Source organism: Orbicella franksi, chromosome 2 (assembly GCF_964199315.1).
Source record: "Orbicella franksi chromosome 2, jaOrbFran1.1, whole genome shotgun sequence".
Classification (NCBI taxonomy): domain Eukaryota; kingdom Metazoa; phylum Cnidaria; class Anthozoa; order Scleractinia; family Merulinidae; genus Orbicella; species Orbicella franksi.
The window spans coordinates 21,887,365-21,959,453 of record NC_138146.1 but is presented as its reverse complement, the minus strand read 5'-3'; the positions used below and the strand labels follow the sequence as shown (position 1 = coordinate 21,959,453).

Below are 72,089 nucleotides of genomic sequence, written 5' to 3'. Positions count from 1 at the left end.
CACCTAGCACAGCGGGTTTCTATAACGAACGTTTCGAACCTGTGCGGAGGGCCTGCAGAGGAGAGAGGCATGGCGAAGCCATGCCCGACGTAATTTGCGTTGCGAGCCAGAAAACGCAAGAATCCGTGAGAAAAATCCCACACTGGTGTAGTTTATCAGCCATGGCGCGATATTCGCCCTGAAAGTTGTTTGCATCTTGGATTTACCGACTCGTCTGGCATGCCAAAGTTAATTACATAGCTAGATAAGAATTAATGAATCAAAATTTTCTGAACGACGCATTCAAAAGTAACGGAGGTTTCTGTTGTTGTAGACTTGATGCGAAAAATCCGTCTAAGATATATGACGCAAGACGCGTTCCTCTCATATTTACGACAGCTATCATATATCAAACATGCAGATGTTATTTACAAGTTTTCTTAGACTGTGGTATTAAGACTTATAAGAAGATCAAACAACACCGATGTAACTGGAAAAAGATCAGTCTATTCACAATGAGGGGAGCAGGGACTGGATTAACTTCCCACAAGTGTATAACTCTAGAAAAAAGCATTAAAGAAAAGGTTTGAGACAGGACCCTGAAGAACGCTATGACTAGGAGCAGAAATCAATTCACTTAAACCTGAGGTTTCTACCGTAATTCAGATGTAAAATCAAAAGCATTTTATTGCCTTTTGTCAGTATTTATTTTCAGCGATTCACAATGATCATATTCAAGGCCCCGATATTATTAGAAATTCTAGGATATGTTGGCTGGGAGTAAAAACAAACATCTGGGTTGGCTTACCCTGCGTAGTAGTCGTGAGAGGAACAAAAAGCTTAGGAGATATGTGTGACCAAAAGACAGATTAAAAAAAGAAACAAAACAAAACAGGAGGAAGGAGGGGCGCCCCTCCCCTCTTCCCACATTTTGTTCACTTTCATGCACTGAGCCTCTACGTGCCTCCCAAGCTTTTCGCTCATCTCTCGCGCGCTTGGGAGGGAAATTGATGTTATGCATGCCAACTTAACTACGCGGGTTACTCTCACAGTGTCTTTCTTCTCGCTGAAGAATTCCGGGTACAAGCAAATTGTCTTGGCAACCTGACAGAAACGCTGGGAGGGGGAGTGTGGACACTTCTTGTCGCTCCATGTCATGGAAACCTGAGTGATGTACGGTTAAGTTACTTTTTCACTTTAACAAATTGACGTCAGTTTTTTATGCGTCTGTCCTGCTAGTGATCTTGAATTTCGTCATAGCATTGTCAAAGTAGCTGTAGATCCACGAGGCGAAAGCCGAGCGGATCTGCAGACTACTTTGACAATGCTATGACGAAATTCATCGTCAATAACAAAACAGACGCATGAAAAACTGACGTCAATTTGTTAAAGTGAAAAAGTAACTTAACCGTACATCACTCAGGTTTCCAATTTGTTTTTTACGATAACAAATTGTAATTTTAAATTTTTAAGCTTCAGTTTTTAATTCCGCATAGTAAATTGTAGTAATGTAGATAGAGGACCACCCTAATTAACTTAGTGTTAGTTTGTAATATCCTCTGTAAATATTGTTTTTGCTACTATTATTAAATTGTCCGCTCTCGCTCGTTGACTCATCACATAAATGAAAAATCTCTGTGTCTGTCCGTTTATTGACAATGAAAATTAGCCAATGAGTGAGCAGGAATTTCTGCAGTTATCGTAAAATTCTTAATTGACATTCCAATAGGCAACTTCATGCTGCCTAAAGCTTATGGATGGGTATTTAAATTTATATCAAATATTATGGATATCAATATTAAGGCCCTATTTATGGGGTCTCGGTTACCCGAAACAAGGTTACCCTATACGAGTTAACGTTTAAGTGTTTAGTTGAAAAAGTCAAACAATTGCCTATATGAATATGGGGCCTTAGTAACCGCGCTTCTCCATTTCGCGCTCTTTTTGCAGTGGTTACCCATGATCCTTGAAACTGCAATAAGCGTAAAAAACTCTCTTGGCCTTTAATAAACAACTCCACAAATCAAAACGGCGTGGTACAAAGAGTGTGCATACGAGCGGCGTAGATACAAACAGCGTGGTTACAAACAGCGTGGGTTGAAACTAAAACAGTAAAAGAGCAAAAGTTACAAGTTGCGACTAAGCTAAATTCGAATAAAGAAATAACAAAACTGCAAAACGAGGACTGTGACTTACACTTACATTGTTTCGGCCAGAGAAAACTGTTGTGAAACGGACTGCGAATGACGCGAAGAGACTAGCACGAAAGCTAAATAGAACTGCGCTAAGCGCGGACCAAAATGAACTGCCCCAAAACTGTACTGCAAAGCTATGATATGGAAAATACGCTAGAACATGCGGAAAATAAAACTATAGAAGCTTAGAAAGGCGCTAATGAAGATGAAACAGCAAAGAAACGCTAACGAGGGCGCGAAAACTGACAGAAAGGAATAAACACCTAAATTGACGCAAAAAAAAAGGACGAAACAAAAGGACGAAAAGAAGTATAAACTAATTGGCGTACGCAAAGGAAAAACAAATTACGCAAGAACGAATAATAGAAAAAATGTTACACTTGGATCTTACAATCCTCTTATGGTAATAAGCGAGAAGTAGCCTCCTTCGATTCTGTTCTCGGCGCGGTCGTCGTTTGTCTCTAGTCTAACCACATTTTGCTTGGTTAGAAAAGTCGATTGTTTGTGAAAAGAAAATCGAAGGGAAGGATTTAGGTGAAATTGTGCTGAGCCATGATGATCTCCAAGCCCATATAGAGACAATCACGGTCCAGTGGAGAATTATCCAGATTATCTGTGAGTACAGTATTTATTACATTGATATCACAACTAAATGACCCTAAATCAGTGCTCTATCAAAAAACCGAGCACTTTCACTCACTAGACTCTGACGATAATAATGTGTTTGACTGGTTTTGATGCAAACGATTTGGATAACGATTCCTAAATATCTTCGCGCCTAAAGTTGTAATTTGCATACCAAGGTTTTCCTGCTTTCCGAAGTCACGCGATCTTAACTCGTCACACAGACGATAATTAACAACAACCAGTAGTCAGTGTTTCATCTGTGCTCTGCCTGTGCTTTTCTGTTCAAGCAAGAACGTTATTTCTTTAAGAAATTACATGTTTGAGGTAAAATAGTAGTAAGAGGTATTCTTTGCGATGACCTAATTTTAAGGGAAAGTCCCTGAATTTATGTCTGTCTGTTTTGTACCTTTATGCAAATGACGCCTATAGAATACTGTTCCATATTCCGTTTTCTTTGAAGCTTACAATTTTCTTGTAAAATAGCCAAATCCATAAAATAAAATACTCTTTTGGCTATAAGTTAGATTTACGACTTTATTACAGAAAAGTAATTTGTGTATTCTATTGGCCATTCCGGGGGGGGGAGGCACTCCCTTATATGGGCTATATAGGTATGTGCGGCCCCAAAGGATAGGATTTTTCAGCCGTTTTGGTCACAAATAGGTGTCGATTTTGGCCATTTTGGTCTTAAATAGGGTATGGGTTTTGCACTCTAGTCTTGAACAAGGTATGTTTTTAAGGAGAAGCTACTTTTTCATCACTGTCGATAAGACCATCAACAAAAGCCCTTCACAAATTATGTTTACAGCAATTTAACATTGGTCTGAACTAGGGAACTAATTATGAGGCAGGTCTGAAACAGGGTATTGATTTAAGGGTCAGGTCATAAAAAGGGTATCAAATTTTTGGTCAGGCCATAAATAGGGAAAGGAAAATCGTAGATTTTGGTCATAAATAGGGAAAGGGTTTTGGGAAGCGGGCCGCACACCCCCACCCAATTTTTCTGGGAGTACCCCCCGGGGTGGCCATTCCATATTTTGGGAGTCACGCAACATTTCCGTCGAGACATTTTACGAAATGAGGTCCCATCGTGGAGCTGGAAGTTATATTCCTTTCACTCTGTAGCCGTTTTGTTACATTTTTGCGTTAAATATGGAAAGGACCCACTTATTCCCAGTCCGATCGACTGTGAAAATAACAACAGTAAATCTACGTGGTTACGGGCCACTGAACTCAGAACATGAATTATGAAAGAGTGTTGAGGCCACTGAACCGAGTCCGTCTTAATCGATTCGTCATTGGGTGCACTCCCACGCAATGTCTTTCTTTTGTTTTCATTAACACACATGCACATTTCTTGTAAAAAAAAATATAGGAAGCTGTATTTTGACTAGAGTACGAGTTCAGTTCGCTAAGTCCGTCGTGCGTGACGCGAAAGAAAACCGCGAAAAAAATGGCCGCGCGAAATCCTGGGGGCGAGGAGCGCTCGAAAGGATTTCGCGCGGAAATTTTTTTCTCACAATTTTCTTTCGCGTCACGCACGACGGACTAAGCGAAAGAGGGACTACTCGTAGTCTAACGGTCGACAAAATCCAGTTCAATTGCACGACTTCTGTCTTAGAACTCAATTGAGCCTGCAGTAATAGTTAAGATGCCCAGCGGTTCAGTACATACTCAGTTTACATATGGTTTCTTCCTAAATAACTCAGTGACTTTGTGTTGATGCGGCGCAGTGGAATCGGTATTGCTCTGCACTCGGGAGGCATTGGTTTCGAACGAAACACACCGTTAACCTTTCTGTTTCCTTTCTATAAAAGTCAAGTGGAGCTTTTAATCATACAAGAATTCGCCGCGAATTTCGTGAATTATCATCAGTGTTTACTGTTAAGTAAGAACCATGAAGACTTTCCCTTACAACGACATAACATGAGTCCATATTTGTGGCCTGTGTCCCACTGAACTCAATCGATGATCATGAATCAACTCGTCAGATACGAAAGCCCAGGAGGGACTTCCGACTCCTGAGTTCCGACTTCCGACTTCCGGCTTCTGATTTCCGACTTCTGAGTTCCGACTTCCGACTTCCGACTTCCGACTTCTGACTTCTGAGTTCCGACTTCTGAGTTCCGACTTCTGAGTTCCGACTTCCGACTTCCGACTTCCGACTTCCGACTTCAAAATTCAAATGATCAATCTCCGACGTGCGACTAATTTCCCTGGAAATCCGGCCAGATTTTAATACTTGTATAGTTATGTTTCGGTAAGTTGATGTTAAGTTGCACTGTACGTACTTGTTATGTAAATCTAATTTCACTGAGAAACTAGGAACAGATGCTTTGCAAAACCATGTTGGCAACGCAATGGTATCGAGTCCAAGACGTCGCCAAAAAAGATCGCAACGAACTGAAACTAACAAATTTTGTTGTGCCATTAGATATAGACGTTTATAATATTTATACACAGTTTGATCGCATGTAGCCTGCCAACCTTATTTTGTGTATAAGCGAGTGCAACACTTAGCGTTTGGAATCGCTTTTCTCTGGTCGTTTTGTGCCACTTTACGAGCCCTTCATACTATGTTATTGAATAGAACACTACTTCATCTTGTTGATTTTCTGAGAATTTTCTGCGTTCACTATAAACTCAGATTAAGAGACTTCAGTTCTAACTTTTTCACCCCTAGTAGAAACTAAAATTATCTTATGTTTTTTTATCCCTCATGAAGACATTTGGTAGGCCTGATTCCAAACAACTAGAACAGTGTATTTTTCCTCGAATGTTTATTAGGGACGGATCATCTGATTTTTTAGGGGGGAGGGGGGCTGGGCAATTTCCAAAAACAAAAAAATCATGCACAGCAAAAACTGAGAAGATATCGTGCAAGGGGAGCCACGAGGAAAAAGCAAGTGCTTCTACTATCATTATTTTGATTTTTTGATGTTAAAAAAATTCTTGCACAAGCTATTGCCCACCAAAAAAATTATGCTCAACCGAAATGTGAGAAAAAAATTTCATGCCCCAGAAAAGTCCCAAACCTTATCTCCCCTTTCGAAGAAAATAAGGGTATAGGGGTCCGTCGGCTTATGATGTAAATTACAACAACATACCTCGATGTGCGATCTGTTTCTCACTGGGTGGCATTGAAGAACAACTGAATTTTGACAGATATGATTGCAAAGTAAATTAACTTAGTGAAAAGTCTCACCGCGTGACCGAGCTCTTTTAAACAACAGAAATATGAATTCTTAACTGCGTATTACGTTACATTACCCCAGAAATAGTGTTCGGGGTGGAGAGGAACTCCCTTTTGAAACAGACGGGGATGCTCATCATCTCGCTCAGAGGCATAAATTTCGGATATTTGGTGTTCACTTCAGCTGAAATTGTTTGGTTTAAGACAATAATTTGACCCCAAATACGAACTAACTTAACACCAACTTACCGAGGCATGATAATACGGATATTGAAATTTAGGGCCCGTTTCTCGAAGGTCCCGAAAAGTTTTCAGACCCGGAAAGCCATAGCAAAATCTCGAACCGTATGAGTACAGAGCTGTTTTATTCGCATATTCTTAATATGAACAGAGGCTCCCTTCATACAAGAAGTTTCAGGCGCATACACTTCTCCGTTTTCAGATACAGAGGAACTAAAAATGGCTTTACGGGCCCGAAAAGTTACCGCTTTCGAGAAACGGGCCACTGGCCCGATACCTGACGTCTGATTTGGCTTAGAATGTAACACGAACAGTGGTGATAAACATTGTGATAAACGTATTCAAACTCATTCTTAATCAAGCTACGATGCCTAAGAACAAGAGTTTATACGATTCTGATTTGATTAAGTTTGACTCGATTTCCAGGGAAATAAGTTGCACGTCGAAAACCGATCCTTTAAATTTTGAAGTTCAAAGTCGGAAGTCGGAAGTCGGAAGTCGGAAGTCGGAAGTCGGAAGTCGGAAGTCGGAAATCAGAAGTCAGAAGTCGGAAGTCGGAACTCAGAAGTCAGAAGTCGGAAGTCGGAACTCAAGGGTCAGAAGTCGGAACTCAGAAGTCGGAAGTCGGAAGTCGGAAGTCGGAAGTCGGAAGTCCCTCCTCGGCTTTCGTAGGTCAGACCTGTGTACAGAGGCCCACTGTTAAGCTTCCATCGAAATGGTGCAAGCTTTAAGTTGTTTCGACCATCTGGACGATCGACTAATGCCCTACTTAAACTCGGAAAATGATGTCATTCTCGAATGAAAAGGAACTAGGATTCTCAACAGGATAGCCAGGATAAATTAAATAACTCTAAACAGATTGTACATATCTTGAAGTTTCTTTTGAAACGTTTGGTTTATTAGTGCGTAAATTTAACTCATACTGTGCTGCCTTGAATCAGGCTCTCTCGTAATAACACAAAGCTAGGCCCTTGGTTTGCAACATGATTTTAATACACAGCCTGTTTTCCTTTGCGCTAGCAACTCGGTGTATTAGCAAACACGAGAGGTGGAAAATTGAATTCCCTGTTAGCTGTTGTGCATGTAGTTGATCTCTGAATGACATTCTTTGGGTGTATGCACGTTACCTTGAGATGTCAGCTTAAAAAAGGAATGAGTGGTGGTTGAAAACGGAAGAAGGTGAAGTGTGGAATATTTTATATCATAACTGAGTAAAAGGACAGTGTCTCGGCTGATCATCGAAAGTTCCATATTGCATTGCCTAATGTCACCAAATATCAAAAACAAACTGAACAAAAAAAGCTTCTACTGAGCAAAACAGAACAAGTATTCGGGAAAGTATAGGATTACAAGAAAGGAAGTGGATAACAGTTCAACATATGCGACTTTGTAGTAAATGGTGTGTGATATCGTTTTTGGCTTCAGTTGAAAAGTCTTTTTGGTTCTTTTTCTTTCTACTGCCCGGCCAAACCAATCGATATACCAATCGCCGGGGACGCTGTTTCATAAATAATTTTTTGAACCCACATTAAATCTGATGTAAGGACTTAGGCGTAGAATCCGGCTCGTATAAGAAAAGGAATTACTTAGAGCTCAGAGTCACAAAAGAATATTTTGGCCATTTTTATGGTGTAATGTTATTAATCTAGGTGGCCTCCACTGTAAGCCTGGTGGTTTTTGGAAGCTTTCCTCGCGCTGTAATCGTATAAACGTCTTTTGTTATTGTTGTGGCAAATAAAGGAATGATGACGAAATACGTTTCAGTAGTACGTCTATGAATGAATCTCTATTTTCTGAGTTACTCAGCATGGTCAGGTTCAAATATTGCGACAAACATGGTTAGATTAAAAGGTCAGTTTATCATGTTTTTTTTTTGCAGACCCACACAATGCAGTACTCCTCGGAACAATTAAACTTCTTCCGAATATGTTACGTAACGTTTAAACTAGTTCCGGACGGATTACGACAGATCTTCAAACAAGAGTGGAATTCACGATTCAAGGTATCTACGGGAGGAGAATGGCAAGACACCGTACAAAATGGTCATGACTTCTTTAAGTCGGAAGGGGAAAAAAGTCAGACAAAAAACAAACGATCGTTGGCGACCATACAGAATGGAAACACAGCAGAGTGGGATTGCAGTTGTTTGTTTTTTGCGATCCTCTCGTCAGATAGCATTGGTGCAACCCTTAGTCCAGCGATTGAGAATGATGTCGATGATCTTCGTCAAGTGAGAAATGACATTGCACACAATTGCGAGGCCAAGCTTACTGATGCCGAGTTTCAAGGTTACATAGCTAGAATACTGCATTCATTCACTTCTTTGGGCCTTCCTGTCAAAGATATTGAAGACGTAAGGAAACAGACAAGTTTTCCAACACCTGAGTCACAGAGCTTAGAGAGCCTCTTCGATAGCCTCGAACGAGAATGGAAACGGACAAGGGGCGATTTGGAAAAAACGCAAACTAAATTACAGTGTAAAGAGGAGGAGGTTAAAGCTCTCACAGAAGAGATTGAGTCCAAGGTGAAGCCATTCTGCATCCTTCCCTGTGAGCCAGCTCATGAAGTCATCAGGCGTTCAAACGACATCACCAGGCTTAAGAAGAAGATGAAAGACCTGGAAGACGGAAGCCACCAAGTTGTCAGTACCATCTATATTTCTGGAACACCCGGAAGTGGTAAAAGTCAACTTGCTCGTCAAGTAGGACAAGAGTTCTTTTGCACACGATTCCGTGACACCGATGACCTCGTGTTTGTTGCAACACTGAATGCAGAAAGCGTGGAGACACTTGCTGATTCTTACATCACTCTTGGTAAATACCTCGGAATCTCAGAGCACAGCCTGACAAGCCTTGAAGCCGACAAGAGAGAAAACCCGAGAGAAACAATTCAGCATCTAAAGATCTTGATTGCAACGAAGATTCGCAAGTTCTCCAAATGGCTGTTAATTGCTGATAACGTAGTTGAATTGAAAGCGATTCGAAGTTTTCTACCTCAAACTGCCAGTACGGAATGGGGCCACGGTCAAGTGCTAATTACTACCCAAGACAGCAGTACAATTCCATGCAATGCACCTCATACGTATCACGAGTCTCTAAGTAAAGGAATGGAGGTAGAAGATGCAGTAGAGCTGTTGAAAGAAGTGTCGCAAATTTCTGATGAACCCGAACAAGTAGAGAATGTTGCCAAAGTCCTTGAGTATCAGCCACTTGCCTTAGCAGCAGCAGCCTTTTATGTTCAAACGGTTGTAATGAACGGATCTCCAGACTACAGTTGGGCACGTTACAAGGAAGTATTAAGCAAGGGTCAGCGAGAAGCGACTGAGGAACTCCTTGCTAGTGAGAGCTCAGCTTATCCCAAAACAATGACGACAGCAATCCAAATTGCTCTAAAAAGAGCTGTCCAAAGCGATGAAGTTCTCTGTCAGGCGTTTTCTTTCCTTTCACTCTGTTCTTCAGAATTGCTGCCAGTTGAAGCTGTTGTAAACTTTGTCAAAGCACGCATTCAGTCAGGGCTACCACAGGAGCTAATAAAAGCTAAGATTTTGAAATCTTGCCTAGTCCTTTCCTCGCCAGCAGATCAGCAGGGGCCCGAATGTCTGCGTTTGCATAACACCGTCCATGAAGTCCTCAAACAAGGGACAATTAGGAAACTGGAGCCAGCAGATAGAAATCAGAATCTGGTAACGGCTATAAAGATATTGACACCCCTGCTTACATTAGAAGAAAAACAATTCAAAACAATAAGGTACTACGGCTGTCTAATGTTGAATAAAATGACGTCTCACTGCAAAGCACTGGTTGAGAGCGCCATACGTGATTTCACATGTCCAGAAAGCGATTTGATGAAGGAATTGACTTCAATTATTGCTCTTGAAGAAGTTGTTGAATGGCTATGTTCCACTGCACGCAATTGTAATCGACTTGATGATTTAGCATCTGCAAACAGGATTTCTGAATTAGCCTGTAACCTGCTGAAGAACGTGAGCAATGCCTTGGAAGACACCTGATTAACGAAAATGGCATTCGTAACACGCGGAGATGTTTACTTTAGCGTTGGTAAACATCAGCAAGCCAAGGAGCAGTATGAAAAGGTTTTGACGATCTGTTTAACGACTTCTGGTAAATCGCATCCCAGTACAGCAATCATTTATAAACAGTTGGGATCAGTGTACCACCAAACTGGACAATACAATCAAGCCAAGGTTTGCTTTGAAAAGGCTTTGGATATCCACACTTCGATTAACGGTCAAGAGAACAGCACGGTAGCAAGCCTTTATTACGACCTGGGTGGTGTTCATTACACTATTGGAAAATATAAAGAAGCCAAAAGACTCGTCGAGAATGCACTGGCGATTAACAAAAAGATTCACGGTGAAGAGCATGCTTATGTGGCAGATAGTTATAGCAGATTGGGTGCTGTGCACCATAGCATGGGAGAATTCAAGAAAGCTAAAGAACTCCATGACATGGCACTAATGATTCGGAAAAAGGTCTACGGTGAAGTGCACACTGCTATAGCAGAAAGTTATAGCCACTTAGGAGCTGTTTCCAGCAGCATTAGAGAATTTAACACAAGCAAAGACCTTTACGAGAAGGCACTGGTGATTCGGAGAAATGTATACGGTGAAGAGCACGGGGCAGTCGGAGCAAATTATAACAACTTGGGACATGTGTACCTTAACAATGGAGAACTCAAACAAGCCAAGGAACGTTTTGAGAAGGCACTGACGATCATGAAAAAGATATTTGGCGAGGATCATCCTGATGTAGCAGCTGGTTACTTGAATTTGGGAATTGTTTACCGCCGTATGAAACAGTACAATCTAGCCAAAGAACACCTAGAAAAGGCGCTGATGATCCAGAAAAGGACTGAATTAGGTGAAAAGAATGAACTAACATCAGAAATGTATCGCAACTTAGCGACTGTGTACGGTAGTACTGGAGAAGTACATAAAGCCAAAGAATTTTACGAGAAGGCAATGGACATTGCAAAACAAACTTGTGGGCAAAAGCATCGACTTGCAATTCATCACGATTTACAACGGCTGCATCTACCAAAAGACTGAAGAAAACGACTAAGCCAACGAATGCTAAGAAAAGGAACTGAGATTCAGTTATTGAGGGCTCACAGTGAAAAGCATGTCACTGTAACAAGAAGTTGTAACATCTTGGAAAGTGTACACCACTCCGACACCAGTATTGGAGATTGCGTGCCCGAATACGTGTGGGCTGGCCAGTTTATGCTTAGTCTGTTCATGGCTTCCTGGATCTCTACACAGCGTTTTGCTCTCCATTCCAATTCATTTAAGACGTGAGCAAATATAGAGACCAAAATAAAATAAACTTCTTTGAAAAACAATTAAAAGCATGCAATCCCTTAAGCTCATTCCCCAGTATTGCATTGCGCATCCCTACTGCGCATAATTTCACGCGTGATTAGCGAGCGTGCATTAAAAAATGGCGGCTTTTTCTTTACAGCTGGACCTCGCCATAGAGGTAAATCGTCATTTTCTCGCAAACGAGTATGGTGACCTACCATTTTTTTTCTGTTGTTTGAGACTGAGTGATAGATTTCTCTGTGTAAAATAAATATGGACCATTTCTCAGTGTAGAACAAACAACAATCGTCGGAAACGTGAATTTAGCAAGCAATCGTGACTACAATCGTGGTGCTATTATAAGGATTTATAGGGACAAACAAGGTGCTGTTGCTCCTAAACGAACATGGGGACCGCTCATTTTTATTTTAAAATTTTAGTTCCTATAATACAAACAATCAATAGGCAAAGTTTCACAAAAATCTCAGCGCAGGTTCTATTTCAGTGAAATTACCTCAATATTCCCTTACATCTGAATTACAATATTCCAACATATATTTCAGTTTATCTTAATTAATGTCCGTACAGTAGTACCTTTGTAACTTTAAGGATATGAGACGTATGTTAATGTATTAGATGGTGTCCAGCTGAACTGAATTGCATTTTGTCTTTGAGGAAAACACAGGCAGAAAACAAAAAAACTGACAACATGTTAGAACTGCCAGATAAATCAACAGCAAAGCAGCAATTATTGAGCAGTCCTGCAAGAGTACAATGTAGTCCAAGTACAGTTAAGTAAGAAACAAAATGTACACATGTAAAGGTAATGCAAAGCACAGTTGTCATTTCAGTCTTTTTTGGATTGAATTGTACAAATTTGATTAGCCTGCGAACACGCTCCCAGCAAGGACAGAAAAAAATTACAAGAGCAAAGCGAGCAAAAAGCGTGGAAGTGAAGAATTCAGAGAGCAAAGTGATCGGGGGCGGTATAAGGGACCCTGTAGACTTTGTTTTTGGTGTGCCTATCCACCCTTGGTGATTAGCCTGTAATAAATCAGTCGATGAGGTAATTACTGTAGACCTGTTAAGAAGCTTCATGGCACATAGCAAATTACAGAGGTGTCAAACTCTGCAAAGTGACGTGCAGATGAAACCATGCAAGACTTTTGGCTTCTAAAAATTGCTCTAGCACAGTCAAACAGCTCCACTCTACTTAAAATTCCTCCTCCAGGGTTCGTACCTGTTTTCAGAAACAAATTTCCAGGATTTTTCCAGGACTTCTCCAGGACTCAGATTGATTTTTCCGGGACTCTAAAATTCACATTAACCCTTTCACTCCCAAGATCTTAATGTTAATTCTCCTTACTGTCTGCCATACATTTCATATTTTTTACTTGAGTTTAACAGATTTCCAGAACTTTCCAGGACCAGTAGCCCTTTTCCAGGACTTTCCAGTCCTGGAAAATGCCACAATAAAATTCCAGGACTTTCCAGGTTTTCCAGGACCCGTACGAACCCTGCTCCCCATAACACAACAAAGTGCCCTTCAGTAACATGTGTGACCTAAAGAAAGATCCAACAACTGGCAAATGCACAAATGTCACAAACCACAGGAGTTGTGTAGGGCGGTCAATTTCAACCGCATTTTATAAAGATCTGTCAAATATTATCTCAAAGATGTCAACAATCAGCGATTTAACCAACCAGATTCTGTTACCATGGATTGGCAGCATCAATAGAATGTCTAAAGGCTCCCTCGCTTCATTCACGCTCACTGGGAGCCTGTTCGCTAGCTAAAATTTGATTGATTAAAATTGTCAATCATACAAAAAATTGAATCAAATCGGTAATAATCAAGAAAAATCAATAAGGGAAGGTATGTTTTTTATTGGGGTTGGGGGTAGGGAAAGGGGCTTCAGAGGGGACGGGTCATCAGTGAAATATTTACAAATTGGGGAGGGCCCTAAACCCTCTTGTTTGCAGCCGGGGGAGGATCACACTTTTTTCGGCAAGGAAAAAGGTACCCCATGTTGCTTCTGTTAAAGTCAACTCTAGTTTGTTAGCAAAGATGCACACTCTTTGGAAAACTAAAACTTGAATGTACAAAGTTATCTGCCAAGATCAATCCAAATTATTTACAGCTGTCGAAAATCTCTCAACTAACACAATCATTGCTATCGACCCGCGCCCGCTTTCGTCCATATTTTGACGGCAGTAGTGTTTCCACATACATGTAGGGTTGTGGTATAAAATCAGTCTCCTGTGACAATACACTTAAGCTACTTGAGCTTGAACTGACAACTTGGTCTGCCACATCACTTTGCAAGTCAGTTTTGACCTCAGAAAGTGATCAGGTCACTTCTCGCACACATTTCTCAACAGGGGCTGGCGAGGTTGTCTTGTTGATACTCCATAGAATTGTACAGCAAGATGCGTTTTGATCATTGTTTAGTGCTAAAATTTTCCTTCCTGAATCTCCCAGGAGCTGCTGGATTATCAGAACTCACAAAAGCCAACCTGGGACTTATTGCTTTCAAAGCCAAGCGAACTTCCCTCTGCCGCTTTCTTTCTTTCACAAAAAAGCAGTGAAAGCATTCCTTCTAGAGACAAGTTCTCCAAAATGACTGATAGAATTTTGGCAGAATACCATCAAAGAATTCAATCCCTTTGGGTTAAGGAAGCACCCTACAGGTCTTCATCTTTCCACTTCTATGGACTTGCACTGCCCCTTGTTCCCACATCTGATGTGCCATAGCCACAAGTTGCTCCATCTGACCTCAAGATATCATCGCATTCACCACAAGCACATTTCCCTCTTTCCATATCCCTGAAATATCCTTGCCCATCTTCAAGTCTTCACCATACAACTACATGCTGCCTCCATCTGCTTTTTGCACAGATGGAGCGACCAGAACACTGTTATATGAGTTAAACACTTCCGGTTAGTTCAATTCACTTCTGGTTATTTCTGTCTTGAAGGAACTGTTGAATATGTGGGGGGAGGGAGGGGAGGGTCAGATGTTTTTGTGTGAAGGGTCATGCATTTATCAATTCCTGGAAATGGGAGGGCCACAAAATCTTTCGCCAAAACTTTCTAAAATATCCTGGCCCATCCTCCTCCCAGTAGAAAATGTACCTTCCCTAAACAAAACATTATGAGTGTGTCACGGATTCTACCCCTTGATTATCCAATTCGAAGGTTACATCTTCAGAACTACGAAATTTGTCAATATCCAATTTAAAAAGGAATTCTCAGATCATAAACCATTTAGTTATTTCACCAACTATGTGATAAGATATGTAATCACACTAGAACTGGTTACAAAATGGTCCGAATGGAGAAGCATGATTCAACAATTTGTTTAATCCAACACTGAAATCAATGGAAAAAAGTCTTGCTACCAACTAATCACAACTAAGACAAAATTCGAGAGGGAAAAAAATGAGCATTTCAACTTTTTGTATAATTAAGGGCGAAACAAATGCATTTGGTTCTGAAATTCACAAGGAAATCAACCATCCAAGATATTGTCTTTTTTAAAATGACCTCACCTTGGTAATTTTGATGGAGACTGTTGTACATCAGCCATAGTGTTTTCATGGAGGAAATCTGTCAACAAACCCAATGTCCTGCAGCAAGAATTTATAATTATTGCATGAGAAAGTGTAACATTGCACGACAAATTAATGCATCTTTAGAGTGAATAACTTCGTTCTTTACATTAAATGACTGGCTTTATGAAAAGGTGGTCAAAGAAAACTGCGTTCTTTTGCACTCAGTGAGCTACAACTTGGATTTAACGTCTCCTACAGGCCCAAGAATCACTTTAAGCAACCCAAAAAAGAGAGAAGAGAGCAGAAACAAACATTTGTACATTAATGTACATTTGTACATTTATTTCTTTTCTTTTCTTCTTATTACGTTTCATTTCAATTTGAAGGAGCAGACCTAAATCATGCGGTAAGGAATATGAAATCCAGATTACTGATTTACAGGAATCCAGAATCCTACTTGATATCAACAATGACAGGTAATATAATTCACTTAATTGTCCAATAAATAAATACAATATAAAAATAAGGTCTAACAAATCATTCACTCTGTTTTCAGCGGTTGGTTTCCTGGATGTTTTCAGTTCATTTTCCAGGCTGTTGTGTTGCATTGCGCTGTGTGGCATGGCATATGGCGTGGTGTGGTGTCTTTGCTTTGCTTTGCTGGGGATCCTTGTTTCAAGTTAGGTGAAATTTGCAGAAGCCATTTTTAAAACGGCCTCTTTATTATTACAGCCATAGTTTTTTTTGTTGATGAAAAACATTTTTTATTTTTAGATTCCAGTTTTCGGTTTCCTCATTTCTGGATTCCGCATTCTGGTTTTCTGGTTTTCTGGTTTTCTGGTTTTCCGGTTTTCCGATTTCATGTTTCCAGCCATGACCAAATCCACGAAATTTTGCTACTCCTGCGTTTTTTGCAATCGTTTAGACGTAGCTTAACCATCTATACGGGCTGTACAAGGATCTCCTATGATTTCGATCCAGCTGACAAAAATAATAACACGAGGCGACGCCACAATCACCATGAATGCGCGTTTCCGAGTCATTTCAGGCGAGATGGAGTCAAACGCATCTGTTTACATCCTAAACTCAAAGGGATTTCATAATTTACGTGGTGCATATTTAAAAACTGAATTGCATTATCTCTCAAACGTTTCTTGCTCACCTTGACTCCAACCACTTCAAAAGACACCAGAGCCATTCCACCATTGCTGGCTGTGAACAGCCTAATCCGGGAATTCTTCACTTCAAGTGCAGCGCAATGCCTTGTGGTTATTGCCCCCACCCCCATCCCCCGAAAGATGCAAACACTACCCACTGAGCATCACTCACAATCTGTTGATAATGGCAAATTGTCAGTTTACCACTCATTTTTCCACCACTCTGATTCCCCCAGAAAAATTTGGTGGGGGTGTGTGGCCCACTTCCCAAAACCCTTACCCTATTTATGCCACAACGGTCTTGAACAGGGTATCGAATTTTTGGCCAGGTCAATAATAGGGTAGCAAAAATCACAGATTTTGGTCATAAATAGGGCAAGGGTCTTGGGAAGTGGGCTGCACACCCCCACCCAACATTTCTGGGAGTACCTCCCCCGAGGGGGGTTGGTACAGTTGCCCTAAACATATTTATGAAGGGCTTTTGTTCACGGTCTTATTGATAATGATGAAAAAGTAGCTTCTTCTAAGAAACATACCCAATTCAAGCCTAGAGTTCTAAAACCATACCCTATTTAAGACCAAAATGGCCAAAATTGATACCCTATTCATGACCAAAATGGCTGAAAAACCCAACCCTTTGGGTCCACACATACCCATATAGCCAATATAAGGGAGTAGCCCCCTCCCCCCCCTCCTCCGTGGTCTGATTCATAGTTTGTTTATGGAAATGATATCTGCTAACAAAGTTAACACTGTTCTTCTTTTTGAAACAAATTTCCAGAGGAACTCTTTGTTTCAGCAGCCAATAACTCTCTGGTTGGCACATTATTAACTATTGACAGGAGCATGCTATTGATAATTATAACATGATAGGTGACATCACTACTAACTTTGCTAGTTGATTCTTTTGGAGTACAAGATCTACTAGAAAAAAAATTGCATCCAGATTGGTATATTTGTAATAAAAAAATTGCACAATATTTACGCCTTTGCTGTTTTGTCAGCAAAGAGGGAAGAGCAAAGAGTAGGAGGCTAATACTAGGGTGTACATGATACCAAAACTCAAATTAATTAAGGTGGTTTTATAGCAGTTTTTGTATTCACATAAAATTTATGGTTACTCAATTTTTTTTACACCCTTCTCAACCACTTGCTGGCGATGATATTACTTTTGTTATCATTGAGGAACTCTCTCTTTGACCAGAGGAGAGCATGGAAGCATGGCAACTCCAAGGAAGAATGAGCATGGACAAACATGAAAGGTATAGAAAGTTATGCCAAAACGTTTATCTTAGCTTCGCAAGACAGCATAATTTTTGGATCCAATAGCTGCTTGTACAAATTCCTGCTGGTCGAGCCCTTCCCAAGAGAGAGACCCTTTTTAATGAGACTTTAAAGGAAATCACACAAAGAGAGTGACAAGCATTTTACCAGGTTTCAGTTATTTTAAATCTATGGCATTAACCTGCCACATAAGACCCTTCCTGTGCATTCCCTGCTTATAACGTGACTGTGATTGTCAATCTCTAACAGAATAATTATTGGCGACAGGCACATGCATTGATGATCATTAAATTGTGTAAATGCTTAAATTCAACTTTCCACTATATATAACTAGTGCTATCCTCATGTAACATTCAGTTCAATCAAAGATAATTACAAACTTTGTTAGTTGCCTTTTTATGATCACTAATTTCTGGTTTTTATCATTATTGAGTACGTACATAAATCAATAGGTTTGCCTTCCGTTCATATAAATTGTAGCAAATCAACAGGGGGTCCCGATGATTCAAAGAGCTACTGTTAAAAAATTCACTCTTTAAATACTAGTTCTCACACTTGCCTATTAAGCTAATTTTAGTTTTGATACTTCTTAATTGCCTCCTGTGCAGTAGTTGGAGCATGAGAGCTTACATGCCAGTTACCTGTGCAGATCATCTTTCAGCTGGTCAAAAGAGTGTCTGCACAGGAGACTAAGTCATTTAAAACCCATAATAAAAATTATTGAATGAAAAGCCCAGTAGTCATTTGACCCCCAGCTGCAAAAGGCTTGAAATTTATAGAAAATCTCTTTTGACAAAGACAATTCTGCTGCATCCCTATACCTTATGTACCAGTTCTATTATCTTATGAACAACACAGTAGCTGTGGGTTATTTCCCAATACAGTCAAACCTCCCTTAAGTGACCATCTAAAATGTCAAGCCTAGGTGGTCGCTTACAGGAGGAGATCATTTACTGGAGCTTACACCATATTGGGTCAACATTTTGCCTCATTAGCATATGGTTACTGCAGAGACTTCATGTTTTAAATGTTTCATTCACTCGAAAAGTCAATTTCGAGAAAAAAATCTGGTACTTCCTATTAAGAAATTTCCATCTCTTTTACTACCCAGGAAGGGGAAAATACTACAACACCTTACTATCCAATTTCTGCTCTATAATCTGTCCAGTGGTCACTTTTAGCTCTAAAAGTGGACGCAGTCACTTACGAGAGGGGGTTGCTTGAAAGAGGTTCCAAATATAGTGATTTGACTTGGAAACTCATCAGCAAACCAAATAATTCATTATAAAGGTTCTTTCTTCCACAGATATAACAGTAGGGATACTGGAACCATGAACACTTGCCATTTTTTTGACCATAGAATAAAGGCTCATCACATAATGTATAATGTTAGCATTTTAAGAGTGTAAAAACACTAAATACTCTTGTTAAAAGGAAGAGCCTGCATTCTATAGTCAATAAAAAAAGGAACAAAAGAATATCAAGTGTTTGCAGTTTGAGTGTCCTTACTGTAACAAAAGGTTCCAAGTCTCTAAAAAACATTTCAAAGGCAATTATCATCCCTGGAATTAATTATACACAAGAATTATCTCAAGAGAGAAAAGTTGAGCTGACAGACGTGGGGTTGCTAATGCAACCAATTTTTTTCAGTTGCGACTAACTTTTCAAGCTTTTAAACAAAAGACTTTTGCTGGTGACTAAATCTGCAAACTTAGGGACCAGCTGGCCCCAAGGTTTTTCCCTGAATGTTGAGCCCTGCGGACAGTTGCATAAATGGAGCCCAAAATTTGAATAACAAATTATGCTCTATATGTTCCAAGCCTCATGTTAATGTTTCCAGACAAAGGATTGTTCACATAAATGTGAGGCCTGGAATGTATAAGTATCGCTACTCAAATACTGGTGTCATTTATGCAAAGTATCTTTGAATTAGAATACCAGAACTTGATATTTTCTGCCCTGGGTTGGTTTTGCCAAGAATGTTCAGTCTGCTCCCTCCAACAAACCCTTGACACATTTGTTTGTGTGATTGGCCAGATGCTTTTGTAGACTAAATCCTTTTCCACATAGCCAACATTGGAATGGCCTTTCACTTGTATGTATCTTCATGTGTTCTTTTGTGTACCAAGCTTTCTTAAACTTTTTTCCACACACAGTGCATGGGAATGTGTCATTGTTGTGTACTTCTTCATGAGCTTTCAGAAGACGTTCTTGTCTGAAAGTCGTTTCACAATGAGTACATTTAAATGGGTCTTCCTTATGTACCCTTTGGTGAACTTTGAGATCGGATGTTGCTGCAAATGAACGATCACATAGAGTACATTTAAATGGTTTTTCTTTAGTGTGCTTTCTCCGCATGTGTATTTTCAAAACGTTTGATGCCTTAAATTTCTGGTCACATAATGTACACTTGAACGGTTTTAAATTGCTGTGAATCATTCGTGCATGTGATTTCTGCTCCCACAATGATTTAAAGTGTTTTTCACAAAGTTCACATTTGTAAGGCTTCTCTCCAGTGTGTATTCTGGAATGTATCTGAAAATAACATGATGATTTGAAAGACTTGTCACATTGTGAGCACTTGAATGGCTTGTTTCCACTGTGCTTGAATCATTCATGGGACTTCAACTGCTGTCCTTGGGCAAATGACTTATCACATTGTGAGCACTTGTAAGGTTTGTCACCAGTGTGGGTTCTGCTATGAACCTTTCGTTCAAAAAAAGTTTTGAATGTCTTGGTACAGTGGGGGCATTTAAATGGTTTGTCACCACTGTGGCCTCTTTCATGGGACCTACGATTAACTCAGCAGTTCAGAAAGACTTTGGACAATATGTGCACTTAAAGGGCTTCTCCCCACTATGGATCCTCACATGAGTTTTAAGTTCAGAAGAAATGATGAAGGATATATCACAGTGACAGCATTTATACGGTCTTTCTACTTCACTGTGCAGCCTCATTTTGTGATGTTTCAGCTCCTGGGAGCGCTTAAAACTCTTCTCACACTGATCACATTTGTGAGGTCGATCACTGCTATGGATTTTCTTGTGAGTCACCAGGTTACTTGACTGTGCAAAACATTTCCCACACTCACCGCATTTATAAGGCTTCTCTCCTGTGTGGATTCTTTCATGAACTTTTAAGTATTCTGGATCTTTATAGAACTTTTCACAATAAGTACACTTGAACAGCCTTTCTGCTGAAGTATTAGTGTGACTATCAAGACCTGATTTATTACTTTGTCCAGTATTTGAAGGATGTGAGGAATGTTCCGTATCCTGGCCATCATTCTGAGCTGTGTTTCTGTTCATGGATCTTGCTGAAGCATTTGATGAATTCCCATTTCCAGTAGCATTACAGACCTTTGCCTTTGAAGACAATCCATTCGTCAAACTTTTCTCCTTCATTTCAACTTTAGACATGTTGTTGAAGATGATTTTTGTATGCTCTTTATCTCTAGATTTATATGTACTGGTATGTAAACATTTGTGGTCTTATGCTCCACTCATGAAGGAGCGAAGAGGATGAGTGATGAGTGGTCTGTAAATATAAGATAAGCAACTTAAAAACTGGTGAGATAAAAAAAATGCTGTTTTGTATCCAATCAAATGAAGTATTATGACTGGGGAGGGAAGACATATATGCATACATGTGGGGTGTACATGTTAACTTATGTATCTTTTCCTTTGCACAACAATGCTACATATAAAAGATAACCAATGAAAATGAATGACAAAAAGATTAAGTAATAGTAATTGGACCGCGTGGAGTACAATTCAGGGAGTAATCGGGCAATTAATTTCAAAATCGGGCATGCACAAAGCACGAGGCAGATTTGAAATTATGGAATTAAAAATGTCTTTTGAGAAATTCCTTTGAGCGAAAACGGAATTTCAGAATTAAAAATGTCTTCTGAGAACTTCTTTTGAGTGAAAACATCTGTATTGCTTTTCATATGTTTTGAGAACTGTAGGAAACATGGTGAAGGAAGCCGTTAAAGTGCGCATAATTGACATGCAAATCATGAGGGCATCCAATTACAGGTATTCAATTACATAAAGTTCAAATTGGATACCTGTAATATTGGACACCCACATGATCACACGCTGATATCGTGACAAATAGGTGCACGGAGAACCAATCACGATCAATAATTTTGTTATAGATATGATTACTCCCTGAATTGTATGACATGAGGTCCAATTACTAATTAATTGTACCAATAACAAAATTTTGGATCAAAAGTCTTTTTAGAACTTCTTTTGAGCAAAAAAGTGAGTCGCGCTTTCCACAACTGTAGGAAATATTAAGAAAGCCATTACAGAGCACATAATTGACGTATGAATGGTGAAGGCATCCAGTTACAGGAATCCATAAATTATTAAAACTTGTTGAAACTGGATACCTGTAATTGGACACCCTGGTGATTGCGTGCCGATTACGTGACAAACAGGCGTGCAGAGAACAAATCAAGATCGAGAATATCGTTATAGGTACGATTAGTGTAGTAATCGAATTCACCATTAAATAGGAGTTCGACTGCGTTCGATTGTCGAACTTGAGTGAATCGCAAAACACAAAACGATTGGAGTTCGATTGAGTTCAATTGATTTCAGTTTGGTGTTCATTTAATTGTTCCATACATTTCAATTTAACTTTGGCTAAGCTGAGAAGTTTTACCATAAAAGGATCTTCATTACAAGGGGGTCCATTATAATGGGATTGCACAGCGCAAGATATCAGACAAATGAACAAGTTCAACTTCATACCGAGCTTACGAAAGTATCTCGTACTGTGTTCGTTTCAAAAGATTTTTAGCACTACACTTCGTTTTACGAACGAGTGAAAGAGTAAGCTTCACATATGCACAGTAAATGTAATCGCGGAACCAAGGGAAAGAAAACTAAACAACTTAATTACCTGGTCGATGGTCAGATCTGATTACATTGAACTCCAAGTTTATGACGAAGGCCGCGAAGAGGCTGAGTACCAGACAGCTGAACCTCGATCACAGGCTCTCTTTCCTGTGCCTCCCTTATCGTTGCATATTCAAAGCATTTAAGGCTATCCGAATAACCCCTAAAAATTCTTGTAGACCTTATCATTTGATCATTGAGACCTGACCACCACCACCAACCCTCTCTAATCGTATTTTAAGGAGGCCTTCAACTGCCCATCATTTTGCCGCATTCCAGACCAGCCAGGTTCCCACTTTGCAGACTTCCACAGCGTTAAGCTCAGCCCAGCCCATAGACACTAGCCATTTCTTAATCAAAAGTTCACTTCTCTCCTCCCCCAAGAAAACCTGTGATCAGGCGTTCTTTTCATTTTTCTTTCTTTCTAATGCAGATTGCCGCAAGTCAATGGTGTGAAGAAGTGCTATGGAACAACATTGGCGAACATTCACTAGCCCTAGGTACAGGTTCCGGATCAAGAAGGGTCTGACCGCGGCTAGAAGGGTCGAGAAGGAATTGAACTGGCCGAGAGTGAGCATGAGGTGGGAGCAAGGTTAAATGTTCATTTTACTTCCTTGGACAACAAAATCAGGTAAGTCACCAAGACTAAATGTAAGCAACACTCATCAGTTGCACAAATTGTCCCGTGTTGTTTGATTCACACCTAGCATTTCACTGATGCTCTACGAGTGTGTCAAACACTTAATACCGCTTGCCCAATTGTGCCCATTTTTGGCATAATCCGAGCTACCAGCTTCATTGGTTAAAAAAGCACTGCTCCAGCATATTTAATGAAGTGCATTCGCAGTTTTTGAAGTTCTAAAGATAAAAATCTCATTACTGCTTCTTTAGTGCCTTTGCTATACGGTCATAACACGAAATTAGAATAATGATGAGTCCTATTTGTTTGTTTTTTTTTTACCAATAAAAACTAACCAATAAGACTTTTTAAAATACATCCCAAAAACGAGCTAAACTTTGTAATTACTTACTTCTTATCTTTTCGCTGGTATATACACAGAAACGCTGTGATTTTGTGAACATGATTTTGGAATCTAAGAGCATAATTTATGAACTGTTAACAATTGTTAGGGGAGGCGCGGTGGCCTCATGGTTAGTGCGCTCGTCTCCGGATCGAGCGGTCCGGGTTCGAGCCCTGGCCGGGGACATTGTGTTGTGTTGTTGAGCAAGACACTTTACTCTCACAGTGCCTCTCTCCACCCAGGTGTATAAATGGGTACCGGCGAACTTAATGCTGGGGGTAACCCTGCGATGGACTAGCATCCCATCCAGGGGGGAGTAGAAATACTCCTAGTCGCTTCATGCTACAGAAACCGGGATAAGCTCCGGCCTGATGGGCCACTTGGCTCGCATGCAGACTTTACCTACCTTTACCTAACAATTATTGGACGATGTTGAGCCAAATATCGTGATTTGTCAGTGGCGATATCAATTATTTGCCGAAGTCGAAGGCCGAGACAAATAATTGATCTGAGAGACACTGACAAATCACGATATTTTGAGATATAATAATTGTATCATCGTTCGATCATCAAGTTTGTTTTCATATTTAAATCACTCTCTGACAGCTCAGCAAAGCGATTTCCCCACAAGAGCGTGGTTACACTGATTACACATGAACAGAATGTTATTTGCAACAAAACGCATTTACACCGTATTACTATTATAGGCAGTTATTTGCAGGTCACGTGGTGGGTTCTCGGCCAATGAAAACGAGGAAAATACTGCATCGAATGATAATTGGCACTATTCAACAAAAATAGGAGCAGTGCTAGCATCTTCTGCCACTTTTAGAGCGCAACGGATACAGGCCTTCACGCACTCTCATAACGATTTATATCCCAATAGCACCTACACATGAGATTGTTGTGACCTAACAGGCAGAAAATCAAACACTAGTGACTAGTGATATAGCCTCCAAGATTGAGCTTTTATTCGAAACAAAATACAAAACATAAGAACAAACACAGCGACACTCGCATTCACACGTTTGCCAACTTGATTTTCATAACAAGCATCAACTGATATTTTTGCTTTTCATTTTCCTTTTTTCTTCCTTCCTTGTACAGTTTATAAATATCGATTTCCTCTATACTCATGAAAGAAGGGCTTTGAACAGGTTATGCTTCATCATTACAACATGCCAACAGATCAGTTTTTCTTGAGCACTTTCCATTCGACGAAAAATTCCATTGTTCAATTTCCGAAATGCGAACCAATTCGCTCAAAATTACAAAATTCCAATGGAAAGGAAATTCTAAAAAAAAAAAAAAACAATAGAAATTTTCGAAAATTTGGGTATAGCTCGCGAGGTTGTCCTCTCTTTGGGCATTTTGGAAAAGCTATTCCATTCACAGCTGGAAATGTCCGGAAATTAAAACAAGATTGTTTTGTTTGCATGGAAACTGCCCCTTGTTCTTCGCCTGAAAAATAATATCATTAGGAAAGAAATCTAATTCTTTCAACAAAATAGAAAATAATTGCCTTGGAAACGCTGCAACACCGCAACGAAAAAATAGGGGGGGGGGGGGGGGAGTAAGAGCAAAAATGAAATGATATCAATTAAAAACGAAGACATAGTTGCCTCCAATGGCCATCAAATGCGGTTTGAATTCAGCCAATTATTACTTATAACAGGAGTAAATTAATTAGATCTCTTTAGCACATATTCGTGCCAATTCATTTTAAATTATCTTAAAGAGTATTTAAATTTCTATGATTATCATCTACAAATTGATGTATACCACATCGTTTGAAATTTTCTAATAAGCTATTATTTTAAAAATAACGAGCTACTATTGCTATCTAGATTATCTTTTATACACGTTACATTCGTTCCTTGTTATATGACGACATCTAAAATAACACTGTGAACCGCTGAATTTCTCTTTTTACACTGCAGTTTCGTAATCCTCTGCTGCTATGATTTGAAGGTGCTCTTGTGCTGTAAGGAAAGAAATGAAAGTGAATCGTTGCACTGTTATTTCAGAAATAAGGCAAGATAAAACCAGTTAAAGTGACGAAGAATTTGGGGCCAGACTATGCTTTTTTAACTGGTACCAGGATGTGCATCAAACGATCAAGTGAACGAGTGGCGAGCTCTAACGGAGTAGGAAGTTGCATGTGCCGAAAAACGTATTTTCCTAAAATGTTTTCCCAAGGAAAATGCAATGCTCAAAATAGTGGGTGTCTTAAGACAAAAAAAACCTAACAAGTTCCGCTACACGACCCGAGGATTTGCTAGAAAACTATTGGCCCGGGTTGTTTGAAAGGTGCATAATGCTATCCACTGGATAAATCACCATCCAGTGGATAAGCGTTAATAACACAAAGCGCGCTATCCACTGGACAGGGATCTATCCGGTGGATAGCGTTATCGAACATCCTGGGCCTGATAATTTGGCGAGGCTGGAATTCCCTTTGGACACCTTGCCTTTAAAACTTAGCTGGAACCCTGGAAATGGAGTCTGACTAGCTACCAAACGGTGCCAACTGTGGCCACGGGTCACATAACATGTCCTAGTCTTTGCCCCCTCTTGTCACCTTCTACTCTTAGGTTGTTGACGCAGTCTCTTTTTGGATATAAAATGTCGCGGTCTAACTAAAACACAGAGGTAGCGTACTTACTTTCAAGATATTTGGCAAGTTCCTTGTCTTGTGCTTTCAAAGCTTGAATTCTTGGGGTATTGCCCTGATGGGGAAGAAATCAAATCGTCTCTTAATCAGTCCTTCGGGGTTCGGTTGTTGAGATTAAGAGTTTTTTAAGACGATAATTTCGCTTGTCGGAGTTTGATATTGGTCAAATTCAAACTGAAGGATAAAAAATTTTAACTGAAAACCTGGTCTATACATCTTGAAAGACTCAGCCCAAATTTTTCACATCCAGTATATTTGTTATTTGCCTTTATCCATCCAGCCTTAATCATCCTAGCATTATTTTCATTCCTTACTGCAGCTTCAGTGTTTTTGTAGTAACATAAAAAGGTATCATTCTGAGGGAGACAATTTCCACATCGCATTAAATTAACGAGTCAAAATATCCCTAAAAACTGATGAGATATAAGATACTGATTAGTCTCACTGTGAGTTGTGCAGGGAGTTAGTTTAAATCGGCAACTCACATCGTAGTCTGTTCTCGTGAGTGAAGCGCCGGCCTGAACTAAAAGCGAGCATATTGTGCGTCGTTCGTAAAGGGCGGCTTTATGAAGGGCGGTTTGACCTCTGAAAGAGCAACAAACAAAACAAGAATGAGCAACGAAGAATATAAAACCACAGGCGGACCACCCTATGTGTTCGTGGTTGATCATTGTTTATATGAAACGAACAAAATCTATGAGGGTTATGAATAAAGTTCTGAAAATTGCATATCTAAATTACATCTTGGTCTGGATATCCCAATAAAGTTAAGTGAAACGTTAATCGACTCATGTGTGGTGTTTTTTCGCCTTCCTGGACCGTCTGACGCGATTTTTTACGAAATTACTTTTGGTCGGACTCCGGTAAGACAAGAGAGGTGTCTTACCGGTATCCGACCAAAAGTAATTTCGTAAAAAACGCGCCTGAAAAAATCAGGGCTTCAATGGGATTCGAACCCGTGACCTCCGCGATACCGGTGCGATGCTCTACCAACTGAGCTATGAAGCCACACATTGGGAGCGAGGTCAATTAGTTGAGTTCATATCTTCCCGTGAGGAGTGAAATGATGTGAAGTTTATATGAAATAATTCATATATGAACTGCGGTTGTAGATGAAAGTGAAGAATGATCATCGCAGTTAATTTTCCAATTTAAGCAATTGGAAAGAAGAAGCCTGAAAAAATCAGGGCTTCATAGCTCAGTTGGTAGAGCATCGCACCGGTATCGCGGAGGTCACGGGTTCGAATCCCGTTGAAGCCCTGATTTATTCAGGCTTCTTCTTTCCAATTGCTTAAATTGGAAAATTAACTGCAATGATCATTCTTCACTTTCATCTACAACCGCAGTTCATATATGAATTATTTCATATAAACTTCACATCATTTCACTCCTCACGGGAAGATATGAACTCAACTAATTGACCTCGCTCCCAATGTGTGGCTTCATAGCTCAGTCGGTAGAGCATCGCACCGGTATCGCGGAGGTCACGGGTTCGAATCCCGTTGAAGCCCTGATTTTTTCAGGCTTCTTCTTTCCAATTGCTTAAATTAGAAAATTAACTGCGATGATCATTCTTCACTTTCATCTACAACCGCAGTTCATATATGAATTATTTCATATAAACTTCACATCTAAACTGAGAAATAACACATCAACATATTTTTACTTACTTTTCTTCCTCGACAAGATCCAAAACACATCGTGGAACTGTGGAAAACACACGGTTGAAATCACAAACTGGCATGAACTACGGTTGGACATAAACCGCTGGGAGGTATCACGAACGCTTGAACGATGCAAACAAAACGAGTGAATTACGTTCTACTGTTTAAGAGCGCTTTTGGAGCGCGTCTTGTACAAATCGTCTCACTGATCGTTATACATATTTTTAACACAGCCACTAAGACAACTGGAACATCAATGACATTTCCACTTTGGTAATTATTCTCTGAACTGTCATGACCTGTTTACTTGACTGTGTATTGAATGATATCATACAAGGTAACTGTTCATCACTATTGAGCCATACCATTGGAGATAATGTATCTGACCACTTCCTTATGACCGTGCCGCGCGGCGTAATGTAGCGGTCTCCAGCCACGGTGATCACCAGCTGACAGACTTGCGCCGCCACGGTGTAACGCGATTACCTAAACAACACCAAGGTAGAAGACGCTGTAAGAGCTAAACCAAAGCATTGACATTCGACCAAACCGAAAAAAAAAAAACGCAAATAGCGCAGAGAACCAATCAGACCATGAGGTAAAAGCACGCAACCAGCGGCCAGCACGTGTAAACGGATGTACAAAAAGTCACGACCGGGGTTGGTTTTGTTCTTAGTTAGTTTAAAGGAACTCAGTCACGCTATTTTGAGTTATTTAGGCCACGTACAAAAATTACCTTTAGATTGAAGGAAACCTGAAAATAGTAGTTTGCTAAGATAGAAAATCACCGAAAAGATAATAGTTAACCATAAAGGAACGAGGATGGGTATGGGTGGAGAAGATTAATACGGATTACGAAAGATAAACTTGAAAAATTTAGGCTAAACTTTTCAAGATGCATAAACCGTGAGTAGCTCCTTTGTTTCTCCAACTGGTTAAAAGTCTTGAACAAATTTACAAAACCATAACAAATACAAAGTTACTCTCAACGGTCAATCAATAAACGCTCGAAAACACACGATCAAAAAGTTAGCTAACTGGGTTATATCACGCAGTATCAAGGCAAGTTGCATCCTAACAAATTTTTGTCAAAATCAGTGGAAACCTCACAATAGTATATACACTGGAATAATTGGGTTACTTCTTACTTTGTCCAATTCTCCACTTTTGGAAGCCTCGATCATGCCTTTAAAGAAACAAGGAAGTGTATTCAGTTAGGTCAGAATCAATTATAAGAGGTGGTACTCTTCATAAAGAAGCTACAATTTAAATCAAAAATTGGAAAAAAAAAAATTAAAACAAGGATATAAATAACGAGCTATACTCACTGTGTTCATTGCGCTTCATGATTTCGTTCTTCACCCTGTAATGATCAATAAGATTCTTGTAAATGTCTTCCTCTACGCGAATCAATCAAGCCAGCGATTATCTTAACAGATGTGGCCATTATTTATTAATATTTCTATTAATATACACAATCAAGAAAAAAGTTCAACTACATATCATTCAAGAAGGACACAATGCGATATACAGCGAGAAGAGAGCAGGCCTCTCTCTCTATCAGATCCTCAGCAAGTCATGGTACAAGGTTCTATTAAAAACAATTCATGGCCAAGATAAAAGATCAATGACCAACAAATAGTTAGAGGGCCCTCTGTCGCATGCATGTACGCTTGTTTTACTCACCAAATGGCGTCCGCTTCATCTCCATCTGGGGATGGCAACTTGAACTCTTTACTATTAAAGACAAAATAAAATTGAGCTTTAGTGTCTTTAACGATCTAACAACGTTGAGTGAAAGTCGTGCTGTGACAAGGACACGCATGTCACTAAATTCGTCAGTCACCGAAGAAGGGAGAGAATTACAACGTGTGTCAAGGGGTGGCTAAAAGTTGCTTGACTCGATAAACTTTTAACCGCACCATACGTGCAAATCTAGCACCCAATTGCCACCGGCTGAGCGTCAGACTACACATGAATTAGTTCTCTCTCCTACAGAAAATAAACTTCTTTTCTCCCAGCTGAAGCGGCCGGAAAATATTTAAAATAAGTCACATAATGCACCGTACTTGTAGTTCACTTCACTTACGCGGAAAACGGTGTCATGATAGTGCTTTCCACAATATCCTCCACGCTCTCGGATGGACTGGATCCAAGTGAATTGTTGTACATCCTGGGTGGTGGCAAAGTGACTGGTGACCGACTGCCAAGATTCGAGGGCCTGGTTATAGGATCTACAGGAACGGACAGCGGTCTTTTAAGTCGAGTCGACGACGTAGCTGTAGAGCTCTTGTTATTCGTTTGTTTCCTACAAAGATTACACCAAATTATCACACTGAAAAATGGCTAAATCAAGTTTATTTTTATTAAACCAGCATACTTGGTAACACTAGGCTTAGACGTTGGCTCTACTTGATTTCCCGCTTTCAAGTTGCATCTCAATTCCCAACTTTCTCCTCAGTTCGCAGACGTTGCCTAAGACGTCACGCAAAGCAACGTCTCAAAGTGTTGCGTGACGATCCAAACCAATGGCTGCTGAGGATTCTACTTCCAGAACTCCTAATTGCTTATTACCTAGTAGTAATTGTTCAGTAACGTAACTACAACAAAACCTTGATTTAAACGTAACTTTCTTTAAAAAGGTTAGCGTACATGGCCCATACAGAGGAGTGACCTATCTTCTCAGGACTTTTCAAGGACAATTCAGCGATATTCAAGGAATCGTTTCCCACAGAAACATAAGTAAAATTTGTTTAGAAAGGGGGAATATAAAATACAGAATATTTAAGGCCCTATTGAGGGCGGGATTACCTATACTGTTAGGTACTACAGTTCTTTTTTGGTTTGACATCATCTGCCTCACTGAACTAATATTTTCAGGTGCCCTTCGGCTTGAAGGATATTGTGTACACTATAAATCGCAAAGGTATCGTGTCTTCTTAATAGCAAAATTTTCTTACTTTAATGAGTCATCCTTTAGGTCGACAATGAATATTCCATCCTCTAGAATGTCCACCACATTGTATATTTTTTCCTGCAAGAATGTGCCATCAATTAGTTTCCAGTTTACAGTAATTCGGTAAACAAAGGTGAAGCCGACTGTATGAGTGAAACATTTATTACCTGTGCTACGTCAACACGATAAACTCTGTCAGGATAAGTCGCTGAAAGAGGGAAAGACGAAAAAACATTTTATTCAACACTTGCACAATTCTATAAATCCACAAGCCTATCACCTAGAAGCGATTAACTCCAATCAGAAGCATATCACCTAGGTGATATGCTTCTGATAAATCTTAATACTGATGCTGATACTGGGTGGCTGAGTGCGACAGACATGTATCCGAACGATAAGATAATGTCAAATGAGGGACGGACCATCATTTTTTTGAGGGGGAGGCGAGGAGTTGTGTTGGGCATTTCCGAAAAAAAAATTTCCTGCACAGCAAAAACGGCTAAAAATCGAAAAAAATCGAGTATGTGCTTTCTATTATACAGGCTCCCTGTTTGACTTTAAAAAAAAATCTTACAAAACTATGGCCTGCTAAAAAAAATCATGCACAACCTAAAGGTAAGAAAAAAATTTCATGCCTCACGTAATTGCCCAACCACTCCCTCAATAAAAATAAAATAAAAAATAATGGTCCGTCATTAAATTCACTCCACAGGAGTACGTGTGATGCTATAGTACAAAATTATGATGACCTTGCTCAGCCGTTTGACCATTCATTTCTTGTCGGAAACAGTTTCTATCTTGTATCAGCTGTTTCAAATGAGTGGTGGTGGGAACAGAGGTGAAACGGTAGTGATCAACTCGGAATCGCCCGAATGTGTAAGCCATGAACAGACAAAGTAATTCAGTCATGCTATGAAATGCAGTCATGACAATTAAGCTGAAAAGCTTCTATCGCTGTTGCACTTTATGACAAATGATACAAATCAGGAAGGAAATAAAAACGCTTACTGTCCAAGAAACACCAATCATCTGACAGCGGCGCTTTCTACAGGAATACAAACAAAATGGCATCAGTTCTGGTGTACTTGATACGATATCTAATTAGCCTGCGTTGCAAGCGTAAACTCGGAAGGACTAGGGACCCACACCTTCTATCCCCACTCTCGCTCCCCCCCCCCCCCCCCCGTTTTACGCTTGCTACACTGGCTATATCTAATCAGAATTAACTTCAGCTTTCATTTGTTTTACTGAAAAGTCTGACAACCGCTAAAACACAGGGTCGGCCAAAAAATGCGTAGGACACATTTGTCTGGCCAGGAATTAACGAGGGCTTTTTAGTTGGGGACGATAGAAGCCAAAGAGATTACATTCTACTTCACTAACTTGAGCAAACAGAGTAAAAAGAAACATTGAACAGAATTACTACGCAGAGAATTCATTAGGCATCGCAGCATGTTGCTAGGCAAGTTTCAGGGCATATCAAGGTACCAAGTCTAATTTCAAGGGGGCATAAAAAGGGTGGCTGGTTGCAGTATCTTTAAGTTGCTGGTACCTCTTCCTCCTCGTCTTCTTTAAACCGCTCAATCCAAGCCCTCATCTGTTCCAGGTCACAGTCGGGTTCAATCGCTGTTGTTGCCACGAGGGTAGCTGTAAAAATAGAATAACCACATGCCCTGAATCCCTACTGAATAATTGTATTTAGGGCGAGAAGTTATCGCGAGCGAAGACAGGCATTAAATCAGTTACAATAAATTATTCCTAAACACATGATAGATCATAACAGTTACGTACGCAGCTGCGGCCGTTGCGAAAATAAATCATTTCACAGCTAGTTTCTGTTTATCTTCTAGGACTTGGTCAGTTTATGCCGCTTTGAAGTCGATCCTAACTTGAATTCTGGCAAGCGGCTAGGTACAAGGTGTTACTACTCACAAGTTTCTCTAAGCTGTGACAAGTCGTAACAGTGTTTCTCATATTCCTTGAATCCAACACTGTAGATCTGTAACTTGACTGGTTCAGGACATGGAATAGGCCTACCGAGAGTCGAGGGCAAAAATAAGTTAGAAGTAATCAATGTGATAACAAAATTCTCTGACTTCATTCAAATAAAAGACGCTCAGTAACTACTGACGATATCACGACACTCTTACCCTGCACTTGAGTTTGACCGTTCTGTTCTTCTCTGTTGAGGAAAAAAAACAATCATTGTGAAGATGGCACTGCTAGAAGGATTGAAATCCAGAAGGCCAAAGTACAGTGGAATATGTAGCCCACTAACCTTGACTTTTTGCAACATGTTGGCCTGGTTTCTTCGACTAATTCGTATTCTAGATGGGAACAATCTGCAGGGTTCTATAACAATAATAAAAACATTTTTACTTTGCGCTTAGGTATCTTAACATCAATAAGCACTTTCAAATACCTCACACAAAGGCTGCAGTTCATAAAGGAGTTCTATCATTAGTTACGCATGCGCGAGCTTGTAGAAACTCTAAAAAATCGGACAAACCTTTCTTACAAAAATGTACGTACACTGTAGAAACGGCCATTGCAGCAAAGAGAGAATTCTAGCTACAAGTAGATGCTTGGAAAAAAAGCGAAAGGTAGGAGGAATAGGATTGATATCTTGAAAAAGATAGTAAGTATCTTGAGTAAAGACAAGACACAACAAAGCAAAACACGATGACAAGAAAGTTTTTCAGGTACGCACCTCCATCCACTTGCATTGGAAGAGACTTGCTTGTTACAAGAACAGCTTCTTTGCACTGTGCTATCCTTTCACCATGTCCTCCGACACGTGTCGTAGCCTAGAATACATCAGTACAACAACTAAGAAAACTGTCCACTACAATCGCAGATAACTAAGAGTTTCAAATCCTCTCTACAGCCCTGATTAACGTTTTTACTCACCAACGTGGCTGACGTGAGGCCAATCACCTCCATATAACCATCGTCAAGTCTTTGCGGCTGAAAATCCTGTGAGGACAATTCCAAATAACTCAAAATCAACAGCTGAAAGAGCCCTGTGCGTCTCTCTAGCACCGCGTGCTCAATGATAGAGACGACTAAGATTCAAGTCAAAAAATTACTGATAGCGTGAAACTACAAGATCTCATATTGTGTCATATGAACACAGTATTTGTCAATCGGTTACAATTCCCAGTGCGCACCTAACAGTTAGACGCACTGTACACAACTGTGCAACCGTATTCAGTATATGGAAGAATTTGCAGGCTTGAATCTCTTAAAAATGTCTTTAAATCGTTTAAATCAGTTTCGAGTGCGGCTGAAAATAAGCACACAGCAAAAAGAAGTCTGTTTACTTACGCACTGGGAACTTAAGATAACCAAATTTCTTTAACTGCGGTTTACCGATTAAGTTTCAATATTCAGATTCAAAGAGTTTCTCCAGTGCATTCCTGTCGTCCAGTCATGAACAATACTCACACTATCTTTACCGGGATGACCCCACGGCGACGTCCCAGCGCTATACCTACAAGACAAACAAACGGCAGAGGAAGAAAGGTAAGCAGGAAGAAAAATACACGACAGAATGGTGAATTTTCTGATTCTTAATTCAGTTACACAACAAGTTATAGAACTTACGAAGGAATATTCACAAATAAAAGGCACAAAGGTTTCGTTTCTAGAAGTTTTTCAGTCATGTCAACTCCATCGCACTGCAAGAAAAACAAATAAAAAGCAAAAGATTGTTGTCTGTCTCTTTATTTATTTCTTTGTTTATTTTCTGGGGTGAAAACAACTTTCTTTACAAGTAGAATATTCTTGTTAGTTTGGGACGGTGGCACTAGGATGAAACTAAAACCACGTAGAATATGATTCTTCCTAACGCAACATAACTTCTCCTCAGAGAACAGTGACCGTTTTGCTACCATAAATTATTAAAGAGAACACATACCTCTATGGTCGTAAATGTGAAAAAATATCGCGCTTTTCTTTGAAGGAAAGTTGCAGTGCTGGCCTGCAAAACAAAAAAGACACTGACTAAATAAAATCGTAACTTGCATTGACTATTTATCAGAACTTTGTTCCTGCCAACTTCAGTTATTTGAGACAACTACAGCATTTCAACTTCCTTAGGTAACAATAGTTTGTTTTTATTCTTATCTATAAAGGCATTAGTTGTCGCTATATAAAACGTCAATGCACACTGAGTAACATTAAAAGTGTCACTACTGCACGATTTAGCTGACCTTTAACTTTTGCGGTCACTAAAAGACAAGCAAAACCCTAGTGTATGAAAAAGGGGGTTCATGGGACCCTTTAGATCGATGATTGAACTAATTCATAGATGAATGTGCTTGCGAACGTGAGTGCCAACCTACTAAAAGACCCAGCCTAGGCCCGACCTTTTCGGGAAAAAAATACACATAAAAGTATCCCAATTTGTCCTCATTTAGGTCCCCACCTTTTTACACAGACCCCCCCCCCCCCCCCTCTTGACTGGTCTGGACCCGCCATTGTGGACCTCTAACTACGTGTAGCAAATGCGACTAAACTAGCTCGCTGTGGCTTCACTTCCTGTCAAAGATTCATTTACTCATGTGCATTAACATAAAATAACCTTCAACATTCATTAAATGTACACAACTGTTCAAATGATCACAACTACCAAAAGACTCTCACCTTTCCGTAAAATACTAAATTTTTTATTCTACTGTTGAATTTATCTGGATTGGCCTCTACAATGGAAGAAAAAATATCAAGATTAAGAATGAGTTATGGCAGGTACTGAACCTGTAAATATGGGAAGATATCCATGGTCGTGTCAACTCATAATAGACAGGTTGACGACACGAAAACAACCTTAATGTGTCCAGGTATGGTACAAAATCAACGGAATAACATTGAAATCACTGTTTTGTTCAGTATCAGCAGTGAGCCCTACACTTCAATTCCTTAGCACATAAAAACATGAAAACAGAATTTTGTCAATGTAATTCAGTGTTTTGGTTTCAGCATCAAGGGAATACCTACCTCGTGATTCATGAAACTCTAAACAGACTTCTGCATCAAATCCCAGACTGAAATAGTTGTTCATGACATTTAATGGGAGCTGCAAACCAAGGCAATTAATTACTGCATGGAACTAACCACAAAGAAAAAATAAATAAAATGAAGAATAGAAGGAACTATTGGTAAATCTTGATTCTGCTCTTATTTGGAAATCTGGATTTGAGACTTGTATTTTCAGTTTGAATTATCCACGTGCCACTTCCAAAATAAACTAGGTTACTAGGTTAGGCATTCCCACTTAGACGGCTACCTGTAGCCAGCTAGTAGTTTGACACATCAATCAAAGTGTTGTATTTTGTTGTATGTTTACACAAAGTTGCTCTTTCGATGAAACTCAGCCAGTACACAATACTTTCTCTATACATAGCTAGCAAAGCCACACTATCAAATTCAGTATACATACACGTACATAATAATCTAATGATTCAGGCTCACGGCATGAGCAAAGTTAACTCGCTTCACAGAGAAATTGGCAATGTTACATGCTTTTAGTTGTGCGTCATCAAGTTGTGATGCACTTGGGAAGTTTGGAGAGCACTCAAGAAGTTAAAGTTACTCTTGTACTTCTTTCATGTGCTTCAAACTTCTGGCGTGCATCATAACTCAATGATGTTTGCTTAAGCATGAATTAATTATTACCTAAAATGTGTGGTTATAATAAGCATACAATTTATATTACACTCAAACCTTAATTCGTTAATCTAAATTCATGAATTTTCCATCACCTTGGCAACTGCTTCATCAGCAGAGTCAACTTCCTCAGCATCATTTGGAGACACTTCTAGATTCCATCTAGTAAAGATAAACAGCATTTATCAAAAGAATGGCCAAAAATCAGTTCAATTTATCAACTTGTGGCTAACCTGTCAAGCTGGACAACACTTCCCTCGTGAATGTGTGTCAATATTCTGGACAGTGGTTCATCAGTGTAACCCTACAAACAAATTAAACAAGGCAAACTATAAATAAAGACCTTTATATGCCTAGCTTCTAGAATGCCTACAATGTTTACTAACTAGGGGGAGTTTAATAACTAGAGTTGGTCTTTACAAATGTGGGAATATTTGAGGAGACAAAGTTCCAAGATGTCTCTAGATGTCATAGGTTACCCACATGCTATATGACAAGTAGAAATATGACAAATTGAATTTAACCGTTGTGGAGGTCATACCATTAGCTGGATCACAAACATTATTGGTAAAGTAAATAAATAAAAAATAAACATCTTAATTGACCACTCCCCCAATTATGGGGCTTTAATTTTCACGGCCAATGGAAACAAACAAATGAATATAAATGAACATAACGTTATTAACTGTCCCAATTGACAGGAGGAAGACCAGTTAGCTATTTAAAAGCACACCAAGAAGATGAACTTGCAGGGACCGCCAAGAACACCACAACCTCGAAGCCAGAACAGGACTTGAACCTGTGACATCTGAATTTCAAGTCCAAAGTCATGCTGTCTACCATAAAGTGTGCTGAAAATTGGACTCAAATTTAGCCTCCTGTGATTCGCTTTCTATCATTACTTCATGAAAAGATTACAGTGTCAGAGGACCTCAAACATAAGATGCTAGCCATTGGCAAATTATTGGGAAGTTGAGGCTCATTATTATCTTAGGCAACATAAGCCTCTCCAATGTAACCACAAATATTTCTCAGCTGTCACCTGAGAAAGCCTACATTAAACCGAGCCACCTACCCCTCCCCAGTTGAGAACTCTTGACAAGTCATTTCCTGTTCCAAGTGGAAGTACAGCCACAGGGGGTGGGGGTGTAATTTTTTGTTTGTCAAGTTCAGACAGGACCCAGCCAACCTGATTAAAAAAAAAAATTAATAAAATTGAATAAATTACATGTGAACAACTGAAACAAGCACCAGTCAAACTTAACATAGGCTTACACTGGTAAATTAACTTGCTTACATGCAGAACTCCTAGAAAACCTGAGCATTTCTAAGTTCTCTCGTTTTGACTGTTATGGACCTAATTAAATATATATAATGGCCCTACAAGACTCCTGACTTACATGTACAGTATACTAAGCAAGAGGTATAGACAGAAGTGTAGTTTTCAATTGTAATCTGTAACTTACTGTTCCATCTCCTCCACATGCCAGTATCCTAAGATTGGGAACCTTTCTGTATAATTCCAAACTGTGGGATAAAATGAAAGCATGCACATGTACATCATTAACCGTTCATACTTTCACCAAATGATCTACTAATTAATTAGCATGAAAACACATTACTGGACTGACGATTTATGAAGATTTCCATAAAAAAGCCAGTTACACGACAACCTGCAATAAGATTTACTTCAAACTAAAATGCATTTTAGAGTTTTTGTCTACATGGTACAAGCATAAAATTTGCTTGCGCTGACCTCACCTTGGGTTGTCAACTTGTTGCAGTGGTGAGGCTTGTGTGTTTCAGTGACCCTAAGAGCTATGCTGGCTGGGACATTTTGTCCCTGGTAGGTTCAACCTTGCCAGATTGGTCGAGGGGTAGAAACCTGACAAAGAACAGCCCCTAGTCCTCCAGGTTGGAGGTTTAGCGATGGGACAATCACCCATCTACATAAAACAGCATTAGATTACTGAGACCTCAAGCACACTAAATCAGTCATCTCTTGGGGCCATTGTGGGACTTTTCTCAGGTGAGTAAAGTATGATGCAACTTGGTAAAAACCTGGGGCTGACCAAACCTTTAGTGACCCCGAGAACTCAACTCAAAATAGGGAACTGGGACATGAGATCTATGTATAGTGCAAAAATATCCGCCCAAGTTCCAGAGGCAGGGTAGACCTAGGACAACATGGAGGAGAACAGCAAAGAAGAAGAGAGAGAAAGAGCTGGATGGAGGAGCTGGAGCAAGGTGTCCACTGCAGCGGCCAACTGAGCTAGTTGGCAACAGAGTGTTGAGGCCTTAAGTAGTGAGGTGATGCTGAAGGTACCTGAAGTAACTAGTTTCTGCCTTGAGTGAGATGGTTTGTCCTGTGATTGAATTTGGTTATGTTCTGGCAACACTGTGTGATTAAAACTGTGTGATTAATTAGCATGCATACCCTAATCTGGGACCTCCCTTTGACAGATCAAACACTTGTCTCGGATTCAGCATCCATTGAAATTTGTGCATAATTTTTGTACCCTATGATAGGAAAATACATTCAAGAAATGTTACAAAACATATTAACCACAAAATCACAGTACAGAACTACTTCAAGGAAACTTTTATTAATAGAACATAATGTAACTTGCATAATAATATACATGAAAAAATCACTCGATTCTGATTGGCCGAGAGCAGTGCATTTCAAGTGTAACACCAGTGCAAAAAGTGTAACACCAGTGCAAATTACACATTGTAATTCTCAATTATTGGCTGAAAGACAATAGGTAATTTTCTAAGCCAATGATATCATGTAAAATGATGATGACAATTTTGTGCGGAAACTTTGAAAAAAGTTTTCTTGAATGAAAAAAATGGCTTCAAGAAAGATCTTCTAGCACTTCCTCCACGCAATTTTTTTCATGTTTATATTATTAAGTAATCATACGGTTTTTCTCATTCAATTTGGAATTAGTTTGCACTTGTCAGTTTTTCAAAAAGCTCACTTGTGCATATTAATTCCAGATTGAACTTGAAACCGTATGATTACCTATACAAATTTGCTTCACAGCACACACAATGACCATGTTGGGACACATTTACAACTCATGCCTCAGCAGTCTTATCATCAATGCCATTTCTTGATTCTAAAAGGTTAATAACACTAAGTAATTCACCTGATTTCCACCACTCTTAGGGTTAATAAACACAAGCAGAGGTCTGCGTTGAGCTGATCCAGAAGGTTTGATCTAACAATATAACAAAAAAAAATGTACACTCACGGTATAACAACTAAATGCACAAAGTTACTGTTGGATACATAAAGAAATTAATGAGACAACTAAATGGCACAAATTGTGCTTACAAGTGGTAATTTAATGTGGACTCACATGAACAGTGATAAGGGGTATTTTAGAAAGTAAAAAGTTTGAACAAATAATATGATTTATTCATACAAATACACCCTGCAGCACATTACATGAAATAAAAGAAAACAAATCAGTGCTTACCACAAAGGGTCTCTTCTCCTAAAAAAGAAGAAAAACACAGACCAGAGCTAAGTCTTGACCTTGTCTCACCATTCATACAAATTAACACAAACTACATCAAACACGGTTCATAATACCACTTTAAGAGGCCCTATAATTTATGCACAACATGTAAGCCTATGTACTAAAATCTGAGCTAAATTGAACAATTATAAAATAAGAAGAGTCAGATTAATAAAAATTACCAGCTAATTTAAATTCTAATTCTAAGGCATCCTGAATAATACACAATATGGTTTCAGTTGCTATGACAGAGCAGTGGGTCTAGTTACCCTTACCCAAAGATGAGAAGAACTGAGTCAGATATGGATTAATGTAGATTTTTTTTTTTTGGTTGAAAAAAATAAAAAAAAACACACTCTCACTAGGTATCTGTTCTAATGTTTTGAAATTTCAAACATACAACCATAATATGCCATAGCTGTGCCCTTTTTACTTCCAAAGTGTAATTACTTAGTACCCAAAAACTTTTTAATGCCAGCATATTATGCCTTAGAAGACAAGATTCTTCAGTGCCTGAACGTTTTAACAATTTTAATTTTACTTTAACTGTTAGCCAGGAAAATGCTTAATGTTAATAATAGTTATTTTACAGCATTACAGCTCAATTTAATTTATTATAATTATGCAATGATTAACAATGGATCACAAAAGCAATAGCTGAGTTAATTTTATTATGTCAAAAATGTTAAAAAATGTTAATTTGTGTTCCCTTGGAACCTTACATTAACAGCAAAAGTGTCGTGCTCAAGAAACCATTGAATGTCGACCACTTCATCATCTTCACCACTGTCACTACTTCCGTCACTCTGTTTAAGGGTTTATTAGCAATAATAAATAAAAAGCAAGTGAATTTTTTTTACCAAGCTCAAGTTGATCTTGAATGAAAATATTAGCAAATTAATCTTAAGTTAGAGAGAACGGCTGTGCATTAAACATGCTAAATCACATGATGATTCATGTTAATTTATTTTTATTTAGTTTATATGCATAATTTTCAAAATTTTTGGCAGTTAATTACAATATTAGAATTAGAGCAACAAAGTATTCATAATAAAAATAATGCTACAAAACATGCTAAACTGTCATGAATGTATTGTACCTTCTCATTGTAGACTTCTAAAAATAGCATATTTTATCTATCATAATTTAATTATGATTTGGGCATTATACATGTACAGTAATGACAATTTGTTTTTTCCCACACTATAAGAAAAGTTTTCAACTACTCTCAAGACAGCTTGAAGTGAAAATGTTACACAAAATAATTATTTATTTATAAACAAACCTTTGTTGATTTTCTCTTGAGAGGTCTCTTTCTAAAGCTGTTTCTTTTCATTGATGATGCTCTTGCCTAAAAACATAATTTGTAGCAAAATAATTCAGTGGTGGAATTAAAGCGATTCAGTTTATTCAACACAGAAGCAAATCGAAAGGTTGAGGAACATAAGTACCTTGAGTGACATTTTTGACGGACAGACAGACACACAGACACACAGAACGATAGACAGACAGACTGATAAATGGATGGATGACTATTAATAATACACTTCTTTACACAGTTAATAAAATTTGACAAAGAAAATGTGGTATAATGCATTTTATTAAAAACTGGATCACTGGATAATGCAATTTGAGATGAGCCATTATACCATGCCATATTTGCCATACAAATATGGCAACTGTATGCATGATTTCTTGGGATGCTTTAATTTTTAGTGAAGATTAGTTTGCGATATTTTAGGGGCATTTTTAACAAAAAATTATTCCACTCATGCTTGTTGGATATGAGGTGATTATAGCCAACTTGGCACTTTGCGCCTTGTTGGCTATATCTACCATCTTACATCCAACATGCGTTCAGGGAATAATTGTTAAAGATATAATCAATGCTAACAGTAGTAATTAAATAAAAGTTATAATTAAACAAAATAATGAAAAAAAAAAAGACCTTACTCTTTTTGGGGGGAGTTTAACCACCCATGATGGTGGAACTATGAGGTTTGCATGAGCTCCTAAGTCACACATTTCATCTATTTTATGCATCTTGAAACACTCCACTTTGTTGTGATACTGAAAGAGATTTACCAACCCATTAATTTGACATTTACAGTACCAGATTATCAGTAGGGAGTTTAAGCAAATCACTACGGCTGGTGCTACTACAGCTGCCATGACTGAAAAGGTCTGGGGAGAGTACGTCTCGGTGGTCTGCCAAATTTTAAGTTTAGCGAGTAAAGCGAAATACAAAGATGAAAGAAACATCGGCTAAGGAGTTTAAAATCTCTTTTATTCAGTTTCTCACAGCCAAATGGCTTCGCTCAAAGGACGATGGCCGTTATTCGCCTTCCTAGGACAAACAGATTATTTCTGAACGAAAGCGAATGCCATGCACTTTGTACCATAACAATTTGATGGATGAAATATATAATTTCAGAGACAAATATCTCAAAGAATATCGAGTGAAGAACACAAATATATCAATACTCAGAGAAGCAAAATAGCATTGTATAGTTATCCAGATGTAAAACATCTTCACTAAACCCCCAAAGCAAACTTAACCAAAGAAAAACAACCTCGTGCTTAACACGAATATTTCACTTGACTCACTTCGTCATTCCAACGCCTTTGCCAAAACTTATCATAAATTCAGGATATGGATTCACAAGCTTATGAGAGGCAACCTTGACACAATCTTTGACTTAAATTGACTTTAAAGGATATAGTATCCAATGGAATTCTTAAGATGCCGAGATATCCGTTGAAAAGGGCCAGAGAAGTGAAAAAAAAACCAATGTAGTAGCCACTACGGCAAAACATCCCGACTCACGTAGTCAGATTTCCCGCTACGGCTGGATGCAACTGACGTAGATGCACAGTGTCTCATTTTTGGGGAAATTTACTTCCGGCAGCCATATCAGCGCCAGCCGTAGTGATTTGCTTAAAGTCCCTAATACTTTTTCTTCAACTTTCAATGTCAACTGACAATGCTCAATAATAATTTTACTGAAAATTGTAAAGAAATTCACTTACTGCAGCTTTGCACCACGAGCAGCTAATTGCAATGATATCCTGTTGGAAAAAAAAAAAAAGTTTATAACACAGAGGAGCAAAGCAGGATATGTATGACTATGAAAATGCTTGTAAACCTATGGTTGGCATAAGGGTTTACCATAATTTGAAAGTATGTGGGACATTTTGTAAACTGACCTAACCAATGTCAGCCACGCTACCACTTGTTATCCTAATACAATGATACATGTAATTAAATTGCATGATTTACCTTGGTCTGAAAGGACAGCTTATGCTGGAAAGACTGCCAGAGAAAGAAAAGCATGTTAACATATAATATTTAATGTTCACAGCGACTGGAAAATTTGCCATTGTGAACCTGTTCACACCATCAAAGTTCATTACAATTTAGAGATAAAAGTCATCACAGGGTTTGATGAAGGAGGAAACAGTGAAGCCTATTCTTATCTCCGTGTGATTCTGTTGCATTCAATACTATAAGTTAGAGTAAATAGTGGACAAGCCTTTGCACCATACCAAATTTATCAAAGCCAATTATGTTTTTAAGTCTTTAGTTAACAAAACAATGTGCATGTTTTGATCGTGCCCATTCAAAATTAATATAAGTTTACATGCAGGGATACCCAACCCAAAAAATTGTGTCGGTCACACAGAATGTTACAATTTATTTGATTTTTGTGGAGGCATGTTTGAGCTGGGAAACCATGACTGAACGACATTACAATCTCACCTTGCTGCAATGATGGCATTTCCCTTCTTGTTTCCGTCGATGAACCCAGTGATGACGGACATTACTCTAAAACAAAAACCCCAGTCAATCAGTAATACTTTCACAGGAACAGAAAAACCCTCAAAACCTAATTAAAAACATTATTATACTGGTCAGCAAGTCTTTACTGTCACTTTACTCAGTGTATATAAGGAGGTGCAGCTGCACTGCACTAGTCTGGCAACTAACTGGCCATAAAGATGTCTGAAAGCTACACTACAAAGTAGTCAAGGTTATTCTTGGGGTCCAGTTATATGACAGCTAAACCCAGATGCCTTTCTGCAAACAAGTTAAAAATCTGCCTTAGTTTCCAATTGATGATGGGTACCCAAAACAGCAAGTCACCAGGGGAGAAATTATACTTTGCCAAGTTCACATGTCAATACAGTATAGGAACAGAAACTGAGAACTGTTCTTCAGTAAAGGAATATTGTTATTGCTTAAGAGACTTGACACTAATTACCACTGTTGTAACTACATTAGATATTAAAAATGTCTGCTAAACTCCTGCTCTCACTGACACGCCATTTTCATTGGCAAGAAATTTTAGTTACCTCGGCTCTGCTCTGTGCCTTGCAAACATGACAAGACAAACATTTAGGTAGGAGACACACAACATGCATAGTCCCATGACAGAGCCTCATTCATAGCCAGCTTTGAATTGAAACACTTGACTTTTATTCATTTTGCTTACTAATAATTTACTTCAATCAAACTCACAGCTTTTGAAAACACAGTCAAGGAGTCAACAGATTTCCAGTAACGACTCAAAACATTTCTATTTCCTACAAACTACCAACAACAAGATGATAAATAGAGTGAGGATAATTGAAATCAAATAATAAGAGCTCCACGGTTCAACATCATTTATCCAAATAACCAGTCAGGTGCCTCAAAACATTGTTATCGAATGATGAACTTTCAAGCACATGCACACTGTATACAGTTTGGTTGGCATCAGCTAGTACTGACTAATACTGTGATTTCAGGAGCTTTATCAGGAGAATTACTCAAAAAAGTTTACAGATGATGGAAGGACATCATTTGCATATCATTTGCATAATCTGCACCACCACTAAAACCCTATAGATTGCTTACGCAATCTCCGGGTTAAAAAAGAGAATGCTTAAGTTGCTTTGGCATTGTATAATAGTTAACTTGAGAATTCTGGTTTTAATTTTATAAGGAACTACATATTTTGTACAGAATAACACAACTATCATACTACCTGGCAACACTCGAGTTGCCAGCTGTTGGTGCCAAATTAGAAGCTTGGAGACACAAAATGTTTCCTAATTTTCACTTTTTACTGCCTGATATGATTTTTGGAATTATAATTTTTTTTAATTTAAATTCTTTTTTGTGAACATTTGATGCCGTCTCTGGTGAGAAGAGTTGCCGACTTCAATGCTTTTCCTGTTAACATACATTGAATTTAGGACAGTAGAGTTTTTCCCACCTGCTTAATACTGATCGGTTAATTCAAATTTCAGGCATGCCAGCCGTATGCAAGGTTAGGGTGTCAGGATATTATAAGAGTTAGGGCATAGGGTGTTACGGTATTAGGGTATTAGGGTATTGGGGTATTGGGGTATTAGGGTGTTGGGGTATTGGGGTACTGGGGTATTGGGTTATTAGGGTATTAGGGTATTAGAATATAAGTGTATTAAGGTATTGGGTTATTAGGGTTTTGGGTTATTGGGGTATTGGTGTATTGGTGCATTGGGGTATTAGGATATTAGGGTATTGGGTTATTTGGGTATTGGGGTATTGGGGTATTGGGGTATTGGGGAATTACTCTTATACCTAAATATCCCAATACATCAATAACCCCAATACCCTAATACCCTAATAGTCTATTATCCTAATACCCTAATACCCTAATACCCTAATGCCCTAACACCCTAATACCTTAACACCCTAATGCCTAACACCTAAATACCCTAACACGGTAACACCTTATTCCTTTATACCCTAATACCCTAATATCCTAATACTATTATACCCTGATACCCTAATACCAGAAATACTCCAATACCATAATACCCTACTACCCTAAAGCCCTAATACCCCAATACCCTATTACCCTAATACCCTAATACCCCAATACCCTATTACTCTTATACCCTAATACCTTAATACCCTGATACCCTAATAACCTAGTACTAGTTAAAGTCCTAATACCCAAATACCCTATTACCCTCATACCCCAATACCCCAATACCCTATTACCCTAATACCCTAATACCCCAATACCCTATTACTCTTATACCCTAATACCTTAATACCCTAATACCCTAATAACCTAGTACTAGCTAAAGTCCTAATACCCAAATACCCTATTACCCTCATACCCTAATACCCCAATACCCTATTACTCTTATACCCTAATACCTTAATACCCTAATACCCTAATAACCTAGTACTAGCTAAAGTCCTAATACCCAAATACCCTATTACCCTCATACCCCAATACCCCAATACCCTATTACCCTAATACCCTAATACCCCAATACCCTATTACTCTTATACCCTAATACCTTAATACCCTAATACCCTAATAACCTAGTACTAGCTAAAGTCCTAATACCCAAATACCCTATTACCCTCATACCCTAATACCCCAATACCCTATTACTCTTATACCCTAATACCTTAATACCCTAATACCCTAATAACCTAGTACTAGCTAAAGTCCTAATACCCAAATACCCTATTACCCTCATACCCTAATACCCCAATACCCTATTACCCTAATACCCTAATACCCCAATACCCTATTACTCTTATACCCTAATACCTTAATACCCTAATACCCTAATAACCTAGTACTAGCTTAAGTCCTAATACCCAAATACCCTATTACCCTAATACCTTAAGTGGCAGTCCCGCTAAAAGCGGTCGACTCGACTTCGGGTCCAAAAATAATTTTCCTTCATTTTTTGTCAGTGAAAAGGGTTTGACACATATATAGAAAAAAGCAATTTATTATTTTCCAATTCCTTATTTTTGCTTTGCTACGGGCCAAAATTGAATTTTGGCCGCACTGAGGTTGCCGACCATGATCAGAAAGGTAAAATTCACCGATTTTGTGAAGCGTGCTACGTCGCCAAAAATGCAGCTCACGGAATTTCGTTTTCATACGAATTTTAAGGTACATTCATTACTTTGACTGATGAAATATGGAAACTTTTCGAAAAATTCTAAGCTTACCAGCGAGGCTGGAAGACACCCTACTCCGAGGCCTTTGATCACCTACTAAAATTTAGCCAAATTTGATGGGGAAAATCTCAAAAGTTGGGTCTAAATGAAGCCTAAAAAGCACATCACAATAAATTTCATACCTTAATAAACTGTTCTATAAGTACAAACCGGTGGGTATCGCCTTGGATTGCACGTGAGAACAGATTAAAATCTGCCACAGTCAGTGTGTTTACATAGCCATCGCTCGTGTTGAAGCTCATTTGTATAACCTTAGCACCTGGTGAAAATACATCTTCCGTTCAGGTTCGTTTGTTGACCTTCTGAGTAGTGGCGAAAAGCTTCCTTTAATACTTGTGTACACTCTAGATCCAGTTTTGAGGTGAAGGTTGCATTAAAGTTGATCAATTCTCAAGACTTGCGAGACTCCAAAAGTAAATAATGGCGCCAGTCTGCAGAAATTAACCGTAGCCGTCGTCCTGACCCTTCAATAAATTCTGCCGCAGAAGTAGCACTAGGAGAAGAAGAAAATCGTAACTTTTCATTTACCGTTTAATGACAACTGAATCCTGTACTACTGCCAAGACTACTGGGAGCTTGAGGGCTATATGCCCGAATTTGAAAAACAACAACAACAAACACTTGCCGGTTGCATCGCCGCTGGGAAATGAACCTGAAGGAACACGACACGCTTGAATGGAACTATGTTTTGCGATGAATGATGGGCTTTACTTCTGTTTAATGCTTGATGCTTGTCTTCTAGTATCTTGCACAGCGCATAAAATAAACTTCGGGATCCGTTTATCAGGCTGTTTTATACAACGAAAGCTGCACCGGCTTCGTCAAAATGTCACACAAGTTGTAATGTGACCAATTACCCGGGAGGGGGATACTCCCTTATATGGACTATATAGGTATCTGTATGTGAGGCCCCAAAGGGTAGGGTTTTTCAGCCGTTTGGGTCATAAATAGGGTATCGTTTTTGGCCATTTTGGTTATAAATTGGGTATGGTTTTAGCACTCTAGTCTTGAATCGGGTATGTTTCTTAGCAGAAGCTACTTTTTCATCATTATCAATAGGACCTTCAACAAAAGCCCTTCATAACGTATGTTTACGGCAACTGTGTCAGCCGCAACAGTCATAAATAGGCTATCGAATTTTAAGTCAGGTCATAAATAGGGTAGCAAAAAATGCAGATTTTGGCCATAAAGAGGGTAAGGGTTTTGAGAAGAGGGCCGCACACTCCCACTCAACTTTTCTGGAAGTACTCCCCCCCTGGGCCAATTACCAGGGGCCGAGGGCAAATCCCCTACCCCGCGCGCACTGATCATTAGATTTGGCAAGATTTTCTCATTTCAATATTGATAATGAAAAAGCCACCCATTAATTTTTTGGACTAGTGCAATCTTTTCAGTATGATCAAATGATGACAATCATTGCACCTTTTCAATTTTTATCTACCTTTCCTCGGAAAATATAAGGAGTTGCTAATACATGAGGGCAGAGGAAGCAGACATGGACCTAAAATTCACTTTTCCTTTCCCATTATCAGCCGTTAGTTTTTCATAGAAAACACAATGGAAGAAAATCAAAAGATGGGACCAAGAAACCTTCCAAAAAACGTCCATATCAAAGCGCGTGCATATGTTGAGAGGCCGATTTCTCACTTTGTGTTTATAGGACTACTACCCTTCCCATTTTTTCTGACGACACCAGAATTATTGGCCATAAAAATAGCTTGTCTTTGATTTCTCCGCCTCGCGAAACGTATGGTTAAGTGATGGGACATGCACTCTTACTGGTATGGGAGTCAAGCAAGGATGTGGACTTTGAACGTAATTGTCCTAAAATGCGAAAGGCTTTTTATTAAAGGTGTTGTATTGCATCCGGCATACATCGCTTACGAGCGAGCGCCATAGGCGCTTTCTTGTAGAGGGTCTGGAAATATTTGTAAAATTATTATTTCAAGTATCTTTTGCTTGAAATTGGGGTGGATAAAGCCCCCTCCCAGCTCCCCCGGATCCAACATCCCTGCTGCTGTTGAAAGAAGTTGATAATTATACCCCATTTATGACCAAAATGGCTGAAAAACCAGACCCTTTGGGACTGCCCATACCTACATAGCCAATATAATGGAGTACTTCCCGGGCACCAACGCTTGAGTCCCATACCAGTAAGAGTGCATGTCCCATCACTTAACCATCAATTATGTTTCGCGAGGTGGAGAAATCAAAGACAAACTATTTTTATGGCCAATAATTCTGGTGTCGTCAGAAAAAATGGGAAGGGTAGTAGTCCTATAAACACAAAATGAGAAAAATCTTGCCAAATCCAATGATCGGCGCGCGCGGGGTAGGGGATTTGCCCTCGGCCCCTGGTAATTGGCCCAGGGAGGGGTACTTCCAGAAAAGTTGAGTAGGGGTGTGCGGCCCCCTTCTCAAAACCCTTACCCTCTTTATGACCAAAATCTGCATTTTTTGCTACCCTATTTGTGACCGTTGCGGCTGACACAGTTGCCGTAAACATACGTTATGAAGGGCTTTTGTTGAAGGTCCTATTGATAATGATGAAAAAGTAGCTTCTGCTAAGAAACATACCCAATTCAAGACTAGAGTGCTAAAACCATACCCAATTTATAACTAAGATGGCCAAAATCAATACCCTATTTATGACCCAAATGGCTGAAAAACCCTACCCTTTGGGGCCTCACATACAGATACCTATATAGTCCATATAAGGGAGTATCCCCCTCCCGGGTAATTGGTCACATTACAACTTGTGTGACATTTTGATGAAGCCGGTGCAGCTTTCGTTGTATAAAACGGCCTGATAAACGGATCCCGAAGTTTATTTTTTGCGCTGTGCAAGATACTAGAAGACAAGCATCAAGCATTAAACAGAAGTAAAGCCCATCATTCATCGCAAAACATAGTTCCATTCAAGCGTGTCGTGTTCCTTCAGGTTCATTTCCCAGCGGCGATGCAACCGGCAAGTGTTTGTTGTTGTTGTTTTTCAAATTCGGGCATATAGCCCTCAAGCTCCCAGTAGTCTTGGCAGTAGTACAGGATTCAGTTGCCATTAAACGGTAAATGAAAAGTTACGATTTTCTTCTTCTCCTAGTGCTACTTCTGCGGCAGAATTTATTGAAGGGTCAGGACGACGGCTACGGTTAATTTCTGCAGACTGGCGCCATTATTTACTTTTGGAGTCTCGCAAGTCTTGAGAATTGATCAACTTTAGCGCAACCTTCACCTCAAAACTGGATCTAGAGTGTACACAAGTATTAAAGGAAGCTTTTTGCCACTACTCAGAAGGTCAACAAACGAACCTGAACGGAAGATGTATTTTCACCAGGTGCTAAGGTTATACAAATGAGCTTCAACACGAGCGATGGCTATGTAAACACACTGACTGTGGCAGATTTTAATCTGTTCTCATGTGCAATCCAAGGCGATACCCACCGGTTTGTACTTATAGAACAGTTTATTAAGGTATGAAATTTACTGTGATGTGCTTTTTAGGCTTCATTTAGACCCAACTTTTGAGATTTTCCCCGTCAAATTTGGCTAAATTTTAGTAGGTGATCAAAGGCCTCGGAGTAGGGTGTCTTCCAGCCTCGCTGGTAAGCTTAGAATTTTTCGAAAAGTTTCCATATTTCATCAGTCAAAGTAATGAATGTACCTTAAAATTCGTATGAAAACGAAATTCCGTGAGCTGCATTTTTGGCAACGTAGCACGCTTTACAAAATCGGTGAATTTTACCTTTCTGATCACGGTCAGCAACCTCAGTTCGGCCAAAATTCAATTTTGGCTCATAGCAAAGCAAAAATAAGGAATTGGAAAATAATAAATTGCTTTTTTCTATATGTGTCAAACCCTTTTCACTGACAAAAAAATGAAGGAAAATTATTTTTGGACCCGAAGTCGAGTGGACCGCTTTTAGCGGGACAGCCACTTAATGCCCTAACACCCCAATACCCTATTACCCTTATACCCTTATAACCTAATACCCTAATATCCTAACACCCTAATGCCATAATACCCTAATATCCTAATACTGCCTAGAGCCCTAATATTAAAAAAGGAAAGCATTTGCAACTACTGATAGACTGGCCCACCTAGACTAGCATAGCTATCCACGGGCCAGTCCAACTGTAAAATGAACATTTATGAAGAAATAAAAAATGATTGATTGAATGATTGAATACCCAAATACCCTATAACCCTTATACCCTCATTCCCTAACACCTCAATACCCTATTACCCTTATACCCTTATACCCTTATACCCTAATACCCTAATATCCTAATACCCTAATACCGTAATACCGTAATACCGTAATACCGTAATACCCTAATACCCTAATACCCTAATACCTTAATATCCTAATACCCTAATACCCTAGTACTAGCTTAAGTCCTAAAACCCAAATACTCTATTACCCTAATACCCTAATCCCCTAACAACTCAACACCCTATTACCCTTATACCCGAATACCCTAATATCCTAATATCCTAACACCCTAAAGCCATAATACCCTAATACCCTAATACTGGCTAAAGCCCTAATACCCAAATACCCTATTACCCTAATACTCTAATCCCCTAACACCCCAATACCCTTATACTCTAATACCCTAATTTATTATATGGCTGTGTCTCATAAGGACTGGGAACTACAGCATTCATGAATTTGATTGGCTGAAATCAATATTGACACCTTAATACGCTAATAAACTGATACCCCAATACAGTTAGTTAATACCCTAATACCCTAATATCCTAATACCCTAATAACCCTAATACCTTAATACCTGTATACCCTAATAGCCTTATACTCCAATACCCTAATATCCCAAAACCCTAATACCTCTCAAACTGCAGGCTTCTCAGATGCTAATGTTTACTGTGGCTAATACACAGCGAACAGAGGAGTTCTATTTGACCTTTTTTCCAGTTAAATTTGCCGTACAATTGTAGCGCAAATCGATTTGTTGTTGATTCAAATGACCTCAAAATCAAACTGTACACATGCGATGATGAAATCTGCTATAAATAGACATATAAAGCTCTTCATGAGAGCTGACATTCTCCCGAAAACAAAAGCAAATCCAAAATGACTGGTGAGTGCTGCATTTTAAATTCTTTGGTCGTAGTGTGCACAGATGTTCTTCACAAAAGAAAGGGTTGAAAAAGAAAAGAAAAAGACCAGTGTCTTAAAAAAAGACGGAAAAAACGCTGATGAATCCCAGAATCTAACGCAGGTCCACTAGATTGGAATGTGGGTGCGAACCATAGTAACACGTAAGAAACCTTGCTTCAAGGGGAAAACTTACGAAATGCTTCAGCCTTATCACAAATTGGCTAGCAAATAGGTGAATTAGCTAACAAATATGTGACATATAGTCTCTTAAACTGCAAACTTCTTGGAACCAGATGTTTAGTGTGGCTAGTACACAGGGAACAGGGAGCCCTATTTGACCTTTTTTCCAGTTAAATTCACCGTACAATTGTAGTGCGAATCCATTTTATGTTGATTCAAATGACCTCAAAATCATTATTATTATTTAGTTTTTATTATAGCATTTTAGCCTTATTTTAATTTGTAGTTTTTTATTTATACGCTTACTAGAATCTTCAGAATTGAAGGAGGTGAGTCGCCCAGGAAGAGGAAGAAGAGGAAGAAGAAGAAGAAGAAACTGTGCACATGCGATTGAGTTGCAATGATTAACTCTACTACAAATAGACATATAAAGCTTTTCGCAAGAGCTGTTGTGTGACTTTGCAATATGATAGCTCAAAAGCCTATTCAAATGTCAAAGTGTATCAGCTTGAACAAGCCCAAACATTTTTGTCTGTGGGCAAAATTATAATGCTAGGACTGCATTTCAGTTTGTGAACTTCTATCATAGTTCTTTTCGTTCCGTCTATGCGGGATTCATCTTCCAGTGCGACTTAGATTGGAAATTTACCATAGCAGCTTCCAGCAACTTCACCTCTGTCATCAAAAACATTCCCAATGCATATTACAAAAACCAAACATTTGGTCAATTTTAGAGTTAACTGTCAATAGGCCCTTTGCAGCTAGCCATCACGTGACCTATTTTTCATAAAATTATGGGCTATAACTTAACAAATGCCGGAATGGAAAAAGCATGTCGAAAATATCAAAATGGCCAAGTTTGAGGCCCCCATCATTAAAGAACGAGATTTTATGATGGTCCGAATTTTTAAAAGAATAAGAAGATTTGTATGGAAAAAGTTGCTGGAGAACAAGACCTTGCTCTCCAGCAACATTTTACATACAAATCCTCTAAATTTTCCGAAAATTCAAACTGTAGTGTAAACTTATTCTTTAATTCCAGGGGCCTCAAACTTAGTCATTTTGGTATTTTCAAAGCGCTCTTTCCATTTCTGGCATTCTTTAAGCTATAGCCCATAATACAAAAATTTTCTCAGAAAAATTTGGCCACATGACCCCAGCTGCAAAGGGCCTATTTAAGGGGCCATTAACCGATCTTTTCGAGCCGTTGCTAAGGAAAATTTATTCTCATATAACCTCATCATTTTTAGTTAGTTCAGAGTTATTTCATGTGTTTTAACTTTTTCATGATCAGTAACATTAGTGATGATGTCATTACGCCACGCCCATGGTCATGTGACTAATACTGAAAAAACGCAAAGGCTCCCAGGCAAATTACTTTATTGGGATTTTTTTCATTGATTTAATATTTTAATTTAAATCCTCATTACGCTATGCATAGATTTTGTTTCATTTTTGAAAGGTCAGATTTTGAGGGAATTTTAAAATATTAAAATATGCGTAATTTTCTGGAAAAAGCATGATTTTGAAAAAGGAATGCATAGCTATCTTTCCAACGTTGGCTTTAATTGAAATCCGTCGAAAAAGGCTGGATTTAATGAAAAACCGCGTTTCCTTTAGCATTTAAAGAAACCGGAAGTGTGCCCGATATATATTGGAAGTTACCCTATCAGCGCGTGCACAATTTACACCACCAGCACACTTCGGTAAGATCAAACAAAGCCACACGGAGTTAGTTTTTCTCTTTCTATTGCTCTTGTTTTTCTGTCTTTTTCTTATTTTGTCTTTGCTTGTACTTTTTTTACTTTGCATTTTGTGGAACACAAAGAAAAACATCTAAAATGTAAGCGAATTTGCAAGTGATTGAGTTGTTTTTATTTTCCGCACTGACGTAAGTAACTGGAAGTGAAATTTCACCTCCTTAGCAACGCGCACGAGCACACGCATAAATTGGGTTAATGGGCCCTTAAGATTAGAATTGTAATAGAAATGTTAAACGAACTATACCCAGAAAGCAAAACAAAAGTTTCCATTTTTAGTGCAACAATAATAGCTAGAACTAGTAATGTAAAACAATACACGTGCCTGAAATATTGACTAATACAGTGATTTCAGGAGCTTTATCTACTGGTCAGCAGAATTACTCCAAAAAGTTTACAGATGATGGAAGGACATCATTTGCATATCATTCACATAATCTGCACCACCACTAAAACCCTATACACTATAGATTGCTTATGCAATCTCTGTGTCAAAAAGGCGTAAGAAACAACCAAACTTTGCTGCACACTGAACAAATCTGTCCAGTTGACTAACCAAAGGCACTTGGAAAAAAACTACAGTTCTATACAACTTTAAAATCTTACCTCATGAGAAGACTTGGGATGGATTTCCCTAAATGTTGGTTTGCATTTGAAGTTAATCTGAAACAAACAGTTATCAAACAATCGGTGAGTCCAGTATTCTCTGACAAAGCCACTTAAGGTGATTCCCTAGTAAAAGAACACGCCATAGATTTCCTATGAAACTTGGTATGCTGTTGCTACAGGACAAGGAGATATTAAACATAGGCACACAAGGCGTGCAAGAGTTATTTTTTGTGTGATGTCTTGGAGCTGTTTACGGTAATGATTCGGTTAATTTGCCAAGTTTTTTTGGTTGCGATGTACAGCAAGAAAGAAACTGGGAATTTATGATGTACATACGATGTTACATCGGTAATGGTAAGATAGCTAAATAGTAAGCCATAAAATGTTTGACTGAACAAACTACAGTAATCTGACACGTCCCCAGATTAATGTAGATACCATCTTATTTTTTTTCTTTGTAGACTATGAGTAGTCCCTCTTTTGCTTAGTCCGTCGTGCGTGACGCGAAAGAAAACCGCGAGAAAAACAATGGCCGTGCGAAATCCTGGGGGCGAGAAGAACAGCCGCGCAAGATCCTGGGGGCGAGAGGAACGGCCGCGCGAGATCCTGGGGGCGAGAAGAACTCCTTTCACGTTCTTCTCGCCACCAGGATCTAGCCGGCCATTCTTCTCGCCCCCAGGATTTCACGGGGCCATTTTTTTCTCGTGGTTTTCTTTCGCGTCACTCACGACGGACTAAGCAAAAGAGGGACTACTCGTAGTCTATTTTCTTTGATTTGTTCTTTGATAAAACCCACACTGTGATTGGTGTGACATATGCACATGCATAACTCCCTCACTCACAGATCACATAGTCCTTCCAACCCCCAAGAGGAATTTTTGCTCAAAAATACTCAAGTTGAGAGACCTTTTCGCATTTTATACGAGTCGTAAGTTTACCCTTTTCAAACACAACACAACACAACAACACTACTTCACCGAAAATAGAAAGAAAGAGAAAAAAACCTCTCTGAAACATTGAAAGTCTGATTTAATTAAATTGCACTTTAACTTGGTGCCACGCAGAACATTTGAGTAGTTTTCATGCTTTTTACCTTTAAAAGTATCGGACTGAAAAGAATGTCATAAAATGCCCATCAAATAAAAATAAACTGCTACTGCAGAGACGTAAAAACTGTCCAGAAATAAAAGCTTTTTTTTTTTTTTTTTAATATCCTGGGAACAATAGCCGATAACTTGTCAGCTCTAATTGAATTTACTCCCATATAAAAAACAAAAGTGTTAAGTTACATTTGTAACTAAAGATAACAAACATCTCATGGGAAAGAGTGGTGATGATTCGTCAGCTCTAATTGAATTTACTCCCTTGTGAAAAACAAGAGTGTCAAATTACCCTTTGTAACTAAAAAATAAAAATATCTCATTATATTTGCATGCAACAAAAACAAAACAATCGTCACCTGCACTTACTATTGTAAACATTAGAACTGTTTCAAATCTAAATAGTCTCGTCTCCTCTAAAACATGTCCTAAGAACTAGAAGCAAGGATTTGTGACCTCTAACTGAATATACTCCTTGTGAAAAACAAAAGTATCAAGTTACCTTTGTAACTAAAAATAAAAATATCTCGTTACATTTGCATAATATTAAATCACGACCTGTTTCAAACCTCAAGGCTCATCTCGTTCGTAACTAAAATCCTCAGCCTAACCCACTGAAAATGTCGAAGTAAGCCCAATATATGAATAATTCCTCTTCTTTTATAGAAGAAATATGGCCGTTCTAAACTGTGTCGGGGTCAAATCTTCTCACATACCATTTACCTTTACAACAAGAAATTTGATTGGCTGTTTATAGTAGATCCAATCTGATTGGTGTAACATACATACATCTCTCACTCACTCACTCACTCATCCATTGACCCGTCCATAACATACCCGACGTGCCAACTAAGAGGTATTTTTCTTACAAAAAAAATAACTCAAAAATGTAGTAAAAGAGGGGGGTCACTGTGCTTGTTTTCACGCCACAATACTGACAAAGACAGTTATTTATGTGACTTTTGGTAATCTCTGTGCACAACGAATAAGCTTGATCATTTTTCAATGCAGTGTGTTATATCACACAGAGTTTGACTATCTTTCATTGTTTATTCATCTATGTCCCAGAAAAAAGGTCTTCAAATACCCTGCATTTTATATCCTTTAAGGGAAACATAATTTGGGCATGCGCTGTTGGGCCCATTATGTCTCCCTCTGTAGTATTTATTTCATTTGCCAAAAAAGTAGCCATAGATTTCTGCTAAATAAATTCTTTTCTCAGTTATTGAGGATACTGTTCTCATTGAAATTACGAAATAAAAAGTGGGGGTCACCATGCTTGAGCATTTATTTCGCTATTGACCTTAGTTTGAGGGAAATCTCTTATGTTTTGTATGTGCACACGCTCGTGTGTGCGTGCTAATGACATGAAAATCGTGCGCAGTAGGGATGTTCAAATTATCCAATACTAAGGACCTTAACAATAATATCAAGTGACACGATATCTGGAAACAATATCTAGAAACAATAGAGCATGTTACGAGTATCGTTGAAGAGCAGGGTAGCTTCCAGACAGAACTCAGGATCACCGGTAACAGCAACAAACTAATTTATTACCGTAAGATAACTTCACGAATTTACAGCACTAAGCTTCTTCAAATTTGAATCAATCTCTCTTACAGTAGAAACTCTCACTCTAATATACACGAGGCTTGGAGTTCTAGAAACTTCTATTAGGAGCTAAATTTAGTAGTTTGACACAGTTTCTAATCTGAGTAATTACATAAGGATTAGAATGTTCTGGAACGTTCTTATACAAATTGGTCACGGCTGAATGACCTTCCGGTTCTAGATTATTCTGGAACTAGACTTAGACAATTTTTCGTAACAGAGCATTAAAAGTATTATCAACAAAAAAATCTGAAACTGTACAACAAGATCATTCTGCTGTCATAAATTTAGAAAGTTTAAATATGCTTTTCAACTCACCCTATACAGGTGTTCTACACATTTTTCATGAACAATAATTTTACAGGCTGTGGAATGGATCAAAGAAAAATTCACATTAAAATTAACAACTACATGTATCATTTTGTTTCGTACTTAGTAAATATTTCCGTCTAAACGTTACAGAACTACAGTTGACTCCTGATAACTACGGCCTTTAGTGCAAACTCAAACCAAAATTAAGTTCCCCTGGACTTGCTTGAACACTTTTACTGTTAGTAAAGTTACCCAACAGTTGGGAGCTCAAACTCTTTTGCTTACCTGAAGTTATTTTTTATCCCTTCCACTTATTTTTATTATATATACACGTACCCTTGATAACTTGAGCCTCAGTTGGACAGATTGGTTAATATAAAACATTAGACTGAGACAATTTATTTAACAAACTATTTCTGGAAAAAAAAAACCGGTAACATGTTCTAACTATGTACTGCAGTGGTCCACTATCATCATAGTAATTTGCTGTTTCGCTTTGTTTTGTTTAATTCCCTTGAACAGATCTGTTATCATTTGTTATGTTGCCAAAGTACGAAACATTCCAGTTTTACTCCACTCTGTAATAAACCAGATTGAAACACCTACTGCGTTATTCTCCAGTAATGGTCACTAAGTATTGCTCCCATCTCCTGATAACTCTTGAAACCTTTCTTGATTTCCATTGAAGGTTCAAGTTGTCAGGAGTAAACTGTTAGTAAACATAGAAATTACCTGAACACTTCTTTCTAGGTCCTGATTTCTACAACAGAAAAATATCACAATGATGAAGAAAATAAACTTACTGGACAGGTGGTGACTGTAACAAGCTTATTAAAAGTGGCCTTTCTGGCTGGACCCAGTTAGTTGTTCATGCTGCACTAATGTTCACAGTACTTCAGGTTAGCGTTAGTGGCAAAAAGATTTCTACATCAATTTCAACTTGAAACAGGGGTTTCATTAGAGCTGGGCACCAGGCAAATTGCCTGCCAGGTTTGATCATGTAGAGGAACATTTTTCAATATAAACAACCTCAGTTCAAAAATTTTTACTTGCCTGTAAAAACCAGTTGCCCTCTGAAAACCTAAAAGGAAAATCCATGAATAATAGGCACAACAGCCTTTCTTGGCCCATGCACTCCCTATTATATGCTCAAAGTACTTGCACTCATTTCACAGTTGCAGGTCTTTCTCTCTGGTGTAAAGAGTCACCCCCTCCCCCCATCGTAACATTCAGTGATATCAAAAAGTCACATCCTGTGATATCAAAAAGTCAGCTCTGACATGATGGTCAGTGGTGTTATATTCATTGGTGTTTTGTATTTAAAATAAAAGCCTTCAGAAAACCACATACAAGATACAAATTTACTCATTGCTTCCCTGTCTGATTTCAAAAGATGTTTACTACTTGTAAGCAATAATAATTATCAATTCCTACCAGAGATTCACACTCAGTCAGGTAACAAGAGTTTCCAGATGTGTCTGTGTCCATCCATAAGTGTCGTCCATTCATAGCGCTTTCCTGCAACATAAAACACATGATGTCAACTCTTCCTCTTTCATGTATACCAATATGTTACATAACAATCTCAATAAGACTGTTTTTTTCCCCAAAATAAACCAACTCAAGTCACTTACAGTCCATTCACAAACATCACTGCAATGCTCCAAGGCACTGAGATGTGCAACACTACAGCTTGGTTCAGACAGGGACTCTGTGTCATTCTGTATTTCTTCAGGTCCGGCACTTTCCCTTGGTTTGGACATTGCTTCTCTGTAGTCAAGAGAAAATCACTATTAGATTTAACCCATGGCTGTTTTTGGTTCGATATGGTACTGGAGGGGTAATATTATTATAAGACAAAGTAGGGCCAAAATACATGGAGAGACCAAACAAGTTTGATGTCTTGCGGAAGCATATCAAAAAGGTTCAATTCTATGTATTTACTGTACCTACATTTGACCGAAAGTGTGGAGATATCAGGTCAGCAATTTGATAGCACAGGAAATTAGGACAGTACACAGGGCTTTAAATTGGTTACTTTTGTGAATTTGGGTACAGTAAACCACACAGTGTACATAGTTCTTTGCATGACCACAAATAATATGCTGGAGGCATTTTATTACAGGTAAAACTCAGATTGAGACCAGAGTTAAAATAATGCTAAAACATGCTTCATACATTTCCCAAATGAACTTTTCTTTATTTCAGCTGAACTGTAGTAGTGAAATAGACTAAACATTTTTTTAAATATCTACTGTATAAAAAAATAAAAAAAAATAATAAAAAAATAATAATAATGATGATAATAATAATGAAGTGTGATTTAGCACAACAAAATGCAAATGATGCAATGAATATTGAATAAAAATCGTTTTTTGGCCAGACTGGATATTTATTCTAAAACTACATGAAGTGCTTTATTTTTACTATATAACCACTTGCAGATGCAGAATTCAGCAGATCTAAGAAAAAAAGCTATCAATATGCAATCACTTTGGAAAAAGTTCTTAACTTTAAAAATAGTTATAAATGTTTAATCTGTGAAAAACAGGTTCTTTATTGTACCCGGCATAAAGGGCGTATTTACATCAACACACTGAGTCCTGTTCATCACAAAATGCCCCCAAAATTGCTGTAATATGTATGTCAATGCTTGGTTTTTGTAATATAAGCCCTGTTATGATATTTTGCACTTGGTATACACTGTGGCTGTACAAAGGTAAATTATCTCAAAATGTTAATTTCTGATCATATATTCAGCCATGAAAGCTCATTATATATTCAGAGATGAATTTCATGTATAAACGATTTACGTTGCGTGTTTGAGCAAAATATGTGCTGCAAAAAATTATCATTGATTGTTTACAGTTAACCTTCACGAAGGGCTCATAAATAAGCTTATCTAAAGGTAGACCATGCCAAGAAGTTCATGAATTAGAAAAACTATTAAACAGAGAAAAGTTCACTTTAATTACCGACTCATTCATTTCCCAGTACAAATTACGCGTTGAAAACACGAACGCCGATCACATTGCTCGCTTTGTTTGTTAAACAAAAGTTAAGCATTAAAAATTTACCCTGTCTTTCACCTTACACCTTCATAGAATTTCGAGCTTAAAGTTTAAAGCAGTGTACAATAACTTTGACAGCATAAGCTGTGAGCTTAAAGTAATAGCTTTGTTGATGTCTGTGATAAAAATTTCGAGCACACTTTTGGTAACGTTAATGTTCTAACCAATAACAAGGAAGACGAAGTATTGCAGGCAACTAGGAAATTGTAAATGGAGGCATTAGGGAAAATAAACTGCAAGAAAATCATTCGAGAGCGAATGGGTTTATTCCGAGTCGATCAATCATTGCTATCAATTTCTCGTTCTAACAGCTTTCTTCTAATGAAAAATATTTCTAAATCAACGGCTTGCACTGCTAAAATAGAAAGAAAATCTATAGTCAAATATCGGAAAAGAAACAAATCAAATTCAATTGCAGAAGCGGAACTGACTCAAAGTTGAGGTCAACGACGTTCAAGACTTCAAATTCCTCATTTTCAATTCAAAACAAATGAAAGCTTGGAAAGTTTCACGAATTTAGCAAAAACAAGCTCGCACTCACACCCTATAATTTAAAGAAGCGAAATTAAATATTTATCCACCCGTTAGCAAGTCGTTAATTTTAATACGAAGCCTGAAAATCGAGTTGAAAATATCAAACGAAACTGGCCAGCGCTACGTGTAACCAAAACGCTACGATGGGTAAGCACAGCATGATTTCATGGCAAAATAGCCAACACCAAACAATCAGAACAAATGATTTCCTGTCGCATCTGAGTTATAGATTCATGCTTTCTCGATCACTTATAACTATGGTAAACGATATAAAAGTGTTAAAAGGTACCTGTAAGATCTAGATTTTGCCGCGCGGCGATGCAGTCGATTTTCCTCGACTTTCCCGTCATCTTCTCTTTGCCGCGAGCTCTTCGCATTGTGCTCACCGCGGTCACTAGCGGCGGCCATTTTACATCAGCCGGTACTAGAGACGACTAAAGGTCAGCATGGCGAATGTGTAACTATTTCGCCATTCTAAACCGAAATTTGCGGAAAAGCCCTAAGTAAATAAAAGGCAAACTTGGGCTATGAATGTTGACAAAGTTCAAAGTAAGATGTGTCGCCGCTTGCAAGGTACTGTGGGCTTTGTGGGGGCGTTTTGACACAGGGAGGAGTCTAATCCCCGGTGTCACAGTGATATGTGTATCCCCGTGATATGTGTATCCCCGCACACATATCACTAGTGATATGTGTATCCCCTGTGGGGATACACAAAACACTGATACGCGCCTGGGCATTCAACGAACAAAATGGCGACTCGGTTGCGAGGTTCCGACGAGCGCTGTAAAGAGTAGAAGAAACCAGAAATGAATTCGCGCCCAACGGAGCAGATTAGGATTTCTTGAGTTTGGTTGAGTTCTAACCGACTCGATTGTATATCTGACTAAAACTTCGAACAGCGGATACGCATATCACTAATTATTTCATGGCGCAGTGATCTCAGTGTGTATCCCCTAAACACAGCCGTTAGATTGGCTATCTACCTGATCGAAGAAAATGGCCAATTATTACCGAAACGTGCTGGCTGCTTACTCGCTACGACGTTTATACCCAGGTTGAGGTTTGCGGAGTTTGCAACTCGAATGTCTAAATATCTAAACTGAAATCGCGTGCAGGGGATACACATATCACTAATTATTTCATGGCGCAGTGATATGTGTATCCCCAGAAACACAACTGTTATAATATAGCGCATCAACCTTGTCAAAACTGCAGGCAATATTAGCACCCGACGTTTTTACACGGCTTGGGTTCACTGAAGTTTGAAACTCGATAATTCCACTAAAAACGCGTGCACGCGTGCACGGGATAATAAGGGATACACATATCACTGATTATTTCATGAACTAGTGATATGTGTATCCCCATGGACACAGCTGTTATATTGGCTTTCTACCCAAGAAGAAAAATGCCCATAACATTTGCATTGTCAAAACTGGCTTGCTAGAAATATTCACACCCGGCATTTATTCATAGCTTGGGATTTCTGGAGTTTCACTGACCTCGGTTGTACACCGTCGCCGACCGCATGCAGGGGATACACATATCACTAATTATTACATGGCGCAGTGATATGTGTATCCCCTGAAGACAGCCGTAATCTAGGCTAACTGCCGAAGAATAAACGTCGAATATTATGAAACGTGCTAGCAATATTCGCAGTATAGCAATGTTAATACAGCTTGAGACTTAACATATCTTACAAAAAGTCGAACTGATAAGCGGGTGCAGGGGATACACGAGTGCCACTAATCATTTTATGGCGATCGGGTCGAAGCCGTGATATGTGCTTCACTCCACGAATAATTCAGATGCAAACAAGGCGATGAACAGTGGAGAATATGCGTTACTCGAGGGGTGAGAATGCACCGCGTCGAACCGCGCAATTAATATCGTCCTAGAAATCCGGTGCCGTGAAACTCAAATTGAAATATATCTAGATCCATTTGGTGTTCAACTTTAAATTCATTATATCCTGCTCGCAGAAAACCAGTTAGGATCAAGAACACAATTCCAGCAGCAGATACGTAAACTTTTTCAACTACAAAAATTGAGATTTGTGTTTTAAGCCTGTTTGGGTTAGTCGTTCGTCCAGTAAGCGAGCGGACGACGAGAGCGCTTTCAAGGAGGATATTGCTTTTTAAAGTAGAGGGGAGGGGGGTGGGGGATACACATATCACTGGTCGCCATTTTGGAGGGGATACACATATCACTAGTGATATGTGTGCGGGGATACACATATCACGGGGATACACATATCACTGTGACACCGGCACGACGGAACTACTTCACCGTCCGCATTCGTCATTGGTAAACCAATAATACAACGAATTTTTTGCAGAGACTTTTTCATTGCTCAAGTTTTTGGTCATTAAGCTTTAAAATGAAAATGGATGCTTTTATTTTCTTTCTTTTGTTATCTATTTCACTCGCCCCTGGTTGATACAGGACACCTGTCGTCTGATTGTCCGCTCAGTGATACTCAAATTAAACAAGGGTGAAGATCGTTCTGGAATCTGGATGTATCCATAGGCTATTATTTCATAATTTGCAAAATATCCCATCGGACAATTTCTCCAAATCCGTGAGAAAAAAATAAAGCAAAGTCGTATTTGCATCGAAGAAACGGGTTGTCAAGAATCATGAGCCGATCATTTTCAGAGCTTTAGGACAAAAAAACTTTGTTCTTATTACAGACCTGACGACATCTAGCTTGCTTCTAGCTTGCCTCTGGTAACACGGCGTAGACATGAGCTGTTGGACTGCATGGGACGCAAAAGAAAACTTTCTTGAATTCTGAAAAGCCAGAGTTTCAAATTAACTTCTAATTGCTTTTGTCGGCCTGGTAACTGGAAACACAGTTGTTGCAGCAATTCCAAAGACTCCTATCTCCTACTGATTTTACAGCTGACTCGCTCTGGATAATTACTTAAATAACAGCTCTCAGATAATTAAAACTGTACAGATTGACACGACTACACGCAAGATATTCAGACCACATGCTGTGAGAACTTGATTACAATGACTCCAAATTGCCAGCACTATTATAAACTTTGCTAATACGCCATTGATTATCTAAACAGAGCCCAAAAAATCCACGGCAGGCATACTTATTTGGGTTACATCCAATGGTGGGACAGTCCAAAATATTTGGGGTTCAACTGTGCATGAAGTATATATCAGTTATACATACATGCATACTTTATTGGCTCGTCCCCACGGGGCTTTCCAGAGCTATAGGTATTTAAAAGTATAAGTTTTAATTTGTTTCTTGGAATAATGCTTGGGTATTTTTTTTGGAGGGAGGGATGGTATTGTTTTTTTCTAAAACTGGTAAACCATTACATTCTCTCTGTCCGGCTCTGTTACCAAGTCGACGCAGATGTGACAACACAAATAATTTAAGCAACCATAAAGAATATGATAACAAGAATATATAAAAATTCGAGAAAATCTGTGAAAGCATGGCGTTTTTTTAGGAGTATTTCCGTAACAAGGGAAGAAAGTAATATGATTTTTGTAGTGAAAAACTAATTTACCCACAGGGCATGATCTGATGCAAAATGACCACTCGCAGCGCGCAACTATAATAGACTCGAAACAGGTAATTACTGAAAGATTTTACCATAACTGTCTTGGTTCCTGTCTCATGTATTGGGCATGGCTTCGAAGGCGTTTAAGCCTCCGATAATTTGGGATGGAGGGTGGAGGGGGGGGGGGGGAGGTTGTAACCTTTCTCAGTTTGAAGTTGCTACACGTACAAAAGCAACAGCCTTTTCTACGTTTGCACAACTGACGAATTTCTGAATAGGCTTCAATATTTATTAGTTCTTAGAGACTGTAGTCATTATTACTTCTATTTGTATTCAGTTCGACTGGTAACACAGAAGACAAACACGCGCTGCAGACCTACTTTTTGGTTCCGGCAAGCTCACCCTCATTGACCACTAACGACGCAAAACATATTTTTCAATGCGATGTCAGCGTCATCCATCCTTGCGCTGACGATTAATGATGGTAAATAGCACTAAGTGAAGTTCAATTCGGTCTGTAAGCATACGAGTGATTAGCAAAATCGGACGACCGCGAAGCGGGAGTCCGATTTGTTAATCACGAGTATGATTCCAGACTGAATTGGACGACATGATATCCTGTTCACAATTAATCGTTACCATTACAATTTCTCACAAAACTAAAAGTTTCATTTGAAAAAGAAGTTTTAATAGTCATTTTTAAATGTCACAATTAAAAATATGGAGAATTAGCTTGCAAAATTGCTGTTAAGTTTCTTTGAAAACAGTTACCGGATACTAAACCTCCACAATTTTACAAAGTCAGTCTCTTGAATTGGTTACTATAGTGATTGTAATCAATGTCGTGATTGGTGGATTTAGTGGAGAGGACTTAAAATGATTGGCTCATGTAACCGTCCAATCACAGCCAACTGTCCGATGCTTTGCAGATTAATTAGAGCAAAATACGGCAGTTTATGCACTAATCACGTTTGTGGAGATTGTAACTGTTATGATCAAAGCGATTTTTCAACTGTTTCAACGCGTACGCAATCAAGAAACCATTGAACAAAAACACGTTTATCATCAAAAATGTTGTTACCATACAACGACAAGAAATGTCAGTAGAAAAATATAGACTACCGCGCTAAATATTTAGGCCAGCCATACAGCATAGTGTTAAGTCTCCACGAAACTACAGGCATATTCCTTTGCTTGCACAAACCAAGAACGAATCAAGCCATTCATGTCAGGTTCGATAAATGAACAAAGTGACCCGATTTGAAAATGGATGCCAGTCCATCGCAGCGTTACCCCCAGCATTAAATTCGCCGGTACCCATTTATACAACTGGGTGGAGAGAGGCACTGTGAGAGTAAAGTGTCTTGCCCAAGGACACAACACAATATCCCCGGTCAGGGCTCGAACCCGGACCGCTCGATCCGGAAACGTGCGCACTAACCATGAGGCCACTGCGCCTCCACACTCTAAAGCTTAAGTCATGTCAAAAACTTCAAAGTTATAGACACGTGCAGACTTGTTTATTAAATATTCTCAGGTTTTGCTTACAACAGCTTACATCATTAAATACTTGATTCTATTTAAATACCTCGTTTTAACGCTACTGTCAACCTATGGGAGTTTTTCGTATTCCAAAAATAGGCAACTATGTGAAATTTGTTCTATTCTATTTTGACTAAATTAAAAGACACCTTTCAGTACAGCCAATAGGTTGAGTAAAACTATACTATAGTCGCTTATATAATCCCACACAAGGATAACAACACCTCTCTGAAGAGGATAGTTGGAGCAGGATCCGGTACGTGAGTTTCAGTGCGAGGTACCTGTATATTTTTAAGAAAATACTATATTTTTTCCTTGAAGGAATTCAAGGCACAATATCTACATGTAGAAAAAGCCACTGAATTGCGTTGTTTCTGCGTACAGTACTCTACAGTCTTCCGAGTCGAAAAATATCTTTTTACCGATAAAGTAGGTGTATTTCTAAAACGTTCGAAATATTCGTTTGTTTTCCAGATTCGTTCATCAGTTGTTTCGCAGTCTACTCGTATTTGCTGAGTGCGTCGTGCAGGGTGGACACGTCACCTCTGATGTCATTGGCCAATTTCATTATCTGGTCCTTAGAATCCAGGACTTCCACAGACTGTGTGTACGGGTTGTAACGAACCGAGAAAGGTCTGGGGATTTTGGCAGCAAATTCCCTGAAAGAAAACAAAAACGTAACCATTACAAATAAAACTAAGTATCTGATCTGATCCGTAAGTGACACGAAGGACTTCTAGGGTGACGATAGTACCAGCGACATGGGTAGAAATCTGGAGCGAAAAGGTCGCAAGGCAGGGAACAAGGCCATCAAAAACTCAAACCTTGTAATCATAAAGTTACCTGACTTTTTCCTTTGCAGTTTGAAAACTGTCAGCCACAAAGTACACTGGTTGATACTTAGTTATAGGGTAGCTTTGAACTACAATCTTCTCTGGCTCAAACGGCCTCTTGTCTGGTTCATCAGTCAAACAGTACTACAATAAAACGAAATACCAACTTACTCACATTTTCATCAATTTTCATGACTGTACCCTCAGTTCAACATTTCCCCCTCCTTTTATTTATTTTCCCCTCCTTTCGTCCAGTTGTATCAAAACTCAACTATAATACTGATCTATAATACCCTCTCGCCAAAGTAGATTACCCATAAGAAAATCGGGAGTGTAGATAAAGGACCTTAACTTTGACAAAACAATGACTTTTAATGACCAAGTTTGATTTTAATAAAAAAAAAAACAACCTTAACTCACTTGCAGTTCACCAAAAGAAGACAACAGCCCAGCTCCATAAGCCTTGACTTTTCCTTCTTGTCTACACAATCCAAACTCGATAGTGAACCAGTACAGCTAAAGAGAACAGGATAAGTTGTAAGGCCAGCTAAAACAGTAGAGGACAGGATTTGAAAATAAAGAAAAGTAGGGAGATGAAAATGAAATGTTTATCCCGTTTGGAGTGCAACATTTCTCCAGAATCTAACAATATTGTTTTTATTCTTTGTATAATAACTTATTCTCACTACTTTTAAACCTAAGTCTTTCAACGAATTACTATGAAATCAAATATTATCTGCAAGCATTGTAAGAACATGATCACAGAGAAATCGTAAAATATGTTCGAGAAGTTGTTTAGGAAAATCCCGCGTACTGCAAAGGTTGTCATGTCGTTCCGGCAATGTTCACATACGCCATGCACGTTGCTTAACAACCGCGAACACAGGTGATAATGGGTAATTCCCTTTGACTTGGTCTTTAAACACGTCGTCTCGAACTCCGGCAGATCTCCACGGTCAAGAGTGAAATCTCACGTGACTACAAGTGTATAACGAGCCTTACCGTTGCTAATTTGTCAACCCACTCATCTGGGGCTCCTAAAGATGCCAAACCAATCTCCTGTTGGGAAATAAACGAATGTATGAATGCAAAGGACGAAGGGTAACTTCCCCTCACTGAAACACCTTCATTCATCTCTCATTTGATTTGAATGCCCCTTGAGAAAATCTCATTTACCTGACTAAACTGAGCAAAATCAGGATCAGCGAAAAGCGGTACGTGGCCTATGAGCTCGTGTACAATGTCCCTAAAAAAACGACAAAAACGAACAGTAAATATCACCAAGTGGAGATCAAGGTAAGCTTACCTTGATCTTCTTCTTGATATCACTGATATAATCCAGGGAAAGCGGAATTAAGGCAAAATAGCGAAGTTTCAAGGTGAAATTACAAGTACTAAAACCATTTGCAAGGATGTCGACATTAAGAAATAGACTGGTAATATTATCTTTTTCCTCCTCACCCATCTGTTATACTGTGTATTGACATAATAATACAATATGCTGATTTTTTTTATTTTCGTGTAACCATATTACTTACGGTTCAGGTGTGTACATGGGTGTTGAACCATGACGGATGTACTGAGTTGCATGAAACACACGGAAGGCGAGGCCAGCAAGAAAATCACGTGATGACAGTAGCCCAGCTACTGGACGAAGACTGAACCCTGAACACTCTAAGGAAGAATAGCATACTCAGTAAAATAAAAGCAAGTAACCTTGTTACATCTAGGGTTCTTTTGTAATCTGGTGGGTGATGGATGGCTGATGTTGCAGCTTAAAATTATTATGTATGACTCAAAGCTTCCAGTTTGTCGATCAACTGATCGGTGAGTTGGTTAGATGATCGGCTGTAATTTGCTTTGTTTCATTTTATTCAGTTCCTGTTATGTGCCTCCTTACTAAACAAGATTCTTACATGTAGCCAGCGCTCCTTACCGCGTAATAAGAAACAAATTTACCAGTTTGCAGTAAGCATTCGTAGATTGGTTTTAAAAGTAAGGAAGGCCAAATCGGACTCCAGTTATGTTCAATGGTAAGTTGTTCCAGTTCCCTTTAGTCTTGGTTTTAAAAAAAAAAGGTGGTAATTTGTTACAGATACCGGTACTTTGTTGTCACTTTGTTCAAGGATATTCACAAAATAATAACTAATACCTTTTAAAAACTTTGATACTTCATCCTGCTGTGGAATGTTACCCAGCCTGTGAGTACGAAGAAGAACTGATTCTGAACCCCAAGTAAATTTCACAATTTATAAGCAAGTAAGTGTGCGTCTAAAGTTTTACAGTTAGCTGGCTTGTCCAGCCGAAATATAGTACATCAAATTTTAAATTCTTCCTTCATTGCATCGTTCGCTGCCTTACTTCGATTTAATTTATTAATTCTTCACTTCTTATTTTAAGCCGATTAGATCACTATTGATCTAACGTTCAGCAGGATTGTCGTCCGCGGTTAAACTTGCTTAAAAATTTTGTAATTTTATGTCCATGAATACGTCTTTACGATTCACTCTGTTTTAAAAAAATAAAGACTCGCAATCCATGTGTAGCAATCAGCAGAATCAAAGGTGTAGGGACAAAAAATAGAAAAATTGTGGCCATAACGCGCACCATGTGATCGCGTCAGTGATATTTAGGCTAACCTGAGCTCTATTTAGGCTAACCACAGTGCTATTTCGTCATTTTGCCATTTCTTGTTTTAAGCACGCCCTCTGAGTACTATTAAACTACTAGGCCACCACTTAATAACTATTGCATAAGAACAAACCTACCTGTAGCCGCAGTTTTGCACCAACAGCGGCCACACGTAATTGTGTTCACGACAAGCGTGAGAAGGATAGAGCTTGCTTAACTCAGTAAACACCATATTCCTACAGGGAAACAGCATGTCTCAATTGAATTACACTACTGTCGGATAATATGATAGAACTGAAAATGTTCTCTATAATAAACTACCGTCTATAATTTTCAAGTTAAACAGATCTATGATTTTAATTGTCCCCTCCCCTCCTGTTCAGTGGTCTTGTTTAGAGAAAGACGTAAGTCGACCAATAAGTTATCTCGTGATTATATACAACATATTTACAGCTCATGCTGACTCTGGGGTTCTATTTAACAAATATACTCCATGTTGCCGTGCTTCTGTTCAGTAATAGATCACAGATGACGTCAAATGTGGTAAGAATAAAAAAGTGGCACACGAGGCAATAGCGGAGTGTGTCACCGATGTTCTTATCACATTTTGAAATCTCCTATGATCTATCACAAAACAGACATACTGCAACATGGAATGTACTTGTTCTATATTATAAACAAACAAAAAAAGAATGTTAATGACGTCATCAATGCTTCTGTCCTCCAATAGTTCATAAGTTAGCACCAATTAAAATGTGAGAATAATTTGACTTATTATAATCAGTGATGGAAATACATTCCCTTACCACGTCTTAATCTCATCTTCTGTATACTCCACACGAGGGATAGGCTCACCACTGCAAATAATAATTAGAAATAATTAATGCTTTACCATAAGGTCATTTTGTTTGAATTCATGAACTAACAGGGTATACATACTGTCTATATTTGATTGCAATGTCGGCAAACTCCTTTCTGCGAGCTCGGTACACTTGATCTGTGAAGCCCTTAAAAAAGGAACAAACCACAACATTTTCATCATTAAAATTGATCACAAAAAAAGTACTATGGTATATTACGAACCCACAATGTGACCAGCTACTAGTTGGCTTGATAGCTCATTTGGTAGAGCACTGCACCAGCGTCGCAGAGGTCATGGGTTCGAATCTCTTTTAAGCCTGAATTTATTTCAGGCTTAAATTCACAACATGACTTTACTTAATGCTGGAACATACAAAGCAATCTACAATATATACATTTATTACTTAATTATTGGCAAAAACTAGAGGACAATGTCTTTACCGGATGGTCTGAATCTAGCTCTGCTCCATAGCTCAACACTCTGTTGGCAAATTTGTCCAGGTCAGCAATCTTACGTGGAAACCATGGCACTAAAAGGGAAAAACAAAAATACAAAAACTTGGCATCCTTCTGTAGCTAAATGAAGCAGTTTTATTACACGAACCATTAGCCATCAGTGCTTCTATTAGAAGCAATTTTAAACATCATGATCAAAGATCTTCTTTTAAAATATCTTGAGAGATCTTGAAAAAAAATAACATGATAATTTTTTCCTCAGTGGTACAATAATAATTATTATTGACAACTGAAGGTCGTGTGAAATTAACCATAACTGGAAGGGCACAGCTTCACATGAAAGTAGTATTAAAACTGAGTAAAAATTGCCATGCTTGACTTAAGAGTAGAGTAAGTAGAGATCTGATAAATTAAGCTAGTAACAAAGTTTCAAGGCAGTTAGAAATAAAATCCCTTGAGTTTGTAGCTTGTTTTTTGAATTCTCACAATATAGGGAAGGTAATAGCTCACAATACAGAAAAGGTGATAGCCCCCATTTTCCTGGAAACTGAGAAATTTGAACAACACATTTTAATAAAATAATTAATACATGACATATGTACTAGTTAATAATTAAAATAATTAACTAGTACATGTCATGTATTTGATATTTTGACCCATCACATTATTACATACCATTCTGAAAATAAAGAAAAGGAGTGATCTTCTTAATTAAGACTCAATGAGAAAAAAATCTGATTTTCTTAACATTATTATAAAGTGCTGACTAGTCTGTAGTAAGAAGGCTTCCACAGATAAATTCTGCTTATATATTTAATATACATGTACAGTATTCTGCCTGCTGGCAATGCGAATAAAAATTCCTGGGGAGGTACGTCCTTATATGGGCTATTACTTGTGGGACGTGCTGCTTGGTAGGATATGCTTTTCCAA

The 72,089-nt window shown here is 38.7% G+C and overlaps 2 protein-coding genes and 2 pseudogenes across 4 annotated transcripts in view; 1 reads left to right on the top strand and 3 right to left on the bottom strand.

Moving 5' to 3' along the window:
- The first annotated feature begins 2,600 nt into the window (after positions 1 to 2,600).
- Positions 2,601 to 12,938, top strand: LOC145478647 (uncharacterized; annotated as a pseudogene). Its single transcript, XR_014048305.1, has 2 exons — positions 2,601 to 2,789; positions 8,114 to 12,938. The product of XR_014048305.1 is annotated as an uncharacterized LOC145478647 (transcript).
- Positions 12,939 to 17,537: 4,599 nt separating this feature from the next.
- Positions 17,538 to 23,588, bottom strand: LOC145478653 (uncharacterized; annotated as a pseudogene).
- Positions 23,589 to 24,434: 846 nt separating this feature from the next.
- On the bottom strand, positions 24,435 to 63,764 carry LOC145478649 (diacylglycerol kinase zeta-like). The gene is made up of 41 exons (XM_081456745.1): positions 61,590 to 63,764; positions 59,330 to 59,465; positions 59,130 to 59,213; positions 58,428 to 58,455; positions 57,702 to 57,748; positions 54,670 to 54,726; positions 43,740 to 43,805; positions 43,260 to 43,292; positions 43,010 to 43,048; positions 41,933 to 42,049; positions 41,265 to 41,330; positions 39,938 to 39,955; positions 39,605 to 39,676; positions 38,884 to 38,966; positions 37,913 to 37,973; positions 37,522 to 37,635; positions 36,680 to 36,750; positions 36,542 to 36,608; positions 35,778 to 35,856; positions 35,427 to 35,482; positions 34,699 to 34,761; positions 34,386 to 34,459; positions 34,227 to 34,272; positions 33,690 to 33,755; positions 33,490 to 33,586; positions 33,058 to 33,131; positions 32,930 to 32,961; positions 32,712 to 32,812; positions 32,332 to 32,426; positions 31,788 to 31,824; positions 30,947 to 30,987; positions 30,784 to 30,857; positions 29,913 to 30,131; positions 29,510 to 29,560; positions 29,152 to 29,186; positions 28,972 to 29,009; positions 28,189 to 28,309; positions 27,830 to 27,866; positions 26,645 to 26,744; positions 26,151 to 26,214; positions 24,435 to 25,467 (listed from the first exon to the last, which is right to left on the bottom strand). Exons 1-41 carry the CDS (start codon positions 61,706 to 61,708, stop codon positions 25,415 to 25,417), a joined length of 2,931 nt encoding a protein of 976 aa, XP_081312871.1. The 5' UTR covers positions 61,709 to 63,764; the 3' UTR covers positions 24,435 to 25,414.
- Positions 63,765 to 65,962: 2,198 nt separating this feature from the next.
- The window catches only part of LOC145478654 (phenylalanine-4-hydroxylase-like), a 17,532-nt gene continuing 11,405 nt past the window's right edge, over positions 65,963 to 72,089 (bottom strand). For both annotated transcript variants that reach the window (XM_081456750.1, XM_081456751.1), the window contains 11 exons: positions 71,142 to 71,230; positions 70,779 to 70,846; positions 70,646 to 70,696; positions 69,977 to 70,075; positions 69,361 to 69,407; positions 68,747 to 68,882; positions 68,385 to 68,454; positions 68,211 to 68,267; positions 67,629 to 67,724; positions 67,219 to 67,352; positions 65,963 to 67,034 (listed from right to left, as the gene is read on the bottom strand). In XM_081456750.1, coding sequence (XP_081312876.1) covers positions 66,875 to 67,034; positions 67,219 to 67,352; positions 67,629 to 67,724; positions 68,211 to 68,267; positions 68,385 to 68,454; positions 68,747 to 68,882; positions 69,361 to 69,407; positions 69,977 to 70,075; positions 70,646 to 70,696; positions 70,779 to 70,846; positions 71,142 to 71,230 — 1,007 coding nt within the window. In that variant the 3' untranslated portion in view covers positions 65,963 to 66,874. The remainder of the gene's footprint in view (positions 67,035 to 67,218; positions 67,353 to 67,628; positions 67,725 to 68,210; positions 68,268 to 68,384; positions 68,455 to 68,746; positions 68,883 to 69,360; positions 69,408 to 69,976; positions 70,076 to 70,645; positions 70,697 to 70,778; positions 70,847 to 71,141; positions 71,231 to 72,089) is intronic.

What these genes read in the sequence shown, in the direction of transcription:
- LOC145478649 (XM_081456745.1), bottom strand. Translation starts at nt 61,708, where the DNA reads ATGGCCGCCGCTAGTGACCGCGGTGAGCACAATGCGAAGAGCTCGCGG. An exon ending in ACCTAGAAAGAAGTGTTCAG is followed by an intron (nt 57,749 to 58,427) that starts GTAATTTCTATG and finishes TCCATTCCACAG; the next exon opens with CCTGTAAAATTATTGTTCAT. An exon ending in ACATGTTGCAAAAAGTCAAG is followed by an intron (nt 32,962 to 33,057) that starts GTTAGTGGGCTA and finishes TTTCCTCAACAG; the next exon opens with AGAAGAACAGAACGGTCAAA.